The 65000-nt window shown below is 30.0% G+C and overlaps 3 protein-coding genes and 3 non-coding genes across 18 annotated transcripts in view; 4 read left to right on the forward strand and 2 right to left on the reverse strand.

The window, feature by feature from the left end:
- LOC100210575 (pleckstrin homology domain-containing family G member 7) overlaps window positions 1-5510 on the forward strand; it is a 68144-nt gene extending 62634 nt beyond the window's left edge. For all 11 annotated transcript variants that reach the window (XM_065811820.1, XM_065811821.1, XM_065811828.1 and 8 more), the window contains 3 exons: window positions 4690-4794; window positions 4878-4926; window positions 5043-5510. In XM_065811820.1, coding sequence (XP_065667892.1) covers window positions 4690-4794; window positions 4878-4926; window positions 5043-5239 — 351 coding nt within the window. In that variant the 3' untranslated portion in view covers window positions 5240-5510. The remainder of the gene's footprint in view (window positions 1-4689; window positions 4795-4877; window positions 4927-5042) is intronic.
- Window positions 5511-16703: 11193 nt separating this feature from the next.
- Window positions 16704-20067, forward strand: LOC136088157 (uncharacterized). Of its 2 annotated transcripts, XM_065811835.1 has the most exons (4): window positions 16708-17372; window positions 18003-18126; window positions 18277-18378; window positions 18463-20067. In XM_065811835.1, the coding sequence occupies exons 1-4, from the start codon at window positions 17130-17132 to the stop codon at window positions 19077-19079; spliced, it is 1086 nt and encodes a 361-aa protein (XP_065667907.1). In that variant the 5' UTR covers window positions 16708-17129; the 3' UTR covers window positions 19080-20067. The 2 variants fall into 2 exon arrangements, with proteins under 2 accessions (XP_065667906.1, XP_065667907.1); XM_065811834.1 differs by having other exon boundaries at window positions 16704-17372; window positions 18277-20067.
- A 5293-nt stretch (window positions 20068-25360) lies between these two features.
- LOC124808342 (U1 spliceosomal RNA) lies at window positions 25361-25525 on the reverse strand. The gene has a single exon (XR_010642815.1). It is a non-coding gene; the product is annotated as a U1 spliceosomal RNA (small nuclear RNA).
- A 7110-nt stretch (window positions 25526-32635) lies between these two features.
- LOC136089167 (U1 spliceosomal RNA) lies at window positions 32636-32800 on the forward strand. Its single transcript, XR_010642822.1, has one exon. It is a non-coding gene; the product is annotated as a U1 spliceosomal RNA (small nuclear RNA).
- Window positions 32801-40854: 8054 nt separating this feature from the next.
- LOC124808325 (U1 spliceosomal RNA) lies at window positions 40855-41014 on the forward strand. The gene has a single exon (XR_010642819.1). It is a non-coding gene; the product is annotated as a U1 spliceosomal RNA (small nuclear RNA).
- A 12637-nt stretch (window positions 41015-53651) lies between these two features.
- LOC100213296 (WD repeat-containing protein 74) overlaps window positions 53652-65000 on the reverse strand; it is a 39404-nt gene continuing 28055 nt past the window's right edge. For both annotated transcript variants that reach the window (XM_065811873.1, XM_065811872.1), the window contains exon 9: window positions 53652-53866. In XM_065811873.1, the coding sequence (XP_065667945.1) occupies window positions 53708-53866 (159 nt within the window). In that variant the 3' untranslated portion in view covers window positions 53652-53707. The remainder of the gene's footprint in view (window positions 53867-65000) is intronic.

The following is a 65000-nucleotide window of genomic DNA, read 5'->3' on the forward strand; positions in this document are numbered from 1 at the left end:
TGTGTACCATCACCTTTTACACTAATTAATTCAAAGATTAGGTTTTTCATATTTTTTAAAAGATTTTTCAAACAAACTTTCAAAATACCATTCCATGTTTGTTGGATAGAAGTTTTAAGTTCTTGTATCGTATTATATTTTCGAGAATTTCCATATATAGTTCATGCCAATATTCCCATAAATTTCCATTAGGTTTCAATTTGGGTGATGACCAATTCAAAACATGTATATTTTTTTTCTGGAACCACTGTTTTACACTTCATGCCGTGTGAATTGCCACATTATCTTGTTGGAAAATCCAATTCTCAGTAGGTAAACTTTCAATAATCTAAATTAAAACATCCTCTAAAACATCGTAACTTCTTGCATTTATTTTTGTTGTAATAAAACATATTGGAACTTTGCCATGGAAACAAAATGCAGTCCACACCATAACTGTCCCTCCTCCAAAGTTACGACTCATAGCAATACTATCTTTTTTTCTTTAAAAAAAAAAAACATTTTCCCATTCTGCGTCCCATGTCATGTGGTCCATGGCAATCCTAAATCTTGACCTTGTATGTTTTTTTGTCAATGGTGGTTTTGTGATTATTTTTTTCCACTTGTTGTCCTGATTTTGACAAAATTTATTGGACACGTCTTGTGGTCACAGGTAATTCCAGTTCAGTCCTTATTTATCTTGCTGTTTTTACTCTGGATGACTCCAAACGCAAAATGAAAGAATGTTGTCTTCTGGTAACTTTTTAATTTCCGCCTTTAGGGCAATTTTGGTTATAATTTTCACCTAAATTTATAAAATTATTTACTGCATGATGAAACCTCTTGATTTTCTTTGCAATTTGTCAATTGGACAAACCTATATCTTTATGAGCAACAATTTCTGCTTTTTCTTCCTCATTTAATACTCTTCCATGTGGCACTGCAATAATTAAATAACAAATCTTAATTAAAAATACACAAAACTTTCATATAAAACAAACAAATCAAAATCTTATCTAAACTTCAGTCAACTCTTATTAAGTGTTTAAAATATTTAAAACATTTGTTTGCAATAGGTCTAATAAATATAATTTTTGTGGTTAATTTTATAAATAACTTCCACATAAAAATTTGCAATAAATACATGGAACTATGGAAATTTTGCTGACTGTGTATATATATATATATATATATGAATATATATATATGAATAAAAATATATTTATATACATATATATATATATATATACATATATATATATATATATATATATATATATATATATATATATATATATATATATATATATATATATATATATATATATATATATATATATATATACACGCTCTTGTATGGTGTACTTTAATTTTTCTAATAAACCATAAACTTAAATTCCAGAATACTGCATCGGCATAAGCACAAAAGCAACTGTTTTTGATTATGCAAATAATAATGATAAAAAATTGCATTGAATTGCATGCAATTTTTTTAGATAAAAATTAATGCACAATAAATCACCCAGTAATTTGCTCTATAAAAATCGCTTCACAATTTATTGCACATTTTATTTTTGATGATGTATATATTTTTGGACCTTAGGTTAGTTAATAGGTTTGTTAAAACCTATTAACTAACCTAAGTAAAGTTGCATCATCAGCAAGTAGAGCCACCATAGAGGTAAGATTAAGAAAGATCATTAATATAGAGATGGATTCTTTTGGTACTCTAGAGTGATCTTTAGAATTTTTGTAAAATTGGAAGCACAGATAGCATTTTTCAGCAGTAAAGACAGCAAGATTTACTTAAGCAATTGTTCGAGAGTATTGATAAGAATTTTGAACTTTTGTTAGACTGAATTTGAAAAAAGAATTTTAGCAACAGTAGCAGGAGTGATTCAAGTGATTTCTGATGATGAACAAAACCTTATATGTATGTATTTATAATTGTTAAATGCAACTCTTTAAGGTCTAAATAAACTCTTAACTATATTTTTGAATAAATAATAATAAAATTCTACAAATAGCAATATATATCTGTGTTTTAATGTTTTAAAACATATATATATATATATATATATATATATATATATATATATATATATATATATATATATATATATATATATATATATATATAGCATGATTGTTTAAATGTATATATAATTTGTTGTTTCAAATGACATTTATCCATCTATATTTTGCGAGCAAAACCTTGTTGCATAATTAAATAGGCTTTGTGTGCTTTTATGTTAAATATATTCAATTTAGTGAGTACAGATATAAAAATAGCTATGTTAAAAAAAAATTAAACGTCCATTTTAATTTAACACTTAGCATTCATTAGGATCCATTTTAATTTAACACTTAGCATTCACTAGGATCCATTTTGATTTAACACTTAGCATTCACTAGGAGCCATTTTGGAGTTCTGTAAATAAACTTTATTGAAATCTTTACATTTTATTAAATTATTTATTTAACAGCGTTTAGTATAATAATAAAGGAAATGTTTTATACAAATAAATGCTCAGAAAATATTTGTTTGTAAAAGACAAATATCTGGACAATTTGTAGTAAAATTAACTTACAAGATAAATGTTAATGTTATAAGATAAATGTTAATATTTGTCTTATAACATTAACATTTATCTTGTAAGTTAATTTGTTATTTCTAAGACTAATTGTATTAGAAATAACAAAGCCATAAGAAAAAAACTTTCAAAAAAAAAACTTGTCTAAAGGGATAATATTACACACAATGAATTTTATTCATTGTGTAACATTATCCCTTTAGAGCAGATCTGCTACAAACTTTTTACTTGCCTGGCATTTGAGTATGGGTAATCTATTCATGTCAAAAATGACCATTGTGGCATATTTGCACCATGCTTACATTACCTAATTAATTTGAATATTATTAGTTTGTGTTATCAAGACAAACACCAACACTCAAATCTTAATTTTAAAGAATTTCGATATTGTCTGTAATGTGAATTTCTTACTTTTATATAACTGTTAAGATACGAAAAGAATGTTTTTTTTAATATAAAAAAGGTTAAAGAAGTTTTTGGAAGAGTTTGTTTTACTTTTTATAATTTTAAATGAATAAAATAGCTTGCTTATGTTGTTTGTAGCAGATATGCCACATTTATGCATGTTAAACTTTTTTTAACTTATTTTTAGATGTATAAAACAAAAATTATAACGTAGAAGAAGCTCTTGCTTCATATGGTGTGACATATGAAGCAAGAGCTTCCTGTCAGCTGGTGTGAGTTGCCACAACTCACACCAGTTGATTTTTACCCTTAGCTCACACCAGTTGATTTTTACCCTTAAAAGCTCATTGTAGCAGATATGCAATAATTTTAAAAAATTAATTGCCGAAAAAAAATTTTTATATTTTGTACCACATTTGCATCTCCTAAAAAAAAGGTCTTTAATTTCTATAATATTTTAGGACTTTCAAATATTGGTTGGGGGGGGATGCATACCCCCTATCCCTTCCCTTGGATCCGTCCCTGCTTCTGTGGAGTGTGGAGGTCTTGACAACTTTCACAGTTATTATTATTATAAATCGTACTTGTTGTTTAGATTTATTATTGTTATTTTTGTTATTATTACTACTGTTATTAATATAAAGAAATCTACAACAACAAATCAAATAATAGTAAATGAGAAACTAAAAAAATGCTTATAAATTAAAAAAAGATTTTTTCAATATATATATGTGTGTGTTTGTGTATGCGCATATATATATATATATATATATATATATATATATATATATATATATATATATATATATATATATATATGTATGTATATATATATATATGTATATATATATGTATGTATATATATATATGTATATATATATATATATATATATATATATATATATATATATATATATATATATATATATATATATATATATATATATATATATATATATATATCAGGGGCGGATCCAGCATTTTTTGATGTTTGAGCTAACTTCTAGACATGGAACTCCAAACATTTATATGTTTATACTTAGGTAAATTATATTTATACACACAACAATGTTAATTATGTAATAATTATATACAAATAGGGATGCTTTGCAAAATATTGCGATGATTAGGGCCTAGGAACAAAAAAGCCCTAAAATTTTGGCCACAACTGCCCCAAATGTGAGAGTTACGAATCGATAAAATAAAATAGATTTATATTCATCGATAAATTTTAAATTTCATACAATAATCTCTTAGCATTCAAAATATGGCTATGTAAAGTTTGAACCCCCCTCAATTTGAGGGGTCTACAAATTTTACAAAGCCATAACTTTTGAACGCTAAGAGATTATTGAATGAAATTAAAAATTTATCGATGAATTTAAAAATTTATCGATGAATTTAAAAATTTATCGATGAATTTAAAAATTTATCGATGAATATGAATTTATTAAATAATAGTCCATAAAATATCTTAACATCTTGTTGCTTTCACTTTAGGAGCAGTTGTGGCCAATATTTTAGGGTTTTTTTGTTCCAAGGCTATAACAATCACAATTTTTTGCAAAGCATCCTTATTTGACATAAGTGTAAGCATAATTGTTTGGAGTTTGTTCTATGTCTAGAAGTTAGCTATCTCAAACATCGAGACTATATACATATACATATACATAAAATTGTATAGTTATATACATATATATAAATGTATTAGAGACGAAGTGGTAGCGCATCTGATGAAATTAAATCATTTGATATGTCCAGAAGAAGGTTTCCAACTTGGGAACCCACATCTGCTCAATACACTGTTTATAAACAGGTTAGTTTTTTTCTAACAATTCGTGGAGATTCTATTAGCATGTTTTGTTATTTTGTAATTTTTGAGTTGTTTTTTATCTCTAGCCTATCCCTCTAGATCGGCTGCGATTATATAATTGTGACGAACAGTCTCGTAAGTTTTCTTATTTAAAATTAAAGTAAAAAATATAGTTTTTCAAAATAGGAATTAATATTTATTGTAAATCATTTACAGCTTATTTATCTTTGAAATCTTTTTCTTTATTTTAGTTCCTGTTAAAAATGCTTTCTGTGTTTTACACTACAATCGTTATCATCAGCCGGTATCAGCATATACTTTAATATCACCCTCACCAGAAGAGAAAAAAAATTGGATGAAAAATATAGAAATGGCTAGCGATAAAGTTAACTTAGAAATTTCTAACACTGCTAAAGAGCATTCTTCTGATGAAGAATACATGCTATAACAAAAAAAACTCTTTAATATATAGTGACCCATATATGTTTCATTACGAAGGATGTTTTCAAAAAAACAAAATTGATATCAAAGAATTTTTAACTGAAATATGTGTAGTTAAAGGCATGTTGTCAGAAATATCATCGATCATCTTGTTTGATCGCCGTTTACGTTTAATATAAATTGTAATTTTGTACATATAAAAATTGTTTATATATTTTTAAATGAATATTTTATAAATTTATTTGCTTATAAAAACCAACATTTCGAAAGAAAATAAATTTAGTTACATTTTTTAATTCCAAACCCTTTGTCTCCTTTTATTGAGTAGATCATATCTTTCCTCTTGTGGAATAGACTATATTTCCTGTTATTATTTCAAATGCCGATAATAAGTTCATTTAAATGAAATTCAGCAAAAAATACCTAAATCCATAGTGACAACAATTATCCATTGTGACGATAAAATGGAATAAGCAACACCTCTTTTTATTGGTTTTTTGTAACCGCAAAACAAACAAAAAATATACTTGGAGAAGTGGGAAAATGTCATTTTTTACCTGATGTGGTTGGTGAGTGACATCCTGCGTGCAAAATATATATACATGGTTCGTGGCACTCAGGGAAAACCAGAGAAAAGTTTTAAAAATTTAGAAAATCAGGGAATACCTGAAAAAGTTTAAAGTTATGCAATATATAAATTTTGATTCTTTATTATTATTGCTCACTTCAGTGGTTTTATAAGTTATAATATATAGCAATTATATATTATAAATATTATAATATTTTGTTGTTTATATTATATTATCAAAGTCTTCGAGTCTTTGATCAACAAACTTAACATCTTACCTTGAGTCAAATAACTTACTGTCAGACAATCAATACAATTTCCGATCTTCTCTTTCTACGGCTAACGTACTAACTGCTTCATTTCCAGTAACATCTGGGGTAAACCAAGATTCTATCCTTTGTCCTGTTTTGTTTCTTATCTACATTTTTTTTTTTTTTTTTTTTTGCTGTAGAAAGTTACAATTTATAAAATAACATAAGTAATAAAACAAATGGCTGGACCAAGAAGAAGGCATCAGTTTGTCTAACCACCCATTGTGGCTTCATTACAGGTCGTTTTTTACAATAAAATAAAACTTCTATAACAGATTGGGGTTTAGATTTTAACCCCAATAAAATTTAGTTTATATTACTTTATTTACTGGGAGCAACTAATGCAATGTTGTTTAAATTTCTATATTGGTAAATGGCAACCTTTTGCTGAGTCCACTTCTTTACTTTCTGGATTGTCATTCACTACTGACCACTCACGAAAATCATATATGCAATCGATTGCTAAATTAGCATTTGCTAAGGTTGCTTCTCTTTAACGTGCTTGCCGTTTTCTTAATCATGATTCCATTACCTACCTCTACAAATCTCTTATTGTCCCTGTACGGAATACTGTTTTTATATTTGGGCTGGTTCTTCTAATGGCTCTTCTCCTCTAGACAAGATCCAAAAGTGCATTTTAAACGTACTTGAGCCTGCCAACTTGAGACTCTCTCCTATCTTCATATAGTTGCGTCTCTTTCTCTTTTCTACAAATACTACTTAAAAGAGCTATTATCTCTAGTTCCATCAACTTAAACTTACTCTAGCTAGACTGGTCATTCAGCAAAGTCTTATCCTTTTACTGTATCTATTCCTGCATGGTCTAAAAACTTAAAAATTTGTCTAGTTTTTTTCCCCCGCATTTTATCTCTTAGGGGTTCTCTCTCGTCTTCATGTTTTCCTGGCTTAAACAACCTACAACTCTTAAAGTCTTCTGTAAACTGTTTTCTTTAACTCTTTTCATTTATTTCTAGTATATCTTAACTTAATGGTAATTGCTTCCTTGTTGGGAGAGAATCATAATAAAAAAAACTATATATTTAGATAAATGTTTAATTAAATATAATAATGTAAGACATAACTAAATATAATAATGTAAGACTTCAGAAAAGACCTATATTCAAAAAGATTGGTTACAACATATTTATAAAAATTGGTTAGGAAATACTGGAATAAAATTTAAATGAAAATTAATGACAGCAACACTTTTAGTCAAAGATCATATAAGACATGTACCAGAAAAAATCTGCGCAGACATTTTAAAGGATATTTTTTTAACTATTGTTTTTCGACATTGAATGTTATATATATTTTAAAAGTACATATATTAATATTCTTAAATTTCACTTAAGAAAGTTTGCAAAGTTTTACACTCAACATCAGCTTTTGCACAGTCTTTGGCTGGACTTTCTTCATAGCTCTAATTTATTTATTTTCGAAGTCTTTAATGTTTTTGGCTTCTTTTACATTGCACTTTAGTTTTCTATTGACAAGAGCCCAATATCTTTCGGTAGGACGTAGTTCGGGACAATTTAATGGATTGCAGTGTTTTTCAACGAAATCTATTTTATGTTCTCTAAGTTAGTTTAAAGTTGTCCCAGAGTAGTGACATGATGCTAAATCGAGCCAAAATAACGGGTTACCCGTGTGTGTTCTTAAAAACGGCAAAAGACGTTTCTTGAGGCATTCTTTTATGTATATTTTGGTGTTAATTGTTTCCGTAGTCACAAAACAGGAGCTTCTTTCACCACATTTACAAATTGCTTGCCAAACGAAGAACTTTTTAGCGAGTTTTTGCATTCCAATGCATTTATAATTGGAATTCAGTTTCTTGAGATTAATTGCTGAATAATATTGGTGTCCTGAAAGAGATCGGAAATATGCAGCACAATAAGTTTCATCGTCAATAATCAAACAAGATTTTTTGGGACATAATTTTTTATAGAACAGCTTCGAACAACAAATTGCGACATTTTCTTGCTTTCTTTTTATAAGATTTATAGCCACAATTTCTCTTTACTCTTTGTATAGTGAAAGCACTTGTCTTGAATATATTCGCTAAAGTTCGAACTTAAATATCCGGTTTTCTATCTAAGGCATCTTTCATTTTTTTACCAAGTTCTCGTCTAAGAAAACATTTTTTTCTTCCACTTCCTGATTTCCTTTTGGTTGTACCAGTGTCCTTAAATTGTTTCACAAAGCCTTGCACTGTTCCCAAAGCAATCTGCAACTCTTTAGAAATTGTTTGATACACCAGGATTTACAACAAGAAAATGCAAAAATTTTTCTCGCTTCTAATCTTGATTTGATGACATTTCATTTAAAACTAGTTGTTTTGAATGAAACAGAGTTGTTTAAATTTTGAATAACACTAATACAATGAAATTTTAAAACAATTAGCTTTTAAAATGATGCACGGTTTCCTTAAACACCATATCAGAACACGCGCAGATTTTTTCTGGTACATGTCTTACTATCAAACAATCTTCAACCACATAATTTTGAAATCACAAACAATATGATCATCAATGTAAAATCTCCCCGTAAAAGATAGAGAAGTTAAAGTTATAGTTATAGAAAAGTTGACAAAAAAAAAGCAAATCAATTGACAAAGAAAATTGTTAGCAACAAACAAGACAAGAAAGTTGTTAGCAACAAACAAGATCAACTGAAGAAAACTAGAGAAATGTTTCATTTGTAAAGTTTGTGGTTTTGTGTTAAAATTTTTAAAGCTAATGCTATTAAACGAAAACCAAATTAAAAAAACGAAGATATGAGGAAATTAGAGCTTTCCTGAACTAAGGGGAAAAGTACTTGAAAACAGGGGAACATCAGGGAATACTTAGGAAAATTGGATTTCTAAAACTGCAATTAACCCTGATATGTATTTTAACAACTTTAGGATTGGATAGGATATGGAAAAATTTTGCGATTCACAAACTTTTCACTGAAATTAAAACATATTTTTTAAATATATTTTGTTTAAGGAACCCCAAAAGAACCTTGTAGTCTTGTCAAAGCATTTAACAGGAAGTTCACGCCTTCTTCCTTACTGATTAAGCGAAATATGCCCAGAGCTCGCTTCGAGCCCAAGATTTCGTTCTTTTAAAGCAAGCGCTCTAACCACCATGGTTGGGTTCAAATACGTATTTGTATTTGGTAAAAATGGACTAATTTGGCGTATTTGTATTTGCATTGTATTTGATAAAAAAAATTTCTTAAATATTTGTATTTGATCGAAACGTATTTGCAGTTCCATAAAAGTTAATCAGTGTTTTTTCGGAAATCCCAAGATATTTTTTTTTTTTCATTTCTGACACTAAAATAAATTTGTTGCTCAGGTGTGTTTGTTAGAAGACTTGTTATTAGTGTGTATTAGTGTTGTCTTGAAATAAAAATTATATTTTTTCTTAACCTAAGTTATAAATATTTGTATTTGGAAAATGCCGATTGAATATATTTGTATTTGAATTTGTATTTGGAAATTATTTAATTTTTGTATTTGTTTTGACCGAAACCAAGTTAATAGAAAATGCAATACACGCTTATATTGAGTCATTCAACTCAACATTTTCACATTATAGAAGGTACCAGATGTTCAATATTTACCCAAAGATGTAACAAAGCGATTAATGTTTAATAAGTTTGTTTATAAATTTTAAACCATCCAAATATCTTATAAATTAAAATAAAATGTTGTGAATGTATTTTTAGTTCACTAAAATAAGGAATGAAGAGTGCACATTAAAAACCTATAACTTTAACGATTTTAGAGAAACTGTTTTCTTGGCCATGTGGTATTTCAAGGAAAAAGGAATCAATTTGTTCAAGCTGGGACAAGTCGTCCCCTCAGTATTATCTTGTTCTATGTCGCTAAACTATGGTTTTGAAAAAAAGGCATTTGAATTTTCAAAAGCCCTAAAAATGTTCAAAATAAACTTTGCACCAAATTTTGTTATTATAAAATTGTCAAGGTCAATATATAATTCCCTTATAAACCATTTTTAGAAAATTATTGTGTATTTAGTGTTTAAAAAAATGATTTTTGACTTTTGAGATAGAACAAATTACTGACAAACTTTACAAAATACAAAAATTGTATAATGTTCTATGTCAATTTCTTTGGGTTTTTTTAATTATAGTTTGTCCAAACATGCACAAATGTCTTATTTGGTGAATGTTTTGAATGTATTTCTTACCAAGGACGGATACAAAGATGGGAGTATCCCACTCCCCCCCCCCCCCTATCTTAAGAATTATCAATCTTCAAAATATTATTGATAGAAATTTAAAAAAATAATAAAAATACAAAATATTATTTTGCAACATTTGAATTTTTGGCAAAAAAAAGTTAGTTATATACACATTTAATATATTTATTAGTAAACTAATTTATAAGCATTTTTTACGCTCTTCGCGTGCATCTTATTTTTGTTTAATATGACTTAGATGCTGAGCCCGTTCACAATCATTTAAAGTACCTTCAGCACTTTTGATTTTAAAAAATTTACACTAATTACACCTATCTTTTTTTCTTTGCCGGAAAGAATTATTGAATTTAGTTAGAAAAATAATCAAATGAAACAGTGGTTTTAGCTGAAAAAATCATTTTTTTGGTCATATAACCCCCTCCCCGCTAGGACAATGACCTGGATCCACCCCTGTTTTAGACATTATTTGGTTGTGTTCAAGTAAAACATTTTTTTTTCATGAAACAATTATATTAAGACATAAAAATAATTAAGAAAAGTACATGGGAGATGCACATGAATTACTAAACACAAAGAGTTGCCATATAATTTCTATCAATCTCAGGCATGTAGGGCATCATTTTTTTAATATCTTCATTCTTTTCTTTTAAAAGTAAGTGGCTTTTTTTGGTCTGAATTGACAGTTTTGGTGCAGTTATGGGATATGCTGTAGAATTCTTTTTTCTTAATGATTGGGCACCTGCAAAAACTGAGGTGAAGCCGTCTGCATGTTTTGTTTTAAATGAAACAGTAAAAGGATGATTGGAATAGTATTTTAATTGCTTTACTTGAGTAAAGGGCACTTTGGTAAAGTTATACCTTTTAGCTCCAGCTTGAATATTTAAAAAATCAACATCTTTCATCTGCAGGATATTGAAAGGTTTCCGTCGCCTAACAGACTTTAGTATTCTGATCAGACCCAGTGGACTGTATACCTCAGTTTTTTTTAATTTTTGGTCAATGCTGCTATGAACCGCATCAACCTCTTGAACACAGCCATGTCCGCTTGCAGAAAACTTTTGAGTGATAGATTCAACATCAGGATGAGCATTTAAAAAATGCTTTATTGCCGTGCTCATAATACTGTTTCTATTTTGCGGAACGCAAGAATCTGACCATAAAATGAGGTTCTTAAGTTGTGGATGGGTGGTAAGCACAGATTCTAAAATTCGTAGGATTGCAGATGCCAAATCATTTCCGGCTCTGCCAGATTGGCTTTCAGACCAGATACAACAATAAACATCTTTATCTAAAGAAAGATGTGCTGTCATGTTATAAACAGACAGCTTCCTAAGATAAAAGAAGTTGGATATCTCAGCCTTGGGAACTGTTAAAACATTTTGCAAATCAAAACAGAGAACAGGATGTCCTGACTGTCTGTCTTTTTTGCGCTCTTCGCGTGCATCTTCTTTTTGTTCAATATGACTTAGATGCTGAGCCCGTTCACAATCACTTAAAACACCTTCAGCACTTTTGATTTTAAAAAATTTCACACTTATCACACCTATCTTTTTTTCTTTGCTGGAAAGAAATATTGAACTCAGTTAAAAAAAAGTGCTTTTTAGCCGGTTGAAATCGTTTTTGCTGACAAAAGTCTTGGTAAAGCTCATACAGTCGACTAATAGACAATTCAGACTCAAAGTATTTTCTATTTGTATTAGCACGGCAATAGTGCGAGTCTATAACCGGAATACTATATATGTGTTTCCTAACGCCATCTCTGACCGCGTCAGGAATTTTCGCTTTTGTATGTTTACCTTGTTTTCTTGGGGTAGGCGTTTTTGTATCTGTTTGGAAATGTTTATAAAAATATGAAATTCTTTGTTGGATTATGTCAAGAGTGTTTAAAAAGAAAAGTTTGCAGACTCTGATGGGAATCCCTGCCAGGTGAAAAAAGTAGGCAAATGAGTATTGCCGCCTCGATGAAATTGCAAGTGTTCGTTTAGTTTTTTTCACTATACGTGTTGTATTTTCACTATAAAAGTGTGCTTTGAGGTCATCATTGAGTCCCCAAAATTTGTTAAATAGTAACTCCCGTTGCTCTTGCGGAAAATAAATGTGGCATTTAAATTTACAGTTAGTACAGTCCTTCTCATTATTGATCTCTCTCTTTCTTTTTATCACTTTATTCCTGCTTTTATACTCCCGGCCAGCTTGACGCCTTTTTTTATTGACATTGCATTTCCAGCTATCTGGATTTCTGGTTCTTTTACGTCCAACTTTTTTTTTTGTCGAGAGTTGCTCTATTGGCACAACTATTTCTAAATCCGTATGTAGTAGCTTATTGTGGAAACTTGAATCGACACTGTAGAAATAAAAAGTATAAACTTTAGCTACATTTAAAAACAACATAATATTAAAAAAAAATCAAAAATTAATGACAATTGGAATTTCATAAGCATCGTAATTAGCAGGGTAATATAAGTTATTTTTTACAGTTAGGAAATAAATAATATAAAAAATTTAGTCTTACTTAAAGACTTTGCACAATATATATATAGTTATTTAAAGGCACAATATATATAGTTATACATATAGTTATATATATATAGTTATACATATAGATTTATAGTTAGTTAACTACTAGTACTGTGTGTGAGAGCTAGTCTTAAGTTATTTTAACCCTTTAATGCACGATATTTATATAATAGTTGATAATGCACGATATAATAGTTGACTATTTTATCGTTAAAAGAACATAAAATGGAATCCAATTATCGGAAAAATAAAATTTTCCTTTTTATTTTCAAATTTTAAAATTACCATAGTAATAGAAACTACTTACGAGTCGGTATTAAGTAATTCAAAGTCAACTGTTTCTTTTGTAACTAAACCAATAAACTTACTTGACGACATTTTGAAAATATCAAAATAAAAAGTCACGTGACTTGCGCTACAACATTGATTTGCAGATTTGGGCATTAGAACATTATAATACTAAAATGTTTTAAAAAAGTGAAATAGAATAAGATTAAACTAACAAAATACGTAAAATTGTAATTAGAAAAAAGTCAAATTGAATAAATCTTGACGAAGCAGAGGAGGTAATAGTTTATTGATAAGTGGAAATAATACATTATACTTTTTTAAACAATAAAAATTGGTTTTTGCTAAAAAAAAAAATTGTAGATAGAACAAGATAATACTGAGGGGACGAAGTGTTGGAACAAGTGTCGGAACAAGTGTTGGGACAAGTGTTGGAACAAGTGTTGGGACAAGTGTTGGGACAAGTGTTGGGACAAGTGTTGGGACAAGTGTTGGGACAAGTGTTGGGACAAGTGTTGGAACAAGTGTTGGAACAAGTGTTGGGACAATTGTTGGGACAAGTGTTGGGACAAGTGTTGGGACAAGCAAAATAGGCTTTTATTTTGGCAAGACATAAATGTTTGTTCTGATTAAAGTTATCTTTTCGCCTACTTTTTATAGTTATATATTTTAAAGTAATTGTTTATTGAAATATTCTAACTAAATTAAAAATGACTTTGTGTTTTTTTTTTTTATATGAACTAATTCAGCAAAATACAATTTATAATGAACGACCTGCGTTATAGATCAGGTAGAACACTTAATTCCTAAGTTCAAACCGGTACCATGGGCTCATTCTATATAAGACTTAAATTTTCCTGAGTGTAGAATTTTATTTGTAAGCTTTCTTTGAAGAAAAGCCTTTTTTTATGGATGTCATGAAGTAGTTTTCAGGATAGTCCTTTAATGTAATGTCGTCTTTAAAGTCAATAAACTTAAATTGGGGAAACAAAAACCTTTTTCAATTTAGCAAGTTATATTTAACATTTAGAAATTAAATGCACCATAGAATAAATATTTTTGTAGTTGAATAAAATTGATAGACTATCAAAGCCATTTTCTGATAACAATTAACTAAATACAAAAACATTTAGTTTCCATGCCACAACAAAAATAGCTCCCACAACAAAACCACTATAAAACTAAAGATGCGAAGTTACAATAATTATTTAACCATCTGCTGGAATAGCTTTTATAATATATGAAATATTTTCTTTAAAACTGTTTTTCATAAAGCTAACAACACTTTTGTAAAGTTTACCATTAATGTTTACACCTTTTATAGTTCCACTAGACTATTCGGCACATTTCTGCAAATACATTTCATTAAATATTATGCAGACATTTTGTAATTTTTAAGTAACAAATTTGCAGATTTTATTGCATCAGTATTACCAGAACCAATTTTTTTTTATAGAGAAAGTGATGGTAATGGATTTCTTGCAGAAGCACTCTTTAAGGGGGCTCACCCCTGTCAAAATAGCAAAAAAAAAAAAATTTTTGAAATTTTTGGTTTTTCATATTTCAAGTGTAAAAATTAACGAGAAATCTGATTCTGAATTAAAATTTTCAAAAAAACACACAAAAGTATGTCTATTTCTTGATTATTTGATCATAGTCAAAAATAACCTTCTTAGCAACGTCCATAGCAACAATTTTATTTTCTCTTTTCCACTTATCTACAACACCTTTTTCTTAAAAGTAATCTTAAATGATTAATCTGAGTCTGTGAAGTATTATTTTTATTATTTTTCAAACTGCTTCCATGTAGGTCTGGAAAAGCTTGAACTTTGTAAGCACCACACTGAAAAACAACCACATAGATACACTACACATTGTGTGTCTAACTTTTTATTATAAATTAAATTTTGTTCTGTAGATTATCTAGTGATTATTTTGTTTATTTGTAAATAACTTCTTGGCATTTTTAGTTGTGGATAAGTATTAAAATAATTACTAGTTTTAAAAAAGAGCTTATTATCAAGTTGATAATAGAAAAAAATTATGTGGCAAATAAAAAAACAATAACAAATGATAAAATTAAAAGAGTAAAGTTTGCAAGATTAAAAAAAAAGAAAAGAAAATTTAAAGGAAATCAATGCACAAGCAAAAAACAATTCGTGTCCATGCAATCTGAACTATTAAATCTTATTCCAAGTACTTCAGCATCATTACCAAAGAGAAGATCGTTTACTAAGCTGTCAAGACATGCTATTTCTCAGCCTTTAAATGATGGTATTACTGGAAATAGAATTTTGGATATGTTTAATTTATCAAACTTAATTTCAGTTCTTGGTTGTCCTCAATGTAAACAAAGTTCATGTTTAAAGCCAAGTGAAAGTTTAAAACATGGATTAGCAAGTAAAATGACTGTAAAATGTTTTTGCCAATGGGAGCATTCATTTTAAACATCAAAAAAACTGCCATTTATGTCACGAGGGTTTGATATAAACTACAGAATAGTATTCTCAATGCATTGAAGTGGTCAAGGCTTTGCTGATATTAATCGCTTTAATGCACTTATGAATTTTCCACCACCATTTACATCAAATAACTATAACAAGATTGTTTTATGATAAAAAAAAGTGTTAAGTTTATTGCCACTCAAACTATGGATGATGCTCAAGAACTAAAAGACTTATCCAAAAATCAACCACAGAATAATTTTTATGATATACCTGTGTCATGTGATGGCACCTGGCAAAGACGAGGATTTTCATCGCTAAATGGAACAGTAAGTTGTATTTCAACTTACTGTTTCATTTTAACTTTAACATTGGAGCTAAAGCTGTTATTAATTTGTATGAAAGACTAAATATTGTTCCAGGATTTTATACCAATCTTCGGTGTGATAAAATCAATACCAAAAGGATTAAAAATTCAATAAAACATAATAACTTTAAAAATGTTCTCCGTTGTCGTCAAATTAGAGGACAAAAAAAAAAAAAAAAGATGATAAAAAAAGCAAAATGAAGAAAGAACCTATAAAGCAGGATTATTTTAAAGTTAATTTTAAAGATATTGTTTTTTATTTTATTTAGTTTTTTCATTCTGGGTATGCTGTTTTCTTATTTTTAGTTATATATCGTTTTTTTGATAAAAAATGTTTTTCATGTGATATAGTCTTTTTATATAAAATTATAGATAATGTAGATGTTGTATAAATTTCCATTATCAAAACACCTTTTCAATTGATTTTATTATGCTTAGAATTGAAAAGCTTCAAAAAATAATATCTTACTATAACTCTTTTTACAAAATGTTTTACGTTTTGCTTATTTTCTCAGATTGCATTTTTTCCGAATTTAATAGAATTTAGAAATGTGGTAACTTTGGTTCTATTATAGCTTTTGAGCTGATATTTTCACACAACACACATAATAGATTGTTTCATGCAATAAACCAAAAGTTTGATTTAAATATTTTATATTGTCTGTGATTAACTTGTCTAAAGTTCAATTTTATGTTGAAAATATAGAAAAATATTGTTTATTTTTTAAAAACTCAAAAAGTCATTCTTCCCGAAATAATATTTCACTTTTTTTTGGTTTATTGCATGCATCTAATGTAAATAAATAATGTTAGAAAGTTTCATTGAAAAATAGTGTACCAACCCAAAGGAATAAGCTTTCCAAATTTCAAGAATTTATGACTTTCGCCATTTTGAATTTGTAACCATGGCAACAGCTGACATTTTTTAAAAATGAAAACATATTTTTTTAAACACTATTCACTGTGGACCAGAGTGACCGCCAGGTTAAGTTGTTCCCCAGGTCTGATTTTTCTTTTTCAATAGTTGGGTATACATTAGTAGACACCATTTATGACATTAAAAACTTCTGAGTGATCGGACAAAGTCAAAAAAAAATTTGCTCAAAAATATTTATTTTTAGCCATAAAAATCTTTATAAATTAGGTGAAAACTCGGTTGAAAGTCCGCGAAATTATTAAATTGTATATACAATGGCGGACTGTTTACATAAAACGTGTGCTGTTTGTCTTACACAGTTCGGGAAAAAGTCATCTAAAATTCAAAAGATCACTCCAGCAATTGAAACAAAGATAAAAACTTTCGTCTGGAGTCAGTATAGTTTAGATGTAACCAACTATCCCAAGGTTATTTGTAACAATTGCCACAGAAACCTCTATGATCTCGACAAGAACAAGGTGGAGTACCTAGGGAACTGGATAGTGAAGATATCCAAGGTAAAATTCATGTTAATCTGTTTTTTTATGTATAATAATTATTATTAATTTCTAGTTAATACTTTGTTATATTTACAATCACACAGTTTCTTAACTAAAAATATAGAACAGATTTTTTTTTTAATACATGTTATTACAACATTTACTTAGTACATGTTATTAATACATATACATGTATGAAAAAATAATACATGTGTTATTAAAAAAACTTTCAGTTTTTCTATTGTATGCGTAGACTTAAAATGTATATAACTTTATATATTATATATACAGCACGATAAGTATATGTATATACATATACTTAGTTTAAGTATGACATGCATGGAAGTATTTGAGTATAATATGTATGTATGTAGACTACATACATACTACATACATACTACATACATACTACATATATACTACATTGTAGTATATAAATATTAGTTATACAAAACATGTATATAAGGTTGTATAAGATAAACAACTAATTACTATTTATTTATTAACTATTTATTTACTGTTTACAGTGTAAGCTTAAAATTTAATTATATAATATATATAGTTAAACTTACATAGTGTATAGTAAAATACCATTTAGTATGCTAAAATAATATCACTTACTGATCAATATTTTTTCCATTATTTTAGATTGATAGATTGCATCTTAGAAGATCATCAAATATCAAAGACATTGTTGATGAAATCAGTGCTTCTAATGATTCTGAACATGCAAAGTCTTCCAGACTATGTTCAACATGCTTTGGCTTTGTAGGTTAGAATTTTATTATTATTGTTGTTTTATTTTTTCATATATATAATGCTTCATATATATAATGCTTCACATAACAAAATTTATTGTACTTAATAAAATATTTAGTTAATTAAAAATTTTGTTCATTTGTTTTCAAACAAAAATATTTAGTGCAAGGAGTGGCTCATATCTGTACAGAGAGCAGAGCTGTGAACAATCTCATTGAAGCGGCAGAACAGCTTGGACCTAAATATTTAGAACGGGTAGCCTCAGGCAAGTATATTAAGCTGTTCTTTAATATAAATACATATTTAAAATTCCAAATAATAAACATATTTTATTTATGTATGTTGCCAGGTATACTTAAGCACAAGATGGAAGCTGAAAATATTTGTAGAGGACAGAAGTTTCAGTTGGCTACTCAAGGGTCTCCTTTGAACATTGTGGTTGGAACTCCTGACAAAAAAACTGACCGAATTGAGCTGAAACAGGTGTCCTTTGGTACTGTTATGGAGTTGGTTAAATCTCTTGAGCTTTCAAAAAATCAAACAAAGAATTTTTGTTCCAAATATAGATCTAGTATGGGAACTCAAACCTGTATTGAAGCGAACATCTTTGAAAAAATTGAAGCTCTCCATAACCGTATAAATGAATTTTACACTTCTAAAGAAGTAGGTTTTATGGATGGAGAAGAAGCCATTACTAGAACATTGGTTCATGTAAAAGATACATCTACATTTATACAGCACGTCATTACAGAAAGAGGAATAGATCCACATGACTCCATATTGAGAATAGCTATGGATTCAGGTCAGGGATTCCTTAAAGTTACTGTAAATGTGTTTAATCCCCTGGAAAAAACTTTTTCAGATTCAGAGCTAGATGATGCTGGAGTAAAAAGATCCTTTCTTATAGCATTGTTGAGGGGGTTTCTGAAGCTAACGATAATCTTTGGAAGCTTATTGAGCCCCTGAATTTAAATGATGTAAAGTTTTACGTTGCATTTGATCTAAAATGTGCAAATTCAGTGTTTGGAATTAGTAGTCATGCTGGGAAATACAGTTGTTTATATTGTGAGGGATCCTGCACTCTTGAGCCTGGAATTAAACGAACACTTAGGTCATTGGATGATCATTATAACAACTTTACCCTTGACGGAAACAAGAAGTCAAAAATGTCACACTTTAAAAATGTTACAAATCCAAGACTTTTGTACAAAGAGGAAGATCCTGAAACTCTTCTCGAAGAGTTGGTTCCTGTTCCTGAGCTCCATGTTCTAATGGGAATAGTAAATAAACTTGCAGTACTTCTAGTTAGTGTATGGCCTTTGTTTGAGAAGTGGTTACAATCAAACTACATCATGTTTCGAGGTTACCAAGGCATAGGGCTTGACGGAAACAATGCAAGCAAGTTCCTGAAGTTGGTGGATATACTTGAAAGAGATATTATAAACAATGGAAAATATGACTTACTACCAATAGTAAACTGTGTTAGAAAGTTTAAATGCCTTCAAGCAAAAGCATTTGGTATGGTAGCAGGGGATAACATCAGCACTGCTGTTCTGGAGTTTAAAAAGTCCTATGCAGATTTGATTGAATACGTGCATGCCACATTTGAGGGTATCAAGCTCAGTGTTACATGGAAAGTTCACATAGCAGTATGTCATATACTTCCTTTTCTTCATTCTACTGACTGCGGCCTAGGAGTTTACTGTGAGCAAACAGGAGAAGCTATTCATCATGAATTCAAAAAAACATGGAATAGATACAAACGAAGAGTTAACCATATAGATTATGCAAAACGACTAAAATCCAGTGTTGTCGAGTTTGCATCAAAAAACATTAAATAAACTGAATAATTATATAATTTAATTTAATGTTTATAATTTCAAGTATATATTGTAAAGTATATTATTTATAGATTTAGACTTATATTATAACTAGTTAACATAAAGCTTTTTTACTTTGTGCTTTTATTTGTATAGGATAAGTTACACCTATTTTTTAATTTTTTTTTTTTCAATTTTTTTTAACACCCTAGAAGTTTTAAATGTTATAAATAGTGTCTTCCCAAAATGTTAGAAATAGTGTCTTCCCAAAATGTTAGAAATAGTGTATATCCAACTATTGAAAAAAAAATCAGACCTAGGGAACATTTTAATCTGGTGGTCACTCAGGTCCACAGTGATAAGTATAGCTATTTTTTGATTTTTTTGTCTCTTTTTTTTTTTTGAAAATTCCAACACCCCAGAAGTTCTAAATGTTATAAATGGTGTCTACTAATGTATATCTAGCTATTGCAAAAAAAAAATTAGACCTGGGGAACAACTCAACCTGGCGGTCACTCTGGTCCACAGTGTATTATAATATCCTTTCCAATGAATACCCTAAAAATCCTATGAGCTTGGAAGTTGTCGAAATATTTTTGAGGGGGGTGAGCCCCCTTAAGATTGCATGAATATATAGCACAACAATTGTCACAACATTTTGTCTAAGAACATGACATGATCACGAATATTTTTGAGAATGGTGTGACTTTAAAGTAGCACGGGATAATGGAAGGCTAAAATCTTTGATAAGGCGTCTTCGAACTGTGTGAGCACGAAAATTCAGAATAGAAGGCTACTTAGTAAGAATTTGTGAATGTCAACTGCCAAACGGCGTACCACGTTGTCAGTTTTTGAAGTTGGGGACCTTGATTTTCCACAGGATTTTTTTGGATTAATACCATCTAATGACTTGCGCTGAATGATATTATGAAGAGTTGTCTTCGTTGATAGCGAGCTTTTAAATTTTAAAACGAAAAAATTATTTGTTTTTTAAAATAAATTTTAATTTTTTTTGTACCTTGAGATAATAATAATAACAATAATAATAGTAATAATAACATCTTTTTTTGAAAATTATATGTATCTTATTGTCGTGAAAAAAAGATTTATATATAAAAAAAAAAAGAAGACGCTGTTTTACGTATGCTATTTTATGATACAGTTTGCTCTTTAATAAAAATAACATAACAATAAATTTTATAAATAAAAAGCCCCATTATTATATTTAAGCAGCCGTGGTGCATTGGTTAAAGTCTATAATCAAAACCATATGGTTTGAGGATTAATGCCGGCCCTAGCTAGATAAAAAACTGATAATGAAGGAGGCGTGAACGTTTTAGTTAAACACTTTTCCGCGGTGTCCTGTGATAAGACCGTTATGTCTTCTTGGAGTACCTTAATGACAAAAATTTTAAAAAATCATTAAAAATAATCTAAAAATAGAATCACAATACAATACGAGGTGTATTCAAAAAATACCTGAAATTTTCATTTTTTGAAACGCTAATACCACTAGTAAACACTTGTTTTTTCATAGCAGACTCACCATAGGCTTTTTGCAACATTTCACACACTTTATTACACTTTATTTCATTTTTTACGCAAAAATTAATACAAGTTCTTTGACTGTTCAATTCTTCCATTTTTTAAACAAGCAATAATCGTCGAGCTTATAAAAACACGTCGAACCTTAGTCGAACAGTTCCCAGGCAGACACACAGGTGTCTTAATTGAAGGAAAGCTGGATTCTTTCTTAGAAGAACTAAATTTTCCTGCTTATTTGCCAATGTACTGCGTGAACGACTAGGCAAGAAACATGAATCTTGCAGTCAAATTGAAAAAACTTTATTAGCAAGACAAATTTTAGCTATTCCAGCAAGTTCAACTAAATTAGAGAGAGTTTTTAGCTCAGGTAGAAATGTCGTCCGATCATCCAGACACAACTTACACCCAGAAAAAGTAGTACAAATCATCTTAATCAGAGAAAACATTGTTTTGTTGGAAAAGTTTGGCAAAAAAGTTCTGAATTAATATTTGATAAAGTTGTTTACATTTGAACAATGTCATTTGTGTCTATTTGTCAAAACTATGTATACATATTTTTTTTTTACTTGGATTTTAATAAATTTGTTTTCAAAAATTGTTAAATTTCTCGTCTCGTCTCGTTCTCGGTCTCACGAGAAGTACTAACTTCTCGTCTCGGTCTCGTCTCGGTATGAAAAACCTAGTCTCGCTCATGGTTAAAAATTACAAGTGTCTTACCATATTTACCCATGTATCATATATAACCCCTTATTTTTTTGTTTTTATATATTTTCAGTTATTCAGCATTTTGTTTTTCTCGTTTTCATTGTCTAAAAAGTAAAATGAAAAAGTTAATCAACTAAAGTATGTTTAAACTACATTAAAAATTCGTTTACTAAATTTTTCTTCGATAATATGTTTTATATCTCTCATCTTTTTATAGACAATATATTTGCAAACTCATTTTTCGAAGCTCTATAAAACAAGAATCAGTCATATAAATATATGTAATAATTTTATTATTACTATTGTTATTATTGTTATTATTATTATTATTATTATTATTATTATTATTATTATTATTATTATATATATATATTTAGTTATTAAAGTAACTAACTATATATATATATATATATATATATATATATATATATATATATATATATATATATATATATATATATATATATATATATATAGTTAGAAACTTTATATAGATAATTTTCATATTATCTCTATATCCATTTTTTTTTTTTTTAATTTTGTTTAAATACAGTAAAATTGTCAGGAAAATGACATTAATAAGAAAGCAGGTGTAGACCTAGTTAAATACTCTTCTGCGGAGCTCTGTGATAAGACCGTTAGGTATTCTTGGTGCACCTTAACAAAAGAAAAAGAATTATAAAGCTAATCTGAAAAAAATCACTATACAAATATAGAAGACGGCATTGTACCATTACTTTTTGCTTTTAATATATTTTCAGTTATTCAACATTTTGTTTATCTTGTTTTAACCGACTAACTTGAGTCAAACTTTAGTTTAATAAGACTAACAAATTAATAGTGTTGTTACGACTTATAAATAATTCGACTGTCGACTAAATCGGCTAATACATTTTTGAAATCAACATCGAATAAAAGTCGATTTAGTCGAAATATGGGAATAATTTATTTTTTCGAAATAAATTGTAATAAAAATAATAAAATATTTTATATTCGCTTTATAATCTTTTGACCTGTATAATTATTTAATTAGTTAACTATAAAACATTTTTAAAACATTAAAACAAAATAGTACAAAATCAAACAATTCCCTGATTTCCCCTGATTTTTAACTAATTCAATCCTTATTCCCTGATTTTCCCTGATCACATCTAAATTTCCCTGACTTTCTCTGAATTCCCTGATTTCCCTGATTTTCCTGATTTGGTGGCAACCCTGCAAATTGATTTTGATAAATTCATTTCCTAATAAAATAGCATAATATGCAAAACAGGTGGCACTACATTAACTAAAGTTATTATAAAGAAAATCACAGGAGCAATAATTGAATTATGAAACTTACCTAGAGCTCTTAAGTTTCCACCTTGTCTACCTTCACACATTGTAAGCACTTTCCAGAGATTGCATTGTCCTCCTTAAGACTTTAGAGTTAGCAGGTGTGTGAGACATAGAAAAGATTGCATGATTTCTTAGAGAATTCAACTTAACTTTTAGTTATATGAGTTAATTGATCAATTTGACTCAGTAGCTCCTGACTCCTATTTAAATTAAAAAGTCATCTGCATCTGGTGATTTGTTTTTTTGGGTGGAGCTTGCGACAGTTGCATTTTAAAAAGTTCTTCGTTTTTGATGGCTTCAAAATTTTTTTTATTTCTCTTTTTTTTTTCAAACTCATCATTACTAGGCATATCAAAATAAATAAAACTAAATCAATCGCATCATAAAACTAAATCAATCGCATTATAAAATTATTAAAATGGAAATGACAAAATGTTAGTGATCTGCCTTAATCAATCGCTTAAAAAAAGAAAAGTTACACCTACATTCCCAACCAATTTTCCATCCAATGTGTTTTTTTAGAACTTCCCTCTCAGCTGAATTTATAGTTATTAAAATAATATTGACTTAGTAATAAATATAATACAAACAAATAACATAATATTAATAAACAAATATATGCACTAGATAAAAGTGGATTTAACAACTTATCTGATATTAGTTTGATAATTCAAAGATAAAAATTCCACATAACTTTGTTAACTTTATACTTCAAAAATTGACTCGCTGAAACAGTTGTTTGGACAAAATTCGTTAAATATTAACGAATTATGTCGAAACAACTTTTATTAACTTAATAAATAGTTTAGGACGTAACACATAAAGGTTACGTCATCGCAATAAAACGTCAACACATATGTATGCCTAAACTTAACAACACATATGTATGCCTAAACTTAACAAGATTAGTTGTAAAACTGACATTTTTGAAAACATATTTGATAACTAGCTAAAGATAAATAAAATAATTTTTTTTATTTTCATTTGCATAAAAGGTCGAAATTTCAATAACCAACGTCATCAAAAAAGATACGTTTTGCATTAAAAAACGATAAATTAAAAAATATAAATGCTTTAAAAACAGTCTTTTTGTAAAAAATCACCAGGATGACGTAGGAATCTGATAGAATGGACATTCATGGCTATGTGTTCCAAATTTCAAATATCAGACACAAAGCTATGTTATCAAATTTTAGTTGGCCCAATATGTACTATGTAATTACTTTTTGTACTTTTGGACAAAAAAGGAATTACATAGCACATATATAATTTGTAGCTTCTCCCTCCAAACTAGCCCAGACGAAAGAAGCATTTTGATTGTTTTAATTGTTATAAATTAGTTACAAGCAACTATTAATATTGCACTATTTTTAAGTGTGTGAAAAGTTTAAAAAAGAAGAGGTCATGAAACCAAAAAGAATTGTAAAAAGCACGAGTTTATTTCGAATGATTCAATGAACATATTTATTTAGATTCAAATTAAAATAAACAATTCAATAAAAAGTTCGGCTTATTTGATAGGGTATTGGTTTATTTAAAGCCAATAGCATCTTAATTAGTTTATGTTACTTCAAAATTGGTAAACTTTTAACAATGCTTGTCTGCTTTTTAAAATTCAAATTTTGTTTTTACAAGTTTAACTGTCTATTTCGTTTGTTTATTTCGGTAATTGCGATTTTTTTCAATATGTATATAAAGATTTCATTGTGTAATCCGTATACAAGTACTAATGCAAAAAAAAAAAGTAAATTAAAAAAGATTAAAAGACAAAACATTATTTTGATTGAAATGGCGGCGCGAGTAACGTTCGAATTCTGATTAGTTTAATTGAGTTTATGGAGGAAGCGAGCGCGAACGCAGGCTTCCGCTACCAGAAATTATACTGTCGAGTTACCGACGTTAGCGGTAATCGCAGAGGTCAGCCGATGCGAAGTGCAATGCACCAGCCTCACTCTGAAAGAAGCCCCTTCGTGATCGGACTTTACTTTCCAGTCAGGTAAGTATAGAATTATAGAAAAATTTTAGATACAGTTTTCAAACTAATAAATCGCGATTGTGGGTTTACTTTATTTTAAAACAAGTTGAAAAATATCACGAATGTTTGTGATGAGTGAAGTAGAATATAACCAGATGTGAAAAAGTTAGCCAAATATTCACGTCAAAAACAATAAATACAATAAAAAGAACAAAATTAGTTCAGCTATATTAGTACTAAAGAAAAATACTTTGCGAAAATACGGCTGAACTCCTTTATGCACTTCGCCGCATTGACTATCAAACTTTCAATTTTGTTCGTAAATATTTTAATTTTTTGCTATGCTATGATTGCTCAAAACCATACTAAAGATAATGCTTAAATATTCGCTCTTAATTTAAAAGGTTTCATTATTATCTAGGGTTAAAAATTTCTGGAAATTTTCAAAAAATGTTTATTGCAATTAAACCTATATGGTTTTATAAAACTCATTTTTTTGTTTCTAAAATATGCGTTTTATTATAATTTTATAAAAACTTCTACTATGACTGTAACTCTTTGTTTTTGAATATACATACATACATATTTTTTTTCATCGTTTTATCGTCGCTTTTAGCGTTTTATCTTTTTTTTTGGTATTTTGTTGAGTTTTTTAATATAACTATAAGTAGAAACTATGATAACTTGTTTTCAAAATTTTCTCAAACTTTTTTACCCTGTTATTTATCGATGACTTCCGAATCTTTACATTCTCGTTTTCAAAAAACATGCGCGCGCATACTTGTGGACAATAAAAAGCAACAAATATTCGGAAATTTTCCAACACTAAACATTAAGATGTTAGTATGTTTTGTTAGGAAATTTATTCACTTTTTAATTTTTTTTAACATAAATTAAATTATTTCAACCAGCTGTTGTATCATTAGTTACTTAAAAAGATGTAAAAACTAATTTATAAAGTTTCTTTTATTTTATAATTATTTTAAATGTTACCAGCTTTTTAAAAGTTGAAACTTTTTTCACTCACGCTTGATGTTGGAGGACCGTCTTTATTTTGTGCTTATAAAGCACAGTATAATAAAAAATTTAACTTCACGATAGCAAACTTAGTTTAGTTATAAACAAATACCATTAAATGTTGAATTGGTATATAATAAAAACCAGTTGGGGCAACTAGTTTTATATCTCCTGAATGGGTGATTGTGTATCAGGCAGATTACTATATCATCATGGTCGAAAACACGGGTTCCGAAGTGGAGGAGCACAATCGTCATAATCTAAAAGAGTCCTCTATACCTTGAATTGTCTATACAAAAAAAAAATAATAATAATAAATAAGATCCTTTAGAAAAAAAAGTTGGGGTGGCACGCGCCTACTTGTGTCGTCAGCTCTGATCAGAATAAGCTTTTATCAAATACTTGATCCTGGTGGCTATATTCTTACTGACTGAGTGATGATTCTTATCACTTACTACTGTTACTCGATAACTTTTGTGATTTTATAAGTAATACAATACGATTGTATCATTAGGGTATATATTTATCGTACTGTAGTTTATTCTCCTCGGGCCTTTACCCTGCAGAGGTATTAATAATGTTACAGTAGTATAGAAATAAAAATTCAAGGTGGTCTACTGTTCCATTATTAAAATACATAAAGACAGACTCCCAGGGGGCTCACGTTTAAGAAAATAAAAAAATTTAAAAAAATATATGGGTATATATCTATTAATTGGCTGAGTTAAGTTTATTTTACCAGCTTCAATTATTATTAACTATAAATTCACTACAGGGGACTTGATATTAAAAATGCTATTTGGGCAGCATTAAAAATCATCGCTTTTACAAAAGACTATAATTATCTGGATGTAAAATCTAGACAGATTTCTAATATTCCTATACAAATGTTGATTGATTGATTTATTATACATGATGCTCATTGCAGTAGCAAGCTTTGTTTAAGGCTAAACATAATTTGCATCCCCATCGCTAAATTGGCCTACAAGTTACTAAAAACTGCAAAATTACATATAAAAAGACTTGATTGATTATTTACAGTATTTTACAATTTTTTCTCGAAATAAAGACCCTATTGATTAATGAAAGGCAAAAAGTTATTAAAATATTTTTGCTAAACTTAAACTATTTAAAAATATAGTTAGCAATAAAAAAAGAATTAATCTAATAATATCGATATCTTTAAACAAGTGCTTTTAAGACTTGAGTTTAACTCGCCACAACCTTCCTTCGGCACTTTTGACCTTATAAACCAACAAATTAAAAAATTATGCTATACTTTAAAATGGTTTAAATCTATCCCGTATTTTTCAATCAATACAGCAAAGTGGGCGATTTGTGTGTGTGTTTTTATCAAAGTATCATACCTAGCAAATTAATTAATTATTATTTTTTTGTATTTTTTGTTTTTTTATTTTTGAGCCATAGTGCAGAAAGAAATTGAGAATTAGAATTAGAAAAAGATGTTCAAGATCAGTTAAGAGTTTTTTGTGAAAAAAATTTTTATTAAAGAAAATAAAAAATTGCAGGACTTTAACAACACAAACATTACGAATGCTACAGAAAAGGTTCAAATGATGAAACTATATATCATAAAATAAGTGCTGACAGTGATTGTCTAATCATAGATAACAATACTTTTGTTGTAAAAAAGAAAAAAATTCATGCAGAGAACAGGAAATCTTTACTAAACATTTAGTTTTTACTATAAACCAGTGTATTAATTTAGCTCATATGTTTAGTTGCAGATTCCCATTCTCTACTAGGCAAAATATATTGTTAAGACAAACAAAACTGATGGAAAATGTCCGCAGTGTTTTTACATATTTCAACAGAAGCAGGACAGTAGGCAAATATGTGAATGCTGTCCTCTATTTTACCACAAGTTTTACACTTGTTATTTTTAACAACCTGTTGCCTTGTGCTTTTGACTATCAAGACCGCAGAAGGTAGACTGTGGTGTAAAAAACGATAGAAGATGTTTTGTGTCTGTTTGCATGCATGGGGGGGGGGGGGGTAAAGTTTTTTTCCAAATTTGGGTCCACAGAATTATTGGTTTTTTTAAACTGTCCCAGAAACGTTTTGCTGGCACGACTGTCATTTTTTTTTTTGCCTCTTCAAAGTAAAAGTTTTTGTTGAGTTTAGGGGGATATTAAACAAGCACCCATTTTTGTCTAATATTTCATTATTTTTTGGAAAAGTGTTTTGCGTTATAAAATTCCAGCTTTGGTTTTGGTTCGTAAATTTTATAAGTGAACTTGCCGACCAATACTTTGAAAAGTAGTAAGATTGATGGGTTTGGTCTTCTCCGCATTCTCTCAGTTGAAATAGTGTTTTGAAGCGAAGCGCAAGACTTTTCTCTTTTGGAGATAAAATTCCGAGACCCCCGCTTTTGACGGGTAAAAAAAGCGCAAGTGGACTTGCGAACCAATACTTTGAAAAGTATTATATTGATAAATACGCTAGCCATGTCGAAAACGTGATTTCTGGCAAACGTGTTGCTCATTTCCGAATGGGTAATAGAACATCTGCATAAAGTCGTTTTTTGAAAAACTGTGGCAAAAGACCGATTTCAATCCGGTCAAGAGAGAGACGACTTTATGCAGATGTTCTATTACCCATTCGGAAATGAGCAACACGTTTGCCAGAAATCACGTTTTCGACATGGCTAGCGTATTTATCAATATAATACTTTTCAAAGTATTGGTTCGCAAGTCCACTTGCGCTTTTTTTACCCGTCAAAAGCGGGGGTCTCGGAATTTTATCTCCAAAAGAGAAAAGTCTTGCGCTTCGCTTCAAAACACTATTTCAACTGAGAGAATGCGGAGAAGACCAAACCCATCAATCTTACTACTTTTCAAAGTATTGGTCGGCAAGTTCACTTATAAAATTTACGAACCAAAACCAAAGCTGGAATTTTATAACGCAAAACACTTTTCCAAAAAATAATGAAATATTAGACAAAAATGGGTGCTTGTTTAATATCCCCCTAAACTCAACAAAAACTTTTACTTTGAAGAGGCAAAAAAAAAAATGACAGTCGTGCCAGCAAAACGTTTCTGGGACAGTTTAAAAAAACCAATAATTCTGTGGACCCAAATTTGGAAAAAAACTTTACCCCCCCCCCCCCCATGCATGCAAACAGACACAAAACATCTTCTATCGTTTTTTACACCACAGTCTACCTTCTGCGGTCTTGATAGTCAAAAGCACAAGGCAACAGGTTGTTAAAAATAACAAGTGTAAAACTTGTGGTAAAATAGAGGACAGCATTCACATATTTGCCTACTGTCCTGCTTCTGTTGAAATATGTAAAAACACTGCGGACATTTTCCATCAGTTTTGTTTGTCTTAACAATATATTTTGCCTAGTAGAGAATGGGAATCTGCAACTAAACATATGAGCTAAATTAATACACTGGTTTATAGTAAAAACTAAATGTTTAGTAAAGATTTCCTGTTCTCTGCATGAATTTTTTTCTTTTTTACAACAAAAGTATTGTTATCTATGATTAGACAATCACTGTCAGCACTTATTTTATGATATATAGTTTCATCATTTGAACCTTTTCTGTAGCATTCGTAATGTTTGTGTTGTTAAAGTCCTGCAATTTTTTATTTTCTTTAATAAAAATTTTTTTCACAAAAAACTCTTAACTGATCTTGAACATCTTTTTCTAATTCTAATTCTCAATTTCTTTCTGCACTATGGCTCAAAAATAAAAAAACAAAAAATACAAAAAAATAATAATTAATTAATTTGCTAGGTATGATACTTTGATAAAAACACACACACAAATCGCCCACTTTGCTGTATTGATTGAAAAATACGGGATAGATTTAAACCATTTTAAAGTATAGCATAATTTTTTAATTTGTTGGTTTATAAGGTCAAAAGTGCCGAAGGAAGGTTGTGGCGAGTTAAACTCAAGTCTTAAAAGCACTTGTTTAAAGATATCGATATTATTAGATTAATTCTTTTTTTATTGCTAACTATATTTTTAAATAGTTTAAGTTTAGCAAAAATATTTTAATAACTTTTTGCCTTTCATTAATCAATAGGGTCTTTATTTCGAGAAAAAATTGTAAAATACTGTAAATAATCAATCAAGTCTTTTTATATGTAATTTTGCAGTTTTTAGTAACTTGTAGGCCAATTTAGCGATGGGGATGCAAATTATGTTTAGCCTTAAACAAAGCTTGCTACTGCAATGAGCATCATGTATAATAAATCAATCAATCAACATTTGTATAGGAATATTAGAAATCTGTCTAGATTTTACATCCAGATAATTATAGTCTTTTGTAAAAGCGATGATTTTTAATGCTGCCCAAATAGCATTTTTAATATCAAGTCCCCTGTAGTGAATTTATAGTTAATAATAATTGAAGCTGGTAAAATAAACTTAACTCAGCCAATTAATAGATATATACCCATATATTTTTTTAAATTTTTTTATTTTCTTAAACGTGAGCCCCCTGGGAGTCTGTCTTTATGTATTTTAATAATGGAACAGTAGACCACCTTGAATTTTTATTTCTATACTACTGTAACATTATTAATACCTCTGCAGGGTAAAGGCCCGAGGAGAATAAACTACAGTACGATAAATATATACCCTAATGATACAATCGTATTGTATTACTTATAAAATCACAAAAGTTATCGAGTAACAGTAGTAAGTGATAAGAATCATCACTCAGTCAGTAAGAATATAGCCACCAGGATCAAGTATTTGATAAAAGCTTATTCTGATCAGAGCTGACGACACAAGTAGGCGCGTGCCACCCCAACTTTTTTTTCTAAAGGATCTTATTTATTATTATTATTTTTTTTTTGTATAGACAATTCAAGGTATAGAGGACTCTTTTAGATTATGACGATTGTGCTCCTCCACTTCGGAACCCGTGTTTTCGACCATGATGATATAGTAATCTGCCTGATACACAATCACCCATTCAGGAGATATAAAACTAGTTGCCCCAACTGGTTTTTATTATATACCAATTCAACATTTAATGGTATTTGTTTATAACTAAACTAAGTTTGCTATCGTGAAGTTAAATTTTTTATTATACTGTGCTTTATAAGCACAAAATAAAGACGGTCCTCCAACATCAAGCGTGAGTGAAAAAAGTTTCAACTTTTAAAAAGCTGGTAACATTTAAAATAATTATAAAATAAAAGAAACTTTATAAATTAGTTTTTACATCTTTTTGAGTAACTAATGATACAACAGCTGGTTGAAATAATTTAATTTATGTTAAAAAAAATTAAAAAGTGAATAAATTTCCTAACAAAACATACTAACATCTTAATGTTTAGTGTTGGAAAATTTCCGAATATTTGTTGCTTTTTATTGTCCACAAGTATGCGCGCGCATGTTTTTTGAAAACGAGAATGTAAAGATTCGGAAGTCATCGATAAATAACAGGGTAAAAAAGTTTGAGAAAATTTTGAAAACAAGTTATCATAGTTTCTACTTATAGTTATATTAAAAAACTCAACAAAATACCAAAAAAAAAGATAAAACGCTAAAAGCGACGATAAAACGATGAAAAAAAATATGTATGTATGTATATTCAAAAACAAAGAGTTACAGTCATAGTAGAAGTTTTTATAAAATTATAATAAAACGCATATTTTAGAAACAAAAAAATGAGTTTTATAAAACCATATAGGTTTAATTGCAATAAACATTTTTTGAAAATTTCCAGAAATTTTTAACCCTAGATAATAATGAAACCTTTTAAATTAAGAGCGAATATTTAAGCATTATCTTTAGTATGGTTTTGAGCAATCATAGCATAGCAAAAAATTAAAATATTTACGAACAAAATTGAAAGTTTGATAGTCAATGCGGCGAAGTGCATAAAGGAGTTCAGCCGTATTTTCGCAAAGTATTTTTCTTTAGTACTAATATAGCTGAACTAATTTTGTTCTTTTTATTGTATTTATTGTTTTTGACGTGAATATTTGGCTAACTTTTTCACATCTGGTTATATTCTACTTCACTCATCACAAACATTCGTGATATTTTTCAACTTGTTTTAAAATAAAGTAAACCCACAATCGCGATTTATTAGTTTGAAAACTGTATCTAAAATTTTTCTATAATTCTATACTTACCTGACTGGAAAGTAAAGTCCGATCACGAAGGGGCTTCTTTCAGAGTGAGGCTGGTGCATTGCACTTCGCATCGGCTGACCTCTGCGATTACCGCTAACGTCGGTAACTCGACAGTATAATTTCTGGTAGCGGAAGCCTGCGTTCGCGCTCGCTTCCTCCATAAACTCAATTAAACTAATCAGAATTCGAACGTTACTCGCGCCGCCATTTCAATCAAAATAATGTTTTGTCTTTTAATCTTTTTTAATTTACTTTTTTTTTTTGCATTAGTACTTGTATACGGATTACACAATGAAATCTTTATATACATATTGAAAAAAATCGCAATTACCGAAATAAACAAACGAAATAGACAGTTAAACTTGTAAAAACAAAATTTGAATTTTAAAAAGCAGACAAGCATTGTTAAAAGTTTACCAATTTTGAAGTAACATAAACTAATTAAGATGCTATTGGCTTTAAATAAACCAATACCCTATCAAATAAGCCGAACTTTTTATTGAATTGTTTATTTTAATTTGAATCTAAATAAATATGTTCATTGAATCATTCGAAATAAACTCGTGCTTTTTACAATTCTTTTTGGTTTCATGACCTCTTCTTTTTTAAACTTTTCACACACTTAAAAATAGTGCAATATTAATAGTTGCTTGTAACTAATTTATAACAATTAAAACAATCAAAATGCTTCTTTCGTCTGGGCTAGTTTGGAGGGAGAAGCTACAAATTATATATGTGCTATGTAATTCCTTTTTTGTCCAAAAGTACAAAAAGTAATTACATAGTACATATTGGGCCAACTAAAATTTGATAACATAGCTTTGTGTCTGATATTTGAAATTTGGAACACATAGCCATGAATGTCCATTCTATCAGATTCCTACGTCATCCTGGTGATTTTTTACAAAAAGACTGTTTTTAAAGCATTTATATTTTTTAATTTATCGTTTTTTAATGCAAAACGTATCTTTTTTGATGACGTTGGTTATTGAAATTTCGACCTTTTATGCAAATGAAAATAAAAAAAATTATTTTATTTATCTTTAGCTAGTTATCAAATATGTTTTCAAAAATGTCAGTTTTACAACTAATCTTGTTAAGTTTAGGCATACATATGTGTTGTTAAGTTTAGGCATACATATGTGTTGACGTTTTATTGCGATGACGTAACCTTTATGTGTTACGTCCTAAACTATTTATTAAGTTAATAAAAGTTGTTTCGACATAATTCGTTAATATTTAACGAATTTTGTCCAAACAACTGTTTCAGCGAGTCAATTTTTGAAGTATAAAGTTAACAAAGTTATGTGGAATTTTTATCTTTGAATTATCAAACTAATATCAGATAAGTTGTTAAATCCACTTTTATCTAGTGCATATATTTGTTTATTAATATTATGTTATTTGTTTGTATTATATTTATTACTAAGTCAATATTATTTTAATAACTATAAATTCAGCTGAGAGGGAAGTTCTAAAAAAACACATTGGATGGAAAATTGGTTGGGAATGTAGGTGTAACTTTTCTTTTTTTAAGCGATTGATTAAGGCAGATCACTAACATTTTGTCATTTCCATTTTAATAATTTTATAATGCGATTGATTTAGTTTTATGATGCGATTGATTTAGTTTTATTTATTTTGATATGCCTAGTAATGATGAGTTTGAAAAAAAAAAGAGAAATAAAAAAAATTTTGAAGCCATCAAAAACGAAGAACTTTTTAAAATGCAACTGTCGCAAGCTCCACCCAAAAAAACAAATCACCAGATGCAGATGACTTTTTAATTTAAATAGGAGTCAGGAGCTACTGAGTCAAATTGATCAATTAACTCATATAACTAAAAGTTAAGTTGAATTCTCTAAGAAATCATGCAATCTTTTCTATGTCTCACACACCTGCTAACTCTAAAGTCTTAAGGAGGACAATGCAATCTCTGGAAAGTGCTTACAATGTGTGAAGGTAGACAAGGTGGAAACTTAAGAGCTCTAGGTAAGTTTCATAATTCAATTATTGCTCCTGTGATTTTCTTTATAATAACTTTAGTTAATGTAGTGCCACCTGTTTTGCATATTATGCTATTTTATTAGGAAATGAATTTATCAAAATCAATTTGCAGGGTTGCCACCAAATCAGGAAAATCAGGGAAATCAGGGAATTCAGAGAAAGTCAGGGAAATTTAGATGTGATCAGGGAAAATCAGGGAATAAGGATTGAATTAGTTAAAAATCAGGGGAAATCAGGGAATTGTTTGATTTTGTACTATTTTGTTTTAATGTTTTAAAAATGTTTTATAGTTAACTAATTAAATAATTATACAGGTCAAAAGATTATAAAGCGAATATAAAATATTTTATTATTTTTATTACAATTTATTTCGAAAAAATAAATTATTCCCATATTTCGACTAAATCGACTTTTATTCGATGTTGATTTCAAAAATGTATTAGCCGATTTAGTCGACAGTCGAATTATTTATAAGTCGTAACAACACTATTAATTTGTTAGTCTAATTAAACTTACCTGACTTGGAAGTTAAGTCGGATCACGAAGCGGTTTCTCTAGTCAGTAAGTATTATCAGTATTTGGTAAATGTTTAGTTCGTAATTGGCTACACTTTTAAATGGCGAACTTTATAAAGCAACAAGAATCAGTTTTTTTCAAAACTAAAAATGATGATACTCCACAAATCGAAAAAATATCATCGATTCTCCTAGACAAAATGGCGAAAGCTTCCACTGGTGAATTAAGTGAACAAGTGGAAATTAATTATAGTAGCGACGAACCATCGGATAATGAATGCGAATATGAACAAAAAATTAAAAAACATCCAAGAAACTACGCTGAAGCAGCAAAATCAGAATTAAAAAAACGAGTTCTACCAAAAACGCTTATATGCGAAATAGAAGAACAATTTACATTGAACGACTTCTTAAAAGCATTAGAAAAAGAAGACTTGGACGAAGTACTTGAAGGTGTGCAATTTTTGAGACGAAACACAGCTATCGAAATCGTGATGAAAACCAACGATGCTAGATTGAAATTATTAGAAAATGGTTTGTATATCAACAATTACCAACATACCTTCAAAATATCAAATATAAATCGAAGGCCAAAACTAGAAGAAAAACGATTAAACCAAACACACGTATCAGTGTTTGGCCTTCCGATTGAGGCAAAACAATTTAAGATCGGAAGCTTTTTTGAAGACATGGGATACGGTAGGCATGTCTACACTAAACCGGTTATGAGGACAACGCCAGGAAAAGGCACACCCTACTACTCCGGTATCCTGGTTGCTGTCATGGAAGACATGCCGAAACCAATTCCAACCTCCCTAAACATCGTAGGGTATAAAATAAGAACTAGGCATAACGGCCAGGAAACAAACAATAACGCAGAAAGAAGACAACCTCGAGATGCAAATAACGAAGATTTACCCTTACTTATCCATCAACAACCAATATGCGAACCAGATACAAACAACTCAAAACTCGAAAAAAATCCATCTAATATAACAAACGAAGAAAACATAAATCAACCAACCGTTACCAAAGAGAAGATAAACTTCTTATTTGAAAACGAAAAAGAACAAACTAATAAAGAAGAAGGAAACAAACAAGCAACAAAACAGAAGAACGTTACTCAACACGAAAAGTCCAAAGAAGAAGAACGACAGACACTCGAAACAAGAAGAAAAGATTTCTACTTCGAAAAACCGACGAACAGAGAAGCAGAAGAAGAAGAGGAAAATCACTCGAAAGACGCCGAAGAAAGCAAGCGAGCGGAAGAAGCGAACGAAAAAGGTCGAGAAAAAATGGAGGAAGAAAACACGTGGCAAAAAAAACGCAGTGCACCACCACCAACTCCACACAAAAATGATCGAAAAAAAAGAATGGGTACGAGCAAAGAAAGAAACACGCTGGAAAATGGCTAAGTTTTTCTTATTTTTTATTTTTTCCTTAATTTTTATTAACGGTTTTTTTAAAACAAATTTACTATCAAACGAATATTTCAACACGAAATTAATTAACTCTAAACCACCTGAAGTTGGCGTTCCAAATAAGAATGCGCTTATTTGCAAATTCTTAATTACGGAACGCCTACGTAGGGATGGAAAATGCCATGACGCTGATAAATGGATATAATAAGCATTTTCTCAGTCAACGTTGCTGGCCTTATAAATAAGCAAAAACGAGATACAGTTTTAAATAATTTTAAAAAACTAAATTACGATTTTTATTTATTACAAGACACTCATTTAAATAAGTTACAAAACGATGAGTTATCTAAAAACTGGAAAGGCAGCGTTTTCACCTCTGCGGGGAAGACCCGCACTGGTGGCACAGCCATAATATGCAAACGCGTGCTAAAACCATACGAAAAGTTCGACGACGAAAATGGAATTTTTAATTACGTATTAACAAAATTAAACAAACAAAAAATTCTTTTGCTAAACGTATACGCTCCCTCGGGACATGAGTTTTCTAAACACAGAAAAAAATTATTTGAATTAATCGAAAACAAAATTAAACATATAAATTTAGAAAACGTTTTAGTAGTCTTGGCGGGAGATTTTAATATGGTTTTAAGCGAACTTGATAGGCACCCACAAATTTACAGGAAAAAATGCTCCTCAACTGAGAAACTTAAAAAATTAATTAATAAACTCGAAGTAGAGGACACGTGGCGTCTATTTAATCCATATAAACAAGAATTCACTTATAAAGCCACAAACAATATTTCTTATTCTCGACTCGATAGAATCTATTTAATTAAAAAATTAAGACAAAATGTAGAGATAAAACACGAACCGATGGCGCATTCTGACCACTATAACGCGTGCGTTGCCTCCATTACCCTTGACAAAATAGAAATGGGTAAAAGCCTGTGGATCTTTAATAATAAACACTTAAAAAATAAAAACTATTTAAATCAAATTGAAGCAATTATTAGCAATAAAACATCCGAAAACGTAGAATCTAAAAAAGAAACGTGGGAAAACCTTAAAAGTGAACTTAAAGAACACGCAAAAAAATTTTGTAAACAACAGGCAAAAAATAACAGGATTGAAGAATATAAACTTAAAAAAAAATTTAAAAACGCAGTTAAAAAAGCGCACCTGAACCCGCGCATGCAGATTTTGAGCGCTGACATCAAAAACAAACTTAAAATTTTTGAAACAAATAGAGCGTATGGCGCGCAAATAAGAGCAAAAATTAAATGGCGACTTGAAGGCGAAAAATGCAGTCGCTCGTTTTTTCAATTAGAAAAGCTAAAACCAGCAAAACAAGTAACAACAAAAATAAAGGATAAGAACAACAACATTAAATCAGAAAAGGATGAAATCCTCAAAGAGTTCGAAAATTATTATAAAGAACTCTACGCAAGCGAAAAATGCGACGAAAAAAGTCAAAACTTTCTTTTTTCTAAAACATCCCCTATTCAAAAAGTACCCAAAACTTTAAGTAAAGAATTAGAAATGCCAATAACAACTATAGAAATTAAAAACGCGCTGAAAACGATGCAAAATAACAAATCACCCGGAAGCGACGGCCTCACCATCGAATTCTACAAGCAAAATATTTATTTGTTTGGGGAATTGCTGGCCGCAGCTATAAACGAAACTTTTAGCAGCGGTGAAATGTGCGAAAGTCAAAAAAAGGCAATAATCATATGTTTGTTTAAAAAAGGAGATAAGACTGACATCAACAATTGGCGTCCTATCTCCCTTTTGAATACAGACTATAAAATCATAACTAAGATAATTGCAAATAGACTAAAAAATGTTCTACCTCTGATTATAAACGAAAATCAAACGGCATGCGTCCCGCGTAGAACCATATATTACAATTTATCCTACACCAGAGATATTATAAGAATATCCAACAAAAACCAACTTGATGCGTCTATTATATCCATTGACCAGGTCAAGGCATTTGATAGAGTTGATAGAAACTATCTTTATGACACTTTATCTTTTTTTGGTTTTAATACCGTATTTATAAATTTTATTAAGACGATATATTACGACATAAGCGCGCAAATAAAAATAAACGGATTTTTATCTGAAAAAATTGAAATTCACAGAGGAGTAAGGCAAGGTTGTCCTCTTTCGATGATTCTATATATCATACAAGCCGAAATTTTCTCAGGTTACATAAGAGCAAACAAAAACATAAAAGGAATAACAGTAAACCAAAAAGAAACTAAAATCCAGCAATACGCTGACGACACAAACTTCTATTTAACAGGAGATCAGTCGATAAAAGAACTCGGTAGGGCCTTAGAACTCAACGAGCGAGCCACAGGAGCTAAATTAAATGTAGCCAAATGCCAAGGCTTGTGGCTTGGAAATAATAAAACAAAAAACAAAGAAAATTTTCTAAACTTTAACTGGGAAGAAAACACCCTTAAAAGCTTGGGTATTTACTTTTCCAATAGAGATTGTCTAGTTAACATTAAGCAATGGAACGAAAGCATTGCCACTATTCAAAAGAAAATTAAACGCTGGCAAATGTTTAACTTATCCTTTAAAGGAAAAAGAATAGTAATTAATCAAATACTCTTAAGTAACCTTTGGCACTTAGCTTTTACGTTGCCAATACCTAACGATAGAATTATCAAATTCATCGAAAAAATTGTTGAAAATTTTCTCTGGAGCAACAGCTCAATTAAAACAAACCAAAAAGTTTCTAAACTCCCTATTAGCCAAGGAGGTTTAAACATTATAGATATAGGCGAAAAACTAAAAGCCATCCAGCTGACTTGGGTCGCAAAAATATTTAATCACACCCAAACAGGCGCATGGAAAGACGCGGCGACGCATATTTTCAATAGTTATAGAAAAACTAATCAAGGAGAAAATATTTTTATCACAACCCACTCAAGTAGTGCAATTGATACTCTCCCTGTGTTCTACCAGCAACTAATTAAAAACTGGAGTCACATTTTTAACGGCGAGAGCGACATAAAAAATATGTCTATTGAGGAAATCCTCAACCAGCCTATTTTTTATAACAATTTTATTAGGGACAAAAACCACCAGACTCTAAAACCTAAAAAAGAAACTACCTTGAACCAAATATCCAAAATATCTGATCTTGCAAAGGTTTTTGTACCCGGTTTCTTGGATCACCAATTAACCGGTCTTAAACATGCAACATTTAAAAAAATTAAAAACTCCATTCCACGTGTTTGGAAAACAAAAATTAAAAAGGAAGGTCAATCTTATGACCACAACAAATCAAATTTCACCCTAAGAAACTTTATACACCCCCTAAAACCGGTTTTGATTACCGACCTCACATCAAAATCCATTTACGATTTTCTTATGAAAAAGAAATACAGTTTGGGTGTAACGACCCTGTTTACTAGGTGGAACTCTGTTTTTGAAAAGAGCATGACGGGCACCTCCTCAAAGGAATGGTCCCTCCTCTTTCAAAACATTTTCAAAAGAAATAATAACAACAAAGCAAACGAAATAAAATATAAAGCCATTCACTTTGCGCTACCCACTAACTCCATCTTTAAACGCAGAGGTCATGCACCTGATGACCTTTGTCCCCAGTGTATGAAAGATAGAGAAACTCTATCTCACATGATATATAGCTGCGAAAAAGTACAACCTTTAATTAAATACACAATATATTTGCTAAATAAGATTTATCCTAGCAGTAAACCTTTTAAAAACACTTTTAAATTTTATCTTTTCGGTTTTGTTGAAAACGCGCCAAAATTTTATATTGGTAATTTATTGCTTGACGAGCTTTTTTATTATGTCTATTCTATAAGAATGAGAGCTTATCATGAGAGAAGTATGAGCGCGAGAATAAGCCTCCTAAGAGCATACATATCTAAAATTAAAAAAATACTTCAGATCGAACACGACATTGCTAAAGAAAACAACCAATTAAACTCCTTTTTAAACGAAACTAAGGAAATAAGAGATATAAACGGTAACATAAACCTAGAAAATAAATTAAACCAATTTTTGAATTAAATCAAACAAACCTTATACTTTTTGAAAGACCCAAACTTTTTATTTTTTTATTTTAAATTTTCGCCTTTTCTTTTTACTTTTTTCTTACTTTTCTAAACTCGCTTATTCTTGATGCGCTCCGTTTCTCGACTTGAAAAGCATAGAAAAAACATTGTAAATATTTCTATGTAATTCTTGTCAAGTAGTCCACAAGGCAATTAGCTGGCGGACTACTGAAATATAAACACAATACCATCACGAAGGGGCTTCTTTCAGAGTGAGGCTGGTGCATTGCACTTCGCATCGGCTGACCTCTGCGATTACCGCTAACGTCGGTAACTCGACAGTATAATTTCTGGTAGCGGAAGCCTGCGTTCGCGCTCGCTTCCTCCATAAACTCAATTAAACTAATCAGAATTCGAACGTTACTCGCGCCGCCATTTCAATCAAAATAATGTTTTGTCTTTTAATCTTTTTTAATTTACTTTTTTTTTTTGCATTAGTACTTGTATACGGATTACACAATGAAATCTTTATATACATATTGAAAAAAATCGCAATTACCGAAATAAACAAACGAAATAGACAGTTAAACTTGTAAAAACAAAATTTGAATTTTAAAAAGCAGACAAGCATTGTTAAAAGTTTACCAATTTTGAAGTAACATAAACTAATTAAGATGCTATTGGCTTTAAATAAACCAATACCCTATCAAATAAGCCGAACTTTTTATTGAATTGTTTATTTTAATTTGAATCTAAATAAATATGTTCATTGAATCATTCGAAATAAACTCGTGCTTTTTACAATTCTTTTTGGTTTCATGACCTCTTCTTTTTTAAACTTTTCACACACTTAAAAATAGTGCAATATTAATAGTTGCTTGTAACTAATTTATAACAATTAAAACAATCAAAATGCTTCTTTCGTCTGGGCTAGTTTGGAGGGAGAAGCTACAAATTATATATGTGCTATGTAATTCCTTTTTTGTCCAAAAGTACAAAAAGTAATTACATAGTACATATTGGGCCAACTAAAATTTGATAACATAGCTTTGTGTCTGATATTTGAAATTTGGAACACATAGCCATGAATGTCCATTCTATCAGATTCCTACGTCATCCTGGTGATTTTTTACAAAAAGACTGTTTTTAAAGCATTTATATTTTTTAATTTATCGTTTTTTAATGCAAAACGTATCTTTTTTGATGACGTTGGTTATTGAAATTTCGACCTTTTATGCAAATGAAAATAAAAAAAATTATTTTATTTATCTTTAGCTAGTTATCAAATATGTTTTCAAAAATGTCAGTTTTACAACTAATCTTGTTAAGTTTAGGCATACATATGTGTTGTTAAGTTTAGGCATACATATGTGTTGACGTTTTATTGCGATGACGTAACCTTTATGTGTTACGTCCTAAACTATTTATTAAGTTAATAAAAGTTGTTTCGACATAATTCGTTAATATTTAACGAATTTTGTCCAAACAACTGTTTCAGCGAGTCAATTTTTGAAGTATAAAGTTAACAAAGTTATGTGGAATTTTTATCTTTGAATTATCAAACTAATATCAGATAAGTTGTTAAATCCACTTTTATCTAGTGCATATATTTGTTTATTAATATTATGTTATTTGTTTGTATTATATTTATTACTAAGTCAATATTATTTTAATAACTATAAATTCAGCTGAGAGGGAAGTTCTAAAAAAACACATTGGATGGAAAATTGGTTGGGAATGTAGGTGTAACTTTTCTTTTTTTAAGCGATTGATTAAGGCAGATCACTAACATTTTGTCATTTCCATTTTAATAATTTTATAATGCGATTGATTTAGTTTTATGATGCGATTGATTTAGTTTTATTTATTTTGATATGCCTAGTAATGATGAGTTTGAAAAAAAAAAGAGAAATAAAAAAAATTTTGAAGCCATCAAAAACGAAGAACTTTTTAAAATGCAACTGTCGCAAGCTCCACCCAAAAAAACAAATCACCAGATGCAGATGACTTTTTAATTTAAATAGGAGTCAGGAGCTACTGAGTCAAATTGATCAATTAACTCATATAACTAAAAGTTAAGTTGAATTCTCTAAGAAATCATGCAATCTTTTCTATGTCTCACACACCTGCTAACTCTAAAGTCTTAAGGAGGACAATGCAATCTCTGGAAAGTGCTTACAATGTGTGAAGGTAGACAAGGTGGAAACTTAAGAGCTCTAGGTAAGTTTCATAATTCAATTATTGCTCCTGTGATTTTCTTTATAATAACTTTAGTTAATGTAGTGCCACCTGTTTTGCATATTATGCTATTTTATTAGGAAATGAATTTATCAAAATCAATTTGCAGGGTTGCCACCAAATCAGGAAAATCAGGGAAATCAGGGAATTCAGAGAAAGTCAGGGAAATTTAGATGTGATCAGGGAAAATCAGGGAATAAGGATTGAATTAGTTAAAAATCAGGGGAAATCAGGGAATTGTTTGATTTTGTACTATTTTGTTTTAATGTTTTAAAAATGTTTTATAGTTAACTAATTAAATAATTATACAGGTCAAAAGATTATAAAGCGAATATAAAATATTTTATTATTTTTATTACAATTTATTTCGAAAAAATAAATTATTCCCATATTTCGACTAAATCGACTTTTATTCGATGTTGATTTCAAAAATGTATTAGCCGATTTAGTCGACAGTCGAATTATTTATAAGTCGTAACAACACTATTAATTTGTTAGTCTAATTAAACTTACCTGACTTGGAAGTTAAGTCGGATCACGAAGCGGTTTCTCTAGTCAGTAAGTATTATCAGTATTTGGTAAATGTTTAGTTCGTAATTGGCTACACTTTTAAATGGCGAACTTTATAAAGCAACAAGAATCAGTTTTTTTCAAAACTAAAAATGATGATACTCCACAAATCGAAAAAATATCATCGATTCTCCTAGACAAAATGGCGAAAGCTTCCACTGGTGAATTAAGTGAACAAGTGGAAATTAATTATAGTAGCGACGAACCATCGGATAATGAATGCGAATATGAACAAAAAATCAAAAAACATCCAAGAAACTACGCTGAAGCAGCAAAATCAGAATTAAAAAAACGAGTTTTACCAAAAACGCTCATTTGCGAAATAAAAATACAATTTACATTAAACGACTTCTTAAAAGCATTAAAAAAAGAAGACTTGGACGAAGTGCTTGAAGGTGTGCAATTTTTGAGACGAAACACATCTATCGAAATCGTTATGAAAACCAACGAAGCCAGATTGAAATTATTAGAAAACGGTTTGTATATCAACAATTACCAACATACCTTCAAAATATCTAATATAAATCGAAGGCCAAAACTAGAAGAAAAACGATTAACACACGTATCAGTGTTTGGCCTTCCGATTGAGGCAAAACAATTTAAGACTGGAAGCTTTTTTGAAGACATGGGATACGGTAGGCTTGTCTACACTAAACCAGTTATGAGGACAACGCCAGGAAAAGACACACCCTACTACTCCGGTATCCTGGTTGCTGTCATGGAAGACATGCCGAAACCAATTCCAACCTCCCTAAACATCGTAGGGTATAAAATAAGAACTAGGCATAACGGCCAGGATATACGCAATAACACAGAAAGAAGACAACCTCGAGATGCAAATAACGAAGCTTTACCCTTACTAATCCATCAACAACCAACATGTGAACCAGAAACAAACAACTCAAAACCCGAAAAAAATCCATCTAATATAACAAACGAAAAAAACATAAATCAACTAACCGTTACCAAAAAGAAGATAAACATCTTATTTGAAAACAAAGAAGAACAAACTAATAAAGAAGAAGGGAACAAACAAGCAACAAAACAGAAGAACGTTACTCAACACGAAAAGTCCAAAGAAGAAGAACGACAGACACTCGAAACAAGAAGAAAAGATTTCTACTTCGAAAAACCGACGAACAGAGAAGCAGAAGAAGAAGAAGAGGAAAATCACTCGAAAGACGCCGAAGAAAGCAAGCGAGCGGAAGAAGCGAACGAAAAAGGTCGAGAAAAAATGGAGGAAGAAAACACGTGGCAAAAAAAACGCAGTGCACCACCACCAACTCCACACAAAAATGATCGAAAAAAAAGAATGGGGACGAGCAAAGAAAGAAACACGCTGAAAAATAGCTAAGTTTTTCTTATTTTTTATTTTTTCCTTAATTTTTATTAACGGTTTTTTTAAAACAAATTTACTTTCAAACGAATATTTCAACACGAAATTAATTAACTCTAAACCACCTGAAGTTGGCGTTCCAAATAAGAATGCGCTTATTTGCAAATTCTTAATTACGGAACGCCTACGTAGGGATGGAAAGTGCCTTGACACTGATAAATGGATATAATAAGCATTTTCTCAGTCAACGTTGCTGGCCTTATAAATAAGCAAAAACGAGATACAGTTTTAAATAATTTTAAAAAACTAAATTACGATTTTTATTTATTACAAGACACTCATTTAAATAAGTTACAAAACGATGAGTTATCTAAAAACTGGAAAGGCAGCGTTTTCACCTCTGCGGGGAAGACCCGCACTGGTGGCACAGCTATAATATGCAAACGCGTGCTAAAACCGTACGAAAAGTTCGACTACGAAAATGGAATTTTTAATTACGTATTAACAAAATTAAACAAACAAAAAATTCTTTGCTAAACGTGTTTAGAAAACTCATGTCCTCGGGGCATGAGTTTTCTAAACACAGAAAAAAATTATTTGAATTAATCGAAAACGAAATTAAACATATAAATTTAGAAAACGTTTTAGTAGTCTTGGCGGGAGATTTTAATATGGTTTTAAGCGAATTTGATAGGCAACCACAAATTTACAGGAAAAAATGCTCCACAACTGAGAAACTTAAAAAATTAATTAATAAACTCGAAGTAGAGGACACGTGGCGTCTATTTAATCCAAATAAACAAGAATTCACTTATAAAGCTACAAACAATATTTCTTATTCTCGACTCGATAGAATCTATTTAAGTAAAAAAACGAGACAAAATGTAGAGATAAAACACGAACCGATGGCGCATTCTGACCACTATAACGCGTGCGTTGCCTCCATTACCTTTGACAAAATAGAAATGGGTAAAAGCCTGTGGATTTTTAATAATAAACACTTAAAAAATAAAAACTATTTAGATCAAATTGAAACAATTATTAGCAATAAAACATCCGAAAACGTAGAATCTAAAAAAGAAACGTGGGAAAACCTTAAAAGTGAACTAAAAGAATACGCAAAAAAATTTTGTAAACAACAGGCAAAAAATAACAGGATTGAAGAATATAAACTTAAAAAAAAATTTAAAAACGCAGTTAAAAAAGCGCACCTGAACCCGCGCATGCAGATTTTGAGCGCTGACATCAAAAACAAACTTAAAATTTTTGAAACAAATAAAGCGTATGGCGCGCAAATAAGAGCAAATATTAAATGGCGACTTGAAGGCGAAAAATGCAGTCGCTCGTTTTTTCAATTAGAAAAGCTAAAACCAGCAAAACAAGTAACAACAAAATCAGAAAAAGATGAAATCCTCAAAGAGTTCGAAAATTATTATAAAGAACTCTACGCAAGCGAAAAATGCGACGAAAAAAGTCAAAACTTTCTTTTTTCCAAAACATCCCCTATTCATAAAGTACCCAAAACTTTAAGTAAAGAACTAGAAATGCCAATAACAATTACAGAAATTAAAAACGCGCTGAAAACGGTGCAAAATAACAAATCACCCGGAAGCGACGGCCTCACCATCGAATTCTACAAGCAAAATATTTATTTGTTTGGGGAATTGTTGGCCGCAGCTATAAACGAAACTTTTAGCAGCGGTGAAATGTGCGAAAGTCAAAAAAAGGCAATAATCATATGTTTGTTTAAAAAAGGAGATAAGACTGACATCAACAATTGGCGTCCTATCTCCCTTTTGAATACAGACTATAAAATCATAACTAAGATAATTGCTCTGATTATAAACGAAAATCAAACGGCATGCGTCCTGCGTAGAACCATATATTACAATTTATCGTACACCAGAGATATTATAAGAATATCCAACAAAAACCAACTTGATGCGTCTATTATATCCATTGACCAGGTCAAGGCATTTGATAGAGTTGATAGAAACTATCTTTATGACACTTTATCTTTTTTTGGTTTTAATACCGTATTTATAAATTTTATTAAGACGATATATTACGACATAAGCGCGCAAACAAAAATAAACGGATTTTTATCTGAAAAAATTGAAATTCATAGAGGAGTAAGGCAAGGTTGTCCTCTTTCGATGATTCTATATATCATACAAGCCGAAATTTTCTCAGGTTACATAAGAGCAAACAAAAACATAAAAGGAATAACAGTAAACCAAAATGAAACTAAAATCCCGCAATACGCTGACGACACAAACTTCTATTTAACAGGAGATGAGTCGATAAAAGAACTCGGTAGGGCCTTAGAACTCAACGAGCGAGCCACAGGAGCTAATTTAAATGTAGCCAAATGCCAAGGCTTGTGGCTTGGAAATAATAAAACAAAAAACAAAGAAAATTTTCTAAACTTTAACTGGAAAGAAAACACCCTTAAAAGCTTGGGTATTTACTTTTCCAATAGAGATTGTTTAGTTAACATTAAGCAATGGAACGAAAGCATTGCCACTATTCAAAAGAAAATTAAATTCTGGCAAATGTTTAACTTATCCTTTAAAGGAAAAAGAATAGTAACTAACCAAATACTCTTAAGTAACCTTTGGCACTTAGCTTTTACGTTGCCAATACCTAACGATAGAATTATCAAATTCATCAAAAAAATTGTTGAAATTTTCTTAGAGCAACAGCTCAATTAAAACAAACCAAAAAGTTTCTAAACTCCCTATTAGCCAAGGAGGTTTAAACATTATAGATATAGGCGAAAAACTAAAAGCCATCCAGCTGACTTGGGTCGCAAAAATATTTAATCACACCCAAACAGGCGCATGGAAAGACGCGGCGACGCATATTTTCAATAGTTATAGAAAAACTAATCAAGGAGAAAATATATTTATCACAACCCACTCAAGTAGTGCAATTGATACTTTCCCTGTGTTCTACCAGCAACTAATTAAAAACTGGAGTCACATTTTTAACGGCGAGAGCGACATAAAAAATATGTCTATTGAGGAAATCCTCAACCAGCCTATTTTTTATAACAATTTTATTAGAGACAAAAACCACCAGACTCTAAAACCTAAAAAAGAAACTGCCTTGAACCAAATATCCAAAATATCTGATCTTGCAAAGGTTTTTGTACCCGGTTTCTTGGATTACCAATTAACCGGTCTTAAAGAAGCAACATTTTAAAAAATTAAAAACTCCATTCCACGTGTTTGGAAAACAAAAATTAAAAAGGAAGGTCAATCTTATGACCACAACAAATCAAATTTCACCCTAAGAAACTTTATACACCCCCTAAAACCGGTTTTGATTACCGACCTTACATCAAAATCCATTTACGATTTTCTTATGAAAAAGAAATACAGTTTGGGTGTAACGACCCTGTTTACTAGGTGGAACTCTGTTTTTGAAAAGAGCATGACGGGCACCTCCTCAAAGGAATGGTCCCTCCTCTTTCAAAACATTTTCAAAAGAAATAATAACAACAAAACAAACAAAATAAAATATAAAGCCATTCACTTTGCGCTACCCACTAACTCCATCTTTAAACGCAGAGGTCATGCACCTGATAACCTTTGTCCCCAGTGTATGAAAGATAGAGAAACTCTATCTCACATGATATATAGCTGCGAAAAAGTACAACCTTTAATTAAATACACAATATATTTGCTAAATAAGATTTATCCTAGCAGTAAACCTTTTAAAAACACTTTTAAATTTTATCTTTTCGGTTTTGTTGAAAACGCGCCAAAATTTTATATTGGTAATTTATTGCTTGACGAGCTTTTTTATTATGTCTATTCTATAAGAATGAGAGCTTATCATGAGAGAAGTATAAGCGCGAGAATAAGCCTTCTAAGAGCATACATATCTAAAGTTAAAAAAATACTTCAGATTGAACAAGACATTGCTAAAGAAAACAACCAATTAAACTCCTTTTTAAACGAAACTATGGAAATAAGAGATATAAACGGTAACATAAATCTAGAAAATAAATTAAACCAATTTTTGAATTAAATCAAAAAAACCTTATACTTTTTGAAAGACCCAAACTTTTTATTTTTTTATTTTAAATTTTCGCCTTTTCTTTTTACTTTTTTCTTACTTTTCTAAACTCGCTTATTCTTGATGCGCTCCGTTTCTCGACTTGAAAAGCATAGGAAAAACTTTGTAAATATTTCTATGTAATTCTTGTCAAGTAGTCCACAAGGCAATTAGCTGGCGTACTACTGAAATATAAACACAATACCATCACGAAGGGGCTTCTTTCAGAGTGAGGTTGGTGCATTGCACTTCGCATCGGCTGATTACCGCTAACGTCGGTAACTCGACAGTATAATTTCTGGTAGCGGAAGCCTGCGTTCGCGCTTGCTTCCTCCATAAACGCAATAAAACTAATCAGAATTCGACTGTTACTCGCACCGACATTCTAATCAAAATAATGTTTTGTCTTTTTGCCTCTTGTACTTTTCCGCGTTATTTCTTGTTGAGTGTTTGTCAATTTTTAAGAGCTGATTAAATGAAAGTTTTTATTTCGATCAGTTAGTTTAAATTAGACATTTTAAAGCCTGATTACTCCAAGTATCTATTTATACGCTCAGGGTGGGTATACTTTCCAAAATGAATTGCCCCTCCTTCGTATTAAGCACCTGAGAGTAAACGATTAAACATAAAGAATTAAATAAAGTCAGAGAAATATTAACCAGCTCTCTACATATTGACTATTAAAATGATATTAAAAAAAAAAGGTATTAAAAATATATTTTGTTAATAAGTATATAAATTTCTTTTTAAAAGTTGCGACCAAATAAAATAAGTACATATTTACATAAATGTTTATGAATAAGTTTAAATCCATAATTTTTAAGTAAACTTAAATTTCAACTCTGAAAAATTTGTTTAAAATGGCTTTTAATTTTTTTTAATTTACTTTTTTTTTTGCATTAGTACTTGTATACGGATTACACAATGAAATCTTTATATACATATTGAAAAAAATCGCAATTACCGAAATAAACAAACGAAATAGACAGTTAAACTTGTAAAAACAAAATTTGAATTTTAAAAAGCAGACAAGCATTGTTAAAAGTTTACCAATTTTGAAGTAACATAAACTAATTAAGATGCTATTGGCATCTTAATTAGTTTATATATCTTAAAGTAATTAATTCCATAATTCCACATTTGTGAAATAAAGCCACATGCTACACTGATATAAAATTTGATACATGCTTCATCTTTTTAACAGATAACTATAAAGACTTTGTTTAAAGCCTCACACTCATTGAGCTGAAATATGAAAGTTCTACTAATCTTAATATGAAATATGAAAGTTGATAATTTGCAGGTCCAAGAAAGTAATAAAAGTAGAAAATTGAGATTCACTAAAGCAACAAAATAATACTTTTCATGTTCAAATAATAAAGGAAAATGATCCAAAAAATCAACGATAAAATCATGGCTATTTCCAAAAGTTAATTAACAATACTGCATTCTATATTTATATTAGAAAAAATAAAGAGTTTATAAATTTCTTTGTTATAACGATTTTACATATTATATGTATCTATGTTAATATTATTTTCATTCTTTTCGACAAGAAAATCTTCAAGATGTAAACTTTTTGATTAAATATATAATTTCAAAAGTTTTATTTATTTTTTTTACTCTTTTTTTTGTCATCGAATTTTTAGTTAATCCTATTTTTTTAAATTACGCCAGGCAAAAACGCTCAAGATAGCAAGAATCTGATAAGAATAAATCCTAATAACATTGTTTTATTGCACTTTTATACATATTTTCTTCTGAATTGGTATTAAGTTTCTTTGCATTTTGTATTGTTTATCCGCATTTCGATCCCAGAAAGCTTTGCGGAAAATTTATTAAATCTATTTTTAGAACCGCAACGGTACCATCTATATTTCTCTTTAATCTAAAATATGATTTATTCGATATCAAAACATAATCTTTTTTTATGGAGATTGTAAATACTATTAACAGCGTAAATAGTGATGATAATGACAAACTTTTAAAAAAGTTAAAAAAATGAAAGAAATCAAAATATTTAAAAATAATTTTAATTTTTTTTCCCTTTCATTTAGCCGTACAATTTTTTTAAATTATTTTTTAGTTGTTGTTCGTGGTGCAACCCTCTCTCAACTCTTTAACTCCGAAACACGAACATTGCCGAGCAAGGCCGCTGCGCGGAGAAACTAAGTTAAGCGTGGTACTTCCAGGGACGTGGTGGGAGTCGAACTCCGAACCTCTCGCCTACAAAGCGAGCGCTCTTACCACTACCGCATCATTTACAAGTCCGTGTTTTATAATATATATGTAAATGGCAAGGACGAGAAGAAGACAGATTTGCCTTATCACCAAGTCCCTTGTTTTTTCTAGACATTTATATAAATACGTTGTAACTAAAATTAAAAATTAAGAATGAGAGAAAAAAGTAAAATGTTTCAAAGAAGTTTATATAAAATGCAAAATAGTTAAAGTCTTTCAAAGTTGTTTTTAATAAAAGTTAAGGAATTAATTTATTCTCAATAACATGAAGATTAACTTACGGTCATGCAATGCTATATATATTCAAATTTCAAAGTTATTTATTAAAATAAAATTTTAATAAATCATTTAAGAAAACCAAAACCAACAGCAAAAAAGAAAACATGAAAAATGAAAGCATAAAAGTTAATTTATAATCAGAAGATACTATATATATACATATATATATATATATATATATATATATATATATATATATATATATATATATATATATATATATACACACACACACACACACACATATATATATATGTATATATATATATATATATATATATATATATATATATATATATATATATATATATATATATATATATATATATATATATATATATATATATATACACACACACACATACATACACACACACACATACATACACACACACATAAACAGACACACATGTATGTACACATGTATATAAATGCACACATGCGCATGTACACATATACACATATACATGCATGCGCACATAAATGCTGTAAATCTATATAATTACTTTTTCATAATATAATTGAATATAATGTATATAATTAAAGACGTTAGACCTTTCCAGACAAACAAAGCATGCACTAAAAGATAATTTTCAAATATAATATTTTTATAGATAGATTTAAAAATAACTCTCTGTTTTTTCATTATTTAAATATAATTTAAAAATTAAGCAAACATGCTAAAAAAAACACACATATATAAACATTTTTTTAGAAGTTTAATGTAAAAGAATTACCTGTGTGGGCAGGTTTTAATTATGTCAGTATTATCAAAATATCTTTTTTAAAAGTTTTGCTCAATGCGCTTTATATCAAGTCAATAGCAGCAAAGAATAAACAGCTCACATAAAGTAACAAAAAATCAACGAGATGCATCTGTTATATCCAAAGATCAAGTCGAGACATTTGATAGAGTAAATAGAAACTATTTATATAGCAGCGTTTTTCTTTTTTTTCTTCAGTAACTTATTAACTAATTGCATAAAAACTATACATTACAACATAAGCGCACAAAAAAAAATAAACCGATATTTGTCTGAAAAAATTGAAGTAAACCTAGGAGTAAGGCAAGGTTGCCTTTTTTTAATCCTTTACATCACACAGACTGAAATATTCTCCTGACACGTAAGAGCAAATAAATAAAAAAAAGCAAACCAAAAAGATATCATATTATTGAAATTAATAATGGAATAAAACAATAAGAGAGAAGGGCCGCTCCGACAATGGGACAATTTTTCTCAGACTTAAATGATTTAGAGACTGCCTTAAATATTTGGTAAATCAAAAAGTCTATACAATCATATTTACAATGTGATTATATAGAAGAAATATAGATTTTGGAGCTTCACAGCTTAATTTTGCTGCAAGGAAGAGCTAGCTTGGAACGCCCCTGTGAAAATCACAAGCATAGAGTAAACAAAGAAAAAAAAGCTTTAATTTAATAGCTTTAAAACTGGACAAAAGTAATTTTTTTTTGCAAATTATCTCAACAAAATCGTTTGCTTTGTGTTTTTCTAGAAAGTTAAACACTAATAACTTGAATGACAAAAAAAAAACAAAAAAAAAACGTAACTGCCAACAATTAAAAAAAGTAATCTACATACAATTACTAATAGGCATGGACTCTCGCAGCCTCTACTTCATTAGATCAAAACGCAGACTTTCTTTTTTTTTCTCAATACTCACTTGTCTTAGAAAATAATATTATTTTTTTACATACACCAACTTTTGTAAAACTGTTTTATTTCAGTCATAGATCGTCTAAGTAATATTTTAAAAATCCGGACAATTGTTTGGATATCCGGAAAATATTTTCCCTATTTTCCACTTAGTTTTGCTTTTAGCTAAGTTGTTTCCATTTTTTTTTTCTTAATTTTTGTATAAGTGATGAGTGAAAAAGCTTAAAAACAAATACATTACAAAAATATACACCTAAATATGTATGGAAAACGTTTCTATGTATCTATGGAAAACGTTTCGGATATCCAGAAAAACTAAAAGTTGAATAAAACATCCGGAATTCCGGAAATATCCGGAAAAAGATAATCCCTGTTCAGTAACCATCGCATTTAGAATGCCTTTTATTACTTGAATACTTAATGATTCCCTTCTCATTAAATGAAAACTATAAATCCCTTCCCTTATGATTGAATGAAAAGTGTAACTCTTGGTAACAGAATTATCGAGATGAAATCAGAAGTAGTTATCTAAGATAACAAAAAAAAGTATATGATTAAAATCACTTCAGCTTTCCTCGCTTACTTTTTTTTAAACACAATTTGGTTTCAACAAAAACAAATCTAAAGTAAGAATTACAAAAAATATATATTTTAGTACATATATACAAACTTATTTCTTTTTTGCTTTCTTTTTTTTACTGCCAGTAACCTTCGTTACAGTATCTTTGGTTGATTTTACTGGCTCCATGGAACTCCATATTTTTTCCTCTTCTTCGTCATCCAGTTCATCTTCTGCTTCTCTCTTTTCTCCGAGAACTGCAGATGATACCTTAAATATAGAAATAGTATGGCCTTTAATGTATGTGTAGTCTCATCATAGATTTTCAGGTTATCGTATATTTTAAACATCTACTAGAAATAAGGTTTAACTTATTATACACCTCGTTGAAAATTTTGTTCAAATCTAATTTTAACCATAATTATTATCATAGATATTAGATCTAATGTACAAAGTAAGGTATGAATACGAATACACTTTTAGGCTTCTAGCGTCCTGGATAGATTTAAGGCGGTGGCTAAGGAGAGTGTATTTTTGTGGTTGATCTAAGAGAGGATCAACTTGAGATAAACCCCAAAAAATGATCCAGGCAATAAATTTCTTTTTAAGTATTTTAAAAACAACTATTATCATAACAAAAATCGCCCACATAAAAAATTCTTCTTTTTATTTCCTATTTGTTTCTAATTCCAAATAAAAACATTTTAACTTAATGTATCTTAAAACGTGGTTACTTTGGGCAGTTTTTACATTAATGATGAAACTTAACCCCTTTTTGCATAACTTTTTTTTATCGAACTAAACTAATGATTCTAAAAGCATTCTATGACCTAACATCCAAAAAAAATTAAAAAAATTAAAAAAAAAATGTTAAGGTCAATTAATTGCAAAATAATTAATTGTATCATATATGATACATCATGCAGTAGTGGAACTTTATGAAAAAATTATAAACAAATGTTGTTGCTATTCAGAGAGTTTATTTTGGAACTTGGACCTTGGTAGTTAAATACAATTAATAAAGATATCATTATGAATAAAAAATCTATTGATGGAAAGCTATAAAATAGTTGCGGTCCTTAGTAAGACACAGCGCAGTGTCACATTTTCACAAAATGAATATGTTAAGGCGGAGCAATTGTCATATTTGCAACGAGCCTGCTTTTCATTGAAAATAGGCCAATGTCTAACTTGATCAGACCGAATTGCTTCATGGGGAATGGCAATTTTTGGACCAACACGTTGTGTGATGTCAGCAAGAGATGGGCGACCTGTTTTTCGTTTACGCGACACCTGGTAATTAGACAACAAATCTGCTACCGCCAATTTGAATTTGACAAGTGGATTACGCTTTTGCCAAAGAATCCAGGCATTGATTATGGACATATCAATCAAGTGGAAAAAGATCCGGTGATACCATTTTTTGACCGAATCTTGTTCCTGTAATAGCCAAGCAGAGAATCAAGCAAGTCGACTCCCCCCGTGTGCTAGTTGTAGATAGTGACTACTCCCGGACAGGAAATGTTGATATGGCACGTATCTTTTCTTGAAAATCTTCTAACCTCAATTGAAGGTTCACTTCCAATAAAATTGGACAGCAAAGTTACAAAGTTACTTTGCTGTCAAACCAGGAAACTACCGATACATCAACTCCGTCAACCTTGGCAACATGTTCGGTAAATGCTCCGCGACCCCTTTGCTTTATTTCCTTATCTGACAAGACTGGGCAATTTTCAACACGGTTTCTACGTGCAGTTCCAACCATTTAAATTCCCCTCTTAAACACATAAACATTTAAACCAATGCTATTGAACCAATTGTCAACATACAATTTATGATTAACGTCATCGGGCAGGATTCGGGCTAGACGTATGACAACGTTATTACTTGCCCCAAGGTCTTCCTAATATTGAAAGTGACAGATTGTCATTGCTTTCAGCATTCTCATCACTTCTATTAACTTCCTCATTGGACGAAGAAGATAGTGGCAAAAAAAGTTCGCGATCAGTTGTATCTTCTTCATCGCTGGAACCTCCGCCTGAGGAGCAGAGATCTGTATCGTCATCAACAAACTTGATCAAGACAGGTGCCTGTATCCTGTGGATACCAGAAGGCTTTCTGTCATAGAAAGAAGTTGGCTTGATTGCTAAAGATTATAGGAAATAATAAAAACGTTTTATAACAAAAGATATAACAATAAATGAAAAATATAAAATTAAATTTTTTTTTTTTAAATGCACGATGTATCATTTATGATACACTTACAAAAAGAGTTGTTGAGGAATGAAAGTTTAAAAAAATTGGTAAATAAATACACAAGAGGACTACCAATATGTATAAGAAACTTTGGGAATTTTTGTGGGTTTATGATTGAAAGGAATCTTTCCCAACAAAATGATGTATTACAATAATTAGTTAATTTGCTGCCGGTTGCCATTTTGATAATATGAGAAATAAAATTGAAAGTAAAATTCCCAAAAACATTTCAAGTACGGTAGCCACACTCACTTAAATATTGCATGCTTTATATAAACTTAATTCCCGTTTAAAATCGCTGTGCGTTCAACCAGAGATATACAATTTATAAACTGTATCATATATGATACAGTATGCAGAAAGGGGTAAATATTCTTAATATTTTCTTGGTTTTCAATTTTCTTCATAATTTCTTTATTTTCCCTTTAGATATATAGGCAGAAAGCAGTTCTGCAGTTGGTTTGAGTTTTGATTATAATTTGGCACTGCTATGTTATGATGTCAATTAATTTTCTACTTCGATTTTAAAAATATAAATACTTAAAAAAGTTAAATACTTTGGTGAGAAATAAACCAAAAGTTAATTTTCGACAAATTAGGTCGGCGATTTTTCAACTGAAAGTTTTTGTTTTTATCAATGACTGAACGAATTATTTTCTAATTTTTAAGGCCGATTTTCACTGATTCTTTTATTTCGTTTTGAGATATAAAGTTTTTGTTGACGACAAGTGAAAATTAATAAACGAGGGGGAAAGGGAGTCTTAATAAGCTTGGGGTGGGTAGGAAAATTTTCCAAAAATTAATAAACGTCCCCCCCCCTTTTTTTTTAATTAAGGACTCGATAGTAAAGCGATTTTTATCTGATTACTAAAAATATTTTGTAATGATAAATAAGATAAAGCAATTTTTTAATGATAACTAAGAATATTTACAGCATAATAGGCCAGGTGAATATAAAAAAGCAATTACTTTTACTCAGTAATTGGTCAGCTTTACATGAATAAAAATTTCAGGAATTTTGCTTTTTTATTCACGTAAAGCTGAGCACAGTTTTTATTCTGAGTCAGTTTTTATTCAAGTAAAACTGAATCACAGTTTCTATTCACGAAAAGCTGAGCAATTACCGAGTAAATTGCTTAATTTTATGTAAATAAAAATTTGTGCAAAACTGCTGAAGTTTTTATTCATGTAAAACTGACCAATTACTGAGTAAAAGCAATTGCTTTTTTTTTATTCCCCCGGCGTAATATTAATCCTCAATAGAAAACTAAAATTTAGACAATTTCGTTGTTAGAAGCAACTACACTTTGTTAAGAATTTTATTAAGATTTATCTATAATTAACAACAGTTTCGTTCTATTCTAAATTTCCAAGAATCCATCTATTTATTTAGCATTATTCTTACAACTGTATAAAAAAGACACCTGCTTAAGACAACTTTCCATTAGGAACAGTATGGTCAATCTGAAACAACCGTAAGCTTGTGTAGAATTTCTCTTACTTCATGGGTTACGAAATTTCTTGTAAGAAGTACTTTACAAACTGAATATTTCCGCTCGATTCCTCTATATTGTTAGATCACAAGTCTAAACATTCACTAATGGTTGTAAAGTAGAGATATCACAAATAGTGATTTTACCGAATACCAAATATTCTCCACCGAATAGACGAATATTTGGTAAAAAAAAATTTTTCACAAGTGACCGTTTCCAACCTGCATTAGTAAAGTGAATACCGTAGTCACGGGTACCGTAGTCAAATACGCGTAATTACGGGTAATTACGCGTATTTGTTTTATTTGCGTCTTCGGGCATGTTGTTTGTTGACTATTTGTTAAATCAAAGTTTGCTTTTTATAGGTTGTATTTCAACCCGTTACGTAAGATATATACATAAGATATAAAAATTCGATAATTTATTTTAAATTACAGACCTCAAACATTTTTATTAAAAACCGTATAAATACACTAACAATTAATTATCCTTTAAAAACAATTTAAATCAAAAAGTCAATTTAGTGAAAATAAAAGACTTCGTATTCGATTGTCGTTTTGCTTGCGAAAATTTACAACAAGTAACAAAAGTCGTATTATTTCAAATTTTTTTATAAAAGATTTAAAAATGGCATCTTTTAATAAAAAATCACCAATTTGGAGATATTATGAAATTTGTAGGGAAGACAATAAACTAGCAGTTTGTTTGTGTAAAAGCAAGATCTCGTGTGGTGGAGAAGGAAAGCTTGTAAGTAAAACTATTACGTATATTATAACTAATTAAATGTTTTAACAAAACAAATTATTTACACTGGTAATTTTTTTTTTCTTTTTTCTTTTTTGCACAGTAGGTATTCTTTTATACTTTATTTATTTTAAGTTAAATTTACGTACTCTTTTTTGTTTCCAGCTACAACTTCTCTAAAAAACCACCTTCAAAATCGCAAAAGAACTCAATACTATTGCAGAAAGATGGAGCATTTCTTACAGCAAGATCTATTTTCTTGTCCATGACAGTGGAGCCAATATGATAAAAGTGTTTTTTTCATTTACTACAATTGGCTGTCAATGTATCGCAAAATTCTCAAAGAGAAATAACACAGATGGTAGCTGTTGCAAGACGATTTGTCGCACTCTAGTATAGCAAAAACTAAAATGCATTTGTCAAGAACTTAAACTGCCAGAACACCAATTAATACAAGACGTAAGCACATACTGGAATTCAATATACTATCTATTGGAGCGATAATTAGAGCAAAAGCGAGCTGTCTCGTTGTATAAAACTGATCATATTCGAATACCGAATAGTATAAAATGTTGCCGAATACATCGAATACTGAATAGTTGCTAATCAGTTTGCAGGGTTGCTAATCGTAACCATTTTTATCCATAAAACTAGGAGGTCTATTCAACCAAGAGTGCTTTACTTTTTTTGAAACAAACCGACCATAAATTTGATAATCAAACAGATTTCTTAGGTTTATCTTACATTATTGACAAATAAACCAATTTACAAAAAACGGCTAACTGTAGTGAATAAAAAATATTTTTACCAGACTACTTAATAAACTTACTTTAGATTTATTAAAGATTTAGGTAACACTTTAGTTATTATTGCTATAACAATTCTGTAACCGCAAGCTTGATCAGCAGAAAGATCCAGCAGAAAGAAAATATGTACTTTGGCAATGCAATGAATCGTTCACTTACAGTTACTTGATCAAAGTTTTTGCAACTTTTTTTTGCAATTTTTTCTTTTTGAGCTGATTTTGTTTTGGTCAAAATGAAATAACAAACTACCACCTGGTTCCATGCATACAGTGTAACGGTTTTATTTATTAAATCCTTAAAACTCTTCTAACCAATCTATTTTCTATCAATATCTATCTTTACTTTTGTAAGGCCGTTACAAAGTTTTTTATATAGGCATTAAACGCCTATATGAAAAATACAACTTTAGATCTAATTATTTTTTGATGGTCAGCAAATTGTGGATCGTCTTCAGTAATCAATCCAGCATCAATCCAGGCAGCTGTAGCTAAAACAGTAGTAGCCCTATATTTAATACTACATTTAGACTGTTTTTTATTGTTAGTATTATACTTGTAGTTATTGTTAGTATTATACTTTTTCACTTTCTTAAAACATAAAGAATTAGACTCTGTGATGAATTCTTCATTAAAAAGTTTATCTTTAAAAGGGACGTTAAGTCTTAAAAGGACTCCAGATATTTGAATTCAAATGCATTATTTAAATCTCTATTTTTTTTGGTCTGTGGTGTCCAGCAGCTCTAAAAGTATTGTTCCTCTAAAGGGCCTTCCATAAAGTACGCACAAAGTTATTAGAAAGGGGTTGACGAAAATGTTCGTTAGAAAGCGAGGGCGTATTAAAACTCAATAATAATACGTGAAATTTTATAGCAATATATATTTCGATTTAACGCTAATCGATATTATACTAAAACGCTACTTTATTATAAATTTTACATGATTATATGTACCATATAATATTTCCCCAATTGCCTCATTAGCTTAGGTAATCTCTAAGGTCAATATATGATACTTAAAGACGTTTATATTACAATATTATTATTTACATTTTAGTACTATTTACACTAATAGTCTCTTGAACATACTCCTCCCTTTGACCAAATGGTCAATATCTTTTGGTTCATTCAGCTCGAAAGGACATAACTTGGTTATTGAACGTTTCAAAATAACCTTCCCAACTTGAATATTAGCCACTAACCCATCGTTTCCAGGAAAAACCTCCGTTATTCGATCAAGTGGCCAATCGCCTCTTGAAGTATTTTCGGATATAACTAATACTAGATTGCCTATTGATAAGTTACCCATTACGCTATGCCATTTTTTTCGTGGTCCAAGCATAGGTAACCGTTTTCTCATCCAACAATGCCGAAAATGCTTTATTAATTCTTGAACTTGACGCCAACTTTTTCTCGGGTTGAATGAAGTGGTATCCACTGCATCCGCGGCAAACTTACCACCTAATTGTCCAAATAAAAAATGATTGGGTGTTAGAGGTGTGCAGTCTTTGAGATTACTCAATTGGTAAGTCAGTGGTCTTGAATTTATAAGTCCTTCTGCTCCGGTAAACGCTGTGATAAGTTCTTCATCAGTGATATCTGCGTTTCCCAGTTGGGAATAAATTGCTCATTTTGTGGCTTTTATCATGATTTCATGAACTCCTCCAAAATGAGGGGCTGCTGGTGGGTTAAAATGTCATTTACATTTCATAACTTTTTGTTTGCTAATACAAAGTTACCCCTTTTATCCGATATCATTTCGTTTGGTGTTCCTCTTCGATTGCTCATCCTAATAAACAGTAAAGTTATCGTTGTTTGGGTAATTGCATTTTGCAGCAATGTCGAAAACGATTCTGACTGTGGTCTCCTTTTCAAATTTTACTCATAGCTAGAACTTGATTTCGATATTTGCTTGAAAACTTAGTAAGGAGAGTTGTTTCTTTTTCTTTTTTTTCTTTCATTCGTTTCTTCAAATGCAACAGTCTGTTATGAATTTCTTGACAACCATCAGTTCCACATTTTCTTGTTTTTTCAAATTTTTTGCCAACGTGATCATTATCCAAACAACGATAACATAGACGATGGAATTTTGCTTGTTCCGATCAGTTACTAACTGCCATGGATTTGAATTTTTCACGTGCCCGAAGTGCGTGTTTATCATCACAAATCTTGCACGTTTTTGGTACATCGTCTTTTTCTCCAAAGTAAGTTCTTTGTTTCTCTTTGAAGCCTTTAAGGGGTTTTTCTTGATTATATCTTGGTTCTTCTAGACCACATAAACTTACTTGGGCAACGGTATAAAATTCTGCTTCTTAAATAATTTTTGCTTTTCAAATAACCATCGTAAATATACACTTAGCATAGTTTTCGCCAACTTCTTCAGAGTTTGATATATTGCGAGCCACCTGCTAACTCATCATTCAACTCATTCCCAACTCTTTTAAATTTATGACTGCAGTGTCCAACATATCAGCAAAAATTTCAAGATCACTTGGGTTGTTAGGTTATACTGGGCTGAAATTTTCCACTCTCTCCAAATACAAGGCTATTTGTCGTCGTTTTCCTTCGTATTTCCTTTCGAGTCAATCTTTTGCAGCTTCGTACGCAGCTTTTGAGTACCCCAAACTTTCAACAACTTTGGAAGCTTCTTCTGATAGATACCGGTGTAGTTGCAACAGTTTGTATTCAGGTGTAGCTGGAGCTCTATCAATACATGCTTCAAACGCTGTTTTCCAACTTTCTTTTTGTGTTTTATTTTCTGAAAAGACAGGAATAGACACTCTAGATAATTCGTTATTCGCCGATTGAAAGTCATCACCTTTTTCATTGCACTCCGTTCTTTTTGTTGGTTCTCCTCGCCAACCAGTTCCAACAGGGCGTGTTTAATAGCTCTTCTTAACTTTAGAGATTTCAACATGTCGTTTAATTTGTGCATCCAGTTGGTCATTTTTTAACACATCCGATTCCATTAGCTGATTTTGCTCCATCAGTTTTATATATAGTCCATCATCCATCAATCCATTATCCATTAATCCACAACGCATTGATCCTATTTCCACTTTTTCCACCTCATGTTGCTCATAAAATCACCACCTTGTTCAATGCTACTTTTAATTTCATTTTTTGAAAGATCAGTTCAAGTTTTCGTTTATGTTCACCGCTATCTCCTATTGTGACAATACTTGGTGCGTCATCTTTTGGCGATTAAAGATATTCATGCGCCATTTCATCTGCTTCCATGTAGGCAGACTCAATTCCATTTTTTTTGTTTGCTTCAATTTCTTTTGTGACTTTTGTCACCATTTCAAATTCATTATTTTTTCGATACTCAATTGAAAGTTTATTCATCGCTTTCATTGCAGCCAATTGCGCATCGTCGATCTTCTCCCAACGCTCGTGAACATTGTTTCTGCTCTGTAGGTCGGAGTTAAGTACTTCCATCAACGTTCTTCTCATTCTTGTAAACGTCGCTTTTGTCTTCGCTTTAGCTTATTTAAGTTGATCTATCCGATTATGACGAATGTCATCCAATTCACTTTCACTTTCGCTATTGTTCATCAATTGCTTGAAACTACCCTCTGTTACCAAATAGTTATTTGATCTATTTATAAAGTTTTGGGATCCATTGCTTTTAACCCAGAGTCCTGGAGTCCTTGACGCCATTATATCTAAGACTTAGGGTTTAAAATTTGACTCTTCCTCTAAGGGGTCTTCCATAAAGTACGCACACAGTTATCAGAGGAAAGGGGTTAACCAAAAACGTACAAAAGAGTACAAAGCACAGGGGGGAGGGGGGAGCTTTAAAAAACAGCAAGTATGCACGCAGTTTGATCATCTCTCGTTCTCTCTATCTCTTAAAACTGGATTTCTTTATTTTTTTAACAAAAGCATTGAATTTTACATCAATATTATGTTATGTAACAGAGATATGTAGAATCGAATGTTTTTTTGTTTTCAATATTTTGAAAAATTCATTGAAGGAGGATGGAGGTGAGGGGTTATTGGAAGCGTCCAAGTGCGTAAAAAAGGGGAATAGGCTCCTAAATAAATGATTTTCTGCTTACGTACTTTATGGATGCCCCCTAACCTGAAAGTTTTTTCTACATTTTTGGAGCTTTTTTTACATGGATACCAAAAACCATAAAGAAATAATAATTTTGTGACTCAAATCTGGAATCTTTTTTGGGACTCCGCACCTATGATTTTTAGTCATTGAAAGAGTTCTTGTTTAACATTGTATTTTTCATTATATTGCATAAAATTAAAAGTTTGTTGTTTATAAATAACTTTGCGTTTAAACTTTTTACAATCAGAAAATAAGTACTTGCAATTGAAAATATGTTTATCCAACTTAACGTAAACTTTTCCTTTTATCTTTATTTATAGACAGATAAAAGACAACGTTCCAAGCTTTAACAATTTTTTCTGGAATGGACTTTTCAGAATAAACAATAAAAGCTCTAAAGCTCTTATTGTTTAAGTCCATTCCAGAAAAAATTATTAAATTAGCATTTGCTTTATGCCACTAATTAATAAACCTTTTTAACTGTTTTGCCATACCTTTTATTTAATACTATATATTTGCGTATCTGACAAAATTTAAAGAAAGTTTTAAGCTTTGTTTAAAGAGAAAAAATTTAGTTTTAATAGTTAAATAGAAAGTGCCCGGTGGGAAATGAGCTAGCAGCTAGCTTGGTATTCGCTAGCTAGTTGCTACCTGTGGGTAAAAGACGCGTCAAAGTCAAATAAAATACGTAGTAAGACGTGTTTAAGACGTTTTAAACACGTCTTATGTTATCTAGTTATCTTTTTTCTACCGGGCGAACAAGGATGATTTTTCGTGGATATAAACTTTTAAATATTTTTCTAAATTTTTTTTAATATTACTTTTATTATTTATTTATGATTTTTTATTTATTCATACCTTAGATGCAAAAAATTTGTCAAAAATTTTGGGTTAGGAAGCATTTTAGAATCTCCATTAGTGACTCCATGTACGTAATCGTAACATTTGCAGTAGAGGAGCATTACGTGAATCTAAGTATTTAGCGGATTTAAGATGATCTAAACTATCAGTGCTTTTTCTATCATCAGGGGCAATTTTAAATGTGGGAGGGCATTCCCCTACCTACCCACTCCCAACCCATCTTCCTTTTGAAAGGCTATTTTAAATTATTTTTCTTATAGTTGGTTTTTTAAGGAATATAGTTGGTTAATCGGTATTTGACACATTTCAATTGGCAGATTTTTAGTTTTAAGGACTTTTTTTTTAAAAAAAGCAGTCAGCAATTTTTAAAGTTTCGCTTCTTCCTCCCTTCCCCCCCCCCCCCCACTCTCCTCTCATTTCATTCCTAGAATAGTCTTTACATCTCATCTTAAAACTCAGTATCTACATATCGCTAAAAGCTGCCCTATTTCTGCAATGCTAAATTTCTTAATGTTCTGGCAAAAAAATTTCTAATTCAAAAAAAAGTTCAACATCAGGTCTAAAAAACAAAGAGCAGAAATGCTTCAATCTACTATGCCCATCTGGTTTAAATCAGCACAAAAAGTTAATCAAATTTAATGAAAAAAAAAAAAAAATTAATAAGTTCATCTTTAAAATGATTATTCTTGGCACACATTTATGATCAGTTGTCAGTGGAGTTTTCTTTTTGAGACACCATGCCCTAATCGCTCTAACTTATGAAAAAAAAACACTGTTCGAAAAAATTGTTTAGCGGATGAAAAAGTCTTAATTTTGCTCTATGTCTTGATTTCGAATTTACTCACAATTATTTGGGGATAACAAGTCATTTTAAAAGACGAGTAACGAATGAGGTTTCGTTTATCATACCCCAAGAATGATATACTTAGGGTGAAACAAAGTGATTTTTATATAAGATGGTTTTTATATAAGATGGTTTTTTATATAAGATGATTTTTACATAAGATTTTATATGAAATGGATTTTTATATAAGACTAGTGTTTTCTTAAAGTTTAGCATAACAAGTAGTAAACCTAATAAAAGTTAATCATATAAATTGTTTTTTATCTTAATTATTATTTCTTTTAAATATTTTAAGAATACTTATAAAGCATTTGAAAGATTTAATAATATTTTATTGTA

The sequence above is a fragment of the Hydra vulgaris genome, chromosome 12, assembly GCF_038396675.1.
Source record: "Hydra vulgaris chromosome 12, alternate assembly HydraT2T_AEP".
NCBI classification, from domain to species: Eukaryota; Metazoa; Cnidaria; class Hydrozoa; order Anthoathecata; family Hydridae; genus Hydra; species Hydra vulgaris.

What these genes read in the sequence shown, in the direction of transcription:
- LOC136088157 (XM_065811834.1), top strand. Translation starts at nt 17,130, where the DNA reads ATGGCGGACTGTTTACATAAAACGTGTGCTGTTTGTCTTACACAGTTC. An exon ending in GGATAGTGAAGATATCCAAG is followed by an intron (nt 17,373 to 18,002) that starts GTAAAATTCATG and finishes CCATTATTTTAG; the next exon opens with ATTGATAGATTGCATCTTAG. An exon ending in AACATGCTTTGGCTTTGTAG is followed by an intron (nt 18,127 to 18,276) that starts GTTAGAATTTTA and finishes AAAAATATTTAG; the next exon opens with TGCAAGGAGTGGCTCATATC.